A 72,089-nucleotide genomic window follows, 5' to 3' on the forward strand; every position below is an offset into this window, starting at 1 on the left:
CTAAAGCGCCTATACGCAGATGATGCATGTGGCCTCTAATTACCTCAAGGACCAACACGCATATGATATCCGTGGCGTCAGTTTACCTAAAGCGCCTATACGAAGATGATGCATGTGGCCTCTAATTACCTCAAGGATCAATACGCATATGATACCCGTGGCGTCTGATTACCTAAAGCGCCTATACGAAGATGATGCATGTGGCCTCTAATTACCTCAAGGTCCAATATGCATATGATACCCTTGGCGTCTGTTTACCTAAAGCGCCTATAAGAAGATGATGCATGTTGCCTCATATTACCTGAAGCGCCTATACGCAGATGATTCATGTGGCGTCTGATTACCTAAAGCGCCTATACGAAGATGATGCATGTGGCCTCTAATTACCTCAAGGACCAATACGCATATGATACCCGTGGCGTCAGATTACCTAAAGCGCCTATACGCAGATGATGCATGTGGCCTCTAATTACCTCAAGGGCCAATACGCATATGACACCCGTCACGTCTGATTACCTAAAGCGCCTATACAAAGATGATGCATGTGGCCTCTAATTACCTCAAGGACCAATACGCATATGATACCCGAGGCGTCAGTTTACCTAAAGCGCCTATACAAAGATGATGCATGTGGCCTCTGATTACCTCAAGGACCAATACGCATATGATACCCGTGGCGTCTGTTTACCTAAAGCGCCTATACGAAGATGATGCATGTGGCCTCTAATTACCTCAAGGACCAATACACATATGATACCCGTGGCGTCTGTTTACCTAAAGCGCCTATACGAATATGATGCATGTGGCCTCTAATTACCTCAAGGACCAATACGCATATGATACCCGTGGCGTCTGTTTACTTAAAGCGCCTATACGTAGATGATGCATGTGGCCTCTGATTACCTCAAGGACCAATACACATGATACCCGTGGCGTCTGTTTACCTAAAGCGCCTATACGAAGATGATGCATGTGGCCTCTAATTACCTCATGGACCAATACGCATATGATACCCGTGGCGTCTGTTTACCTAAAGCGCCTATACGAAGATGATGCATGTGGCCTCTAATTACCTCAAGGTCCAATACACATATGATACCTGTGGCGTCTGTTTACCTAAAGCGCCTATACGCAGATGATGCATGTGGCCTCTGATTACCTAAAGCGCCTATACGCAGATGATGTAAGTGGCCTCTAATTACCTCACGGACCAATACGCATATGATACCCTTGGCGTCAGTATACCTAAAGCGCCTATACGCAGATGATGCATGTGGCCTCTGATTACCTAAAGCGCCTATACGCAGATGATGTAAGTGGTCTCTAATTACCTCAAGGACCAATACGCTTATGATACCCGTGGCGTCAGTTTACCTAAAGCGCCCATACGCAGATGATGCATGTGGCCTCTGATTACCTAAAGCGCCTATACGCAGATGATACCCGTGGCGTCTGTCTACCTAAAGCGCCTATACGAAGATGATGCATGTGGCCTCTAATTACCTCAAGGACCAACACGCATATAATACCCGTCGTATCTGATTACCTAAAGCGCCTATACGCAGATGATGCATATGGCCTCTGATTGCCTAAAGGACCTTTTCGCTTATGATACTCGTGGTGTCTGATTACCAAAAGCGCCATTATGCAGATGGTTCATGTGGCCTCTGATTGCCTACAGGACCTATACGCATATGATACCCGTGGCATCTGATAACTTAAATCGCCCGTACGCAGGAGATGCATGTGGTCACTGGTTGCCTAAAGGAATTATACGCATATGATACCTTCGGCGTCTTATTACCTAAAGCTCATAAACGCAGAGAATCCATGTGGCCTCTGATAGCCTAAAGCACCTATACGCATATGAAACAATGAGACCGATAAACTCTTTTTTTCAGTTTTAGCTCCAAAAACAATAGACAAATTATAGCATGTATTTAAAACCCTGAATCCAACATGAAGTTGTGAACTTCCTCAAAGTATGGATTTTGAGAACTGCTTATTATTAAAGGAAAACATAACAAGATATCTCACAATAAGCCTTACAATCACCTTCATTGTTCAAGTTTTAGTGGCCGTTTTAATTTCCTCATATGTGCGTATGATAAATATATTTGTGCTGCGTTTGTGGCGGAATATATAAGGTAAGATGTTTCATATTTGTGTTGTTTTATGTTCATTAATCTTATATCTTTCTTTTTAAAAAGGGGCCCTTTCCAATAAAGGATTTAGGACGTTACTACCATTATCATAAATCTGTATAAACGTCAGGAATGTCAATTTATCGACAAACGTATTTGCTTTTTGTATTTGTTTCCACGTTCAATTATTCTGACTGAAGACCGATTCACACCAGGTTGCAAAATAATGAAACTATAAAAGAAACATAATTTCAATTTACGACTCAACTCGACTAGGATCTTTATTAAAATGGCCCTTTGTATTTAACTCGTCATTGGTAATTTTGGTTGTTAAATTGTGTAGCGTACGATAGGTCAAGGTGGTCGGATTGAAAAAAAAAGATATATCTGATTATCTTGGTATGCAACAATATCACGCCCCCAACATGAATGACGCAACGCCATTGTTCCAGGACTGGTCACGCGGTGACCCCATATTTTTCCATAGTGGGTCACCAAATTTATATCGTACCAAAATGGGGTCTATTTTCCGATTCCGATGAATAAATGAAACATTTAAACATGTAAACAGGTTGTCGACGTGATATATACGTTAGGGTCACGGGTCACCTACTAACCCCGTAACTTATAATATCTTTCCGGTTCCCTGTGAAGCATGTCCATGTGTTCATTTTTAATGTGAATATATCTAAACTCCGAAATGTGTTGCATGTATATCAAAATACAAACCAATTTATCACTAAGAATACACCATCATTTTGTGGTTTGCATGATGTCGGTTTTGAAAATAATCCGACGTCTCATTGTAGGTTTCCGACGTCATTGACAACTGATCAGTATGCATGTGCATGTTGATCACCTTTGACCCCCCCCCCCCCAACACACACGCACGCACGCACGCACACAACACACGCACGCACGCGCACGCGCACGCGCACGCGCACACGCACACGCACACGCACGCACGCACGCACACACGCACGCACACACACACACACACACACACGCACACACACACACACACCGCGATCATATCTCCATCACTGTGTGTAAATTACGGAATTACTTTTCGTTTGAAACTAATTATAAATATTTAAGTTAATGTTAACCCTGATTCTTCTGAGCGTTTCGATAGCATGCTATCGATCTTCGAAGTAAATTACATGTTTTACTTGCATAAGGTCGTTGTTTCATGATTTTGTGATAAATACATTAAAAGACATCGTCAGTTAATTAATTTAGGTATGTTTTAAAAGTAAATTATTTAGCAGTGCATACCAATATTTTCAAAGAATGGCGAAAGATTGATCGTTTTTTACCATTTATGGATTGAATGTTAAGTATTACGTTTCATAATGTTTTTTCGACAACCCAATGTGTTCATTGAAGGAATGAATTGCGAGATTATTTTCATTATCGGGATGATCAGATGAAGGCAATTGCTAAATTGTAAATGCTTGGTACTCAATATTTGCATATGTATATGTTATATATGTACCTATATTTAAGACAATAATAACGGCTGTTTGATCGGCTGCAACAACAATGAAATCTCTTTTGTCTCGTCCTCGATTCAATTCGACTAATGAATCACAAACGTGGATTTTGTAGTATCAGAGTTGTTGCCTTATTTTTGAATGAAATCCAGGAATGTAACAATTACTGACATTTATACGCAGGTATCTTATGTATCATTGTGTCTTTTCATGAGACTTCAGATTCGTGTAATTTGAACTTCAGTTGTTTAAGCATGATAATATTAAGAAATTAGAGACATCGTGTTCGTACTCCATAACAATCCATTCTTGGTTATATCCTTGTTTCAATAGGACAAAAAACATTACAGTTATTCAATTTAAACGGAGACAAACAATACCAATATTACAGATTTTGACAGAGATTTAGTTGCAACAACACTCACAGAAAATCCAACTTTTTTCTTCTCTGGTTTGGAGACAATATTTCAATAATGCTATTTTACCTAAACGGACACGACCTTGAAACATTTTTTGTTTTAGCATTGTCTAGTATACAGAAAATTTAACCCTGAAATATAAAGGTAATAAGCATGTGAACTAAATTGCCTATGAGGCTATTTTGAAACAGATTCGGTAAAATTCGTTAACCATGTTCTACACACATGGACAGTTATTATTTGATTCATATAACGTATTCATATGACCGTGTTTCCATTACACTTGAACTGCATCGAATTTTTCATCAATTGCCTCTTAATTTGTACTTTTCCCTGTAGTTTCATTTTTATTAAAAAAATGCAATTTTGTTTAGCACAATATTGAACATATTCCTTAACTTTCACATCAAAAACTGAATTTTAAACAGAATGAATGTGTCAGCGCGGTAGGTTTTCTCAGTATCAAGGTTGTGAATAATAAGGTGTACATGTACTCTGACGTGAAGCTATACGTAAATTCACTGATACTAGCATAAGTTAGTTTTCTCCTGCAATTGTGCATGCCAATCTAAACTTGTACTATGTACATACGCTCGGATGACGTAGTGCACACAACATAGCATACTCGTACATGTACTCGGATGACGTAGTTCATACAAAGTAGCCCACGCGCAAAAGTATTCGAATGACTTAATATACACAACGTAGCCCACACGTACACCCTTATGACGTGGTGCACACACATGCTCACATTTACACGTACCTGTATGCCGTAGTGCACACAAAGTAGCTGAAACATACACGTACCTGTACGACGTGATGCAAACAAGGTAGCTCACACATACACGTACCTGTACGACGTGATGCAAACAAAGTAGCTCACACATACACGTACCTGTACGACGTGATGCAAACAAAGTAGCTCACACATACACGTACCTGTACGACGTGATGCAAACAAAGTAGCTCACACATACACGTACCTGTACGACGTGATGCAAACAAAGTAGCTCACACATACACGTACCTGTACGACGTGATGCAAACAAAGTAGCTCACACATACACGTACCTGTACGACGTGATGCAAACAAATTAGCTCACACATACACGTACCTGTACGACGTGGTGCAAACAAAGTAGCTCACACATCACGTACCTGAATGGCGTAGTGCAAACAAAGTAGCTCACACATTACGTACCTGTACAACGTGATGTAAACAAAGTAGCTCACACATACACATACCTGTACGACGTGATGCAAACAAAGTAGCTCACACATCACGTACCTGAATGACGTAGTGCAAACAAAGTAGCTCACACATACACGTACCTGTACGACGTAGTGCAAACAAAGTAGCTCACACATACACGTACCTGAATGACGTAGTGCAAACAAAGTAGCTCACACATAACGTACCTGTACAACGTAGTGCAAACAAAGTAGCTCACACATACACGTACCTGTACGACGTGATGCAAACAAAGTAGCTCACACATCACGTACCTGAATGACGTGATGCAGACAAAGTAGCTCACACATACACGTACCTGTACGACGTGATGCAAACAAAGTAACTCACACGTCACGTACCTGAATGACGTAGTGCAAATAAAGTAGCTCACACATACACGTACCTGTATGACGTAGTGCAAACAAAGTAGCTCACACATACACCTACCTGAATGACGTAGTGCAAACAAAGAAGCTCACACAAACACGTACCTGTATGACGTAGTGCAAACAAAGAAGCTCACACATACACCTACCTGAATGACGTAGTGCAATCAAAGCAGCTCACACATACACATACCTGGATGGCGTAGTGCAAACAAAGCAGCCCACACGAACACGTACCTGTATGACGTAGTGCAGACACAGTAGCCCTCACATACACGTACTTGTATGACGTGGTGCAAACAGAGAAGCTCACACATACACCTACCTGAATGACGTAGTGCACACAGAGTAACCAACACATACACGTACATGTATGACGTAGTGCAAACAAAGTAGCTCACACATACACCTACCTGAATGACGTAGTGCAAACAAAGTAGCCCACACATACACGTACCTGTATGGCGTAGTGCAAACAAAGTACCCCATACATACACATACCTGGATGGCGTAGTTCAAAAAAGAAGCCCACACATACACGTACCTGCACGACGAAGTGCAAACAAAGTAGCCCACACATACACGTACCTGTATGACGTAGTGCAAACAGAGTAGCCCACACATACACGTACCTGTATGACGAAGTGCAAACAGAGTAGCCAAAACATACACGTACCTGGATGTCGTAGTGCAAACAAAGTAGTCCACACATATACGCACCTGAATGGCGTATCGCATACAGAGTAGCCCACATGTACACGTACCTGGAAGACATAGTGCACACAGAGTAGTCCACAGATACACGTACCTGGATGACGTAATGCACGCAAAGTAGTCCACACGTACACCTACCTACTCGTATAAGCAGAGTTTTCTTTCCTCTCCGATGTTAATTTAAGATATGAAAATCAACAAATTACCATGTACCGGATCAGAAACAAGGTTGATACATGTCGAATCTGGTGTTAACGAGTATTCCTTAAGTAATTGCAAGCTGGCTGACTCAACTCTGGAAATACTTGTACCATATTGTCTTTGAAAATCGTACTAAATGAATGTGTTTATGCCACTTTTTAGGCCCGGACACCACAATGCGACTATTGTTGATTTGTCTACTCTGTATATTGGCGTTACTTGTTGAAGGTAAGGCCGTTTTTGAATATAGTTTAAGTGTGCCTATAACGTTTCTTTTCATATCCATTGTAAAAACAACGGTATGACCTATTGAAATGTTAACATCACGCAACAGTAGTTTTCTCTGGTCCCGTATCCTGCCAACACCGTTTATATATAGTTTAATTTATACACATATATATATATATATAAGAGCATAAACAGACAGCAAATGAAATAAACGCATTTTAAAATAGAAAGAACACAACTACGTTATATGAAGAAAAGTATTAAACAATTTAATATTCTGTGTAAAAATCTAACATTAGGTCAGGAGCTGGACTGTACTGAACCATGTAGCTGCTGTGATTTAAACGGAGCGTCCGGTTGTGGATACAACCCAGCAATAGGGCCTGACTTTTGTTTTGATGGTTGTGTTGATACAATTCACGGACACAAATGTAAGAACACATGTTCTGGGAACTGTCTCAAATGCGAACAAGTACTCGGTACCCCATGCTACGCTTGTAAAGATACCTATTTTAATACAAGTAGCCACTGTAGACAAGAGTGTTCTGTCGGGTGTGTGGACCAACTTTGTGAAGATGATGGAGAATGCAACTGTACAAGCGTTTTTGAAGGGGCAACATGTTCAACGTGCATTCAAGGCAAATATGGTGAAAACTGCACCCTCAACTGCACTTACGCGAATTGCAGATGCGCGTTCGATGATGGTTGTGATTCTTGCAAATTTGGGTATTACAATACGAGTACCCAATGTACAACACCATGCTCAAATGGTTGTGTGGATGGAGAATGCTTTGAAAACGGTAACTGCTCATGTCTTCCAAACTTCAATGGAACTACTTGTACTCTTTGTGACGCTGGGTTATTCGGGGATTATTGCAATAACACGTGTCCTAGTAACTGCACCTCGTGTGATCGCTTCACCGGAGTATGCGACGAATGTCCTAGCACAACTGTATACGGCGACTTTTGCAACATTTCTTGCAGTCAATCTTGCATCGACTCCGAATGCTCACAAAAATCTGGAACCTGCACTATCGGGTGTTTGATGAACTTTTATGACCAGCAGTGCGACAAAAAATGTTCTGTTAATTGCAAAGAAGGTGACACGAATTTAACCCAATGTGATAGGTCTGGAAATTGTACAAATGGTTGCAACGAAGGGTTTAGGGGAGATAATTGTGAAGATCCGTGCAATGTGAGTTGTGTATCATGTGATCAGACGACAGGCATATGCGACAAATGTAACATCGGTACTGTTTTTGGCGAATATTGCCAAAAGGAATGTAATAAAACATGTCTGGATTTGGAATGTAACAAGGTCTCGGGAAAGTGTTCTAATGGATGCAATGATCAATACTTTGGGGAGTTTTGTGAGATTGAATGTCCAGTCAACTGTTTACAAATTGGTAATGAGAGCCGCTGCTTTCAAAACGGAACATGCAGAAACGGTTGCATTGATGCGTTTTGGGGTGACCAATGCGATTATCCTTGCAGGACCCAAAGCTGTTTATGCACAAGCAATGAAAGGTGCGTCGACTGTAGAAAAGGGTTCTATGATACAGATACTTATTGTGAAAAACCTTGCTCTAACGGTTGCGTAAATGGTAATTGCATTGAAAACGGAAGTTGCTTATGTCTACCAAACTTTGTTGGAAGCAAATGTACATATTGCCTTGAGGGATTATTTGGGGAGCATTGCAATGAAACTTGCCCGGGTAATTGCTCATATTGTAATCGTACCACTGGTGTTTGCCAAGAATGTTCGACTAATACAGTTTATGGTGAAAATTGCAATGTTCCATGCAGTCAAACATGCATTGATTCTCAGTGTATGCAGATAACTGGCAACTGTGCCAAAGGGTGTCTACCAAACTATCATGATCTGAAATGTGACAAAGAATGCTCCGAAAAATGCAAAGATGGCGATTTAAATTCATCGCGATGCGATAGAACAGGGCGATGTTTAAATGGTTGTAAGGAAGGTTACTGGGGCAACACATGTGAAACAGCATGCTATGTGAACTGTATTTCTTGCGAACAGGATACTGGTAGCTGCAAACAATGTAACAGTAACACGATGCATGGTGAATATTGCAACAAAACATGCAGCCCAAATTGTATTGATAACAAATGCTATAAAGACAGTGGATATTGTATCAATGATTGCATTGATGGCTATTTCGGAGATTTATGCATACGTAGATGTCCAAGTACATGTAAGCCACAAAATTATCAAAAGCTATGCGATAACAATGGAGTGTGTTTAAACGGATGCGTTGATGGATATTACAAAGACCTTTGTGACGAAACTTGTATCAGCAACTGTCTTTACTGCGACCAAAATTCTGGTAGCTGCAATGCTTGTAAAGCTGTCTTTTACGGTCAATTTTGCAATATAACTTGTAGTACATCATGCATTGACCAGGAATGTTCAGTTAATGATGGGAATTGCACGAAGGGTTGCATAACTAACTATTACGGACCTCAGTGCAAAGAAGAATGCTCCGTGAACTGTAAGGACAATTACGAAGAATCACGATGTGACAAGAGTGGCCAATGCTTACTTGGATGCATCGCTGGTTTCAAAGGCATGTTCTGCACAGGTAATCACTGTTATTCGTACAAAATTTATCAATTTCAAACCTCTAACTTTGTATGATATACACAAAAATATTTAACATGTAATTTAATTGCGGCATGATGAATTTTAATATTAATTAAAATTCGTAGTAAAATCCGCTTATCGTTGTTGTTGTTTTTATATATTATTTAGATGAGTTAATTGCAACAGGAGGGTTGTCAGCAACCAGTATAGCTGTGATCATTGCAGTTGTTCTCCTATGCGTTATTGGCATAGTAGTTATGTGCTGCATTTATCGAAGGTACGGATATTTGTTTTACATATACAAACGCATTTCCTATGTAGCCTATTAAATGAATTAGTGATTAAGCATCAGTTAATTTCTAGTATCTTCATCACAATATATCTGGACACAAATACAATAATATTCTTTGCACAGTTACATGCAAATTATACACGATTTTTTCAGACGTTTGTTTCGAACAAAGCCAACGTATGAGGTTCATAAAAATATGACGGATAACATTTCATTGGACAGTGTTGAAGTCGAAAAGCGTACAGGTAAGAATATGATTCATTACTGCAAGTATTAAACTAGTGATACACTAGGCTTTATACTTAACGCATATATGAAATTTCAACAAATTCAGATTTTATGGAGGGAAAGCATGTATCATTCTTACAATACATTTTAGTTAAGTATATAAAGTAGCAACTGCCACAACAGATTTGGTTAGAACACGCAAGCAATAAGTGTAAAGTTGTTAAGTAAAAAAAAACATTATGGAAAGTGCTAAAAATAAGATATTTGGATAAGAAAGATCAAACTAAATTAAATTGAACGATGGTTGTAAATAATTGTTTTTGCTGTGAATTGTTAGCTTCTACGAAAGGCGTTTCATCAAAAAAGTCTAAGACTAATCGAAAATCCACAGACGGTATCGCCAATCCTGTATATCGGGATATTTCTGATGAGGAAACATCAGACACTACAGATATTCATGTGTCAGAACGAAAACATCAACAGGAGGACGGCTCGTTAACCAATGTGTTTTCGACGGTATGTGAAGACTTCAAACCGGAACGAGCGTGTTTGACTTTCGGAAAACATTTAGAAGAAGGTCAAGAAATGGAAAATTCTTCAATAACAACATCAGCTGAATGCTTAGGTACAGAAATGACATCAAAGATATCTAATTCTACAATAGACAGAGGTTTCGAAAATAAACCTTCGTCTCCGACTTCTTCATCATTTGCTGAAGGTGTCAGTGTGGAGAATGTGTCAACGACTAGTGATGCAACAGTCCCTTGGTCATCGATCGATGTTGCATCATTTGGCGAGTATGTGGATAAAAAAATTTCAACAGCGACTAATGGTACATCACTACAGAGAGGATTGGATTTAAACGTTTTGTCTTCGACCGACATTTCGACATTTGCTGAAGATGGGGAACGTTTGACAACGATTTCTGGTGAGCAACTAAATTTATCAGAAAAGAACGGTCTGTCCCCAACAAGTGTTTCCACATTTGCTGAAGGTTTTGATAAGAAACGTTTGGTAACATCAAGTGATACTACATATACAAACTTAGAAACAGAAATTTCGTCACCGGACAGTGTTGGCACCTTTTCTGAAGGTTTTCATGAACCAAGTTTGCTAACGTCTAGTGGTTCAACATCAGAAAGAGTAGAAATGGAACATTCGCCACTTACCGATGTTACAACATTAGCGAAAGGTTCTACTATTGAAAGCTTGCAAATGGCTGATGTTTTAATGCAAGATGGAAACATGAAAACGGAAATGTCGCAAATGAGTAGTAATTCTATATTGAATGGGAATTTAGAAATGCAAATTTCGCCAACCACCGGACAACTATCATCCGACAAACAATTGCAGATAGACAGTCCGGCACCGATTAACGTTGAAACTGCAAGCGAAGGTTTGCTTTTCTTATTTTGGTCGTAATATTTATAAAATGAAATATTACCTTCTGTTAAACGCTTAGGTTCTGTGATGTTATTAATTATCATGTACAACTCGGGGGGTTATCAGACATTATATTAGACTCTATGATACGTGTATACTCACTTTTTTCTTTAAATATCTAATCATTAGTGTCACTGGGATTAAGCGCTAAATATTAAAATAGATACGGGAAATATCAGCGTTTTTCTTCTTTTAACACCACAAATATTGTCGCTACTGCTTCTACAGTTGTAATTAAAAACAAAGAAACGGAGGAAATCGACAGTCTTGCAATGGTAAACACAACAGAGATTGTTGCTACAGATGATCAGGTTGAAGTCAGGAAACTCGGGGGCTACATTGACAAAAAAACCGAAGCGGATTACAAGGAAGAGTTTCGAGTATAACTTACTAATTTTTCTATTATTTTTGTTTCAATGAGGCTTTTTGTTAAGGTAAACGAAAACTTCCGACTATAACTTTATGAACTGGCTTTCAAATTATGAGTGTTTAATCAATAGAAACTATGTTATACATCTTTTTAGACATTTTAGCTCGCCTCAACGATAAACAATTTGAATAGTTTAGACAATATCCTCAGCTCCACGTACACATTTAAACTAACATGATAACATAAGTCCAGTTGCCGATAAATGTCGAGTCATTTAAAAGTGAAGTAATACTAGCTCGGTTTGTTTGTTTTTCATTTAACTCTGTTAAAATATTTTGGGTATTTTTGTTTTCAGAAAACGGCAACCTTCCAAAATGATACTCTTTGTACCTCTGATACACAGGTGGATAACGGAAAACAACAAAAAAGTATGTCAGTTGATCTGTAGCGCTATATGTCTATATATGTATATCATCCCATAGCGCATGATATAACATGGATGCTGTTATATTTTCCAGCCGACAATGGTGCAGTTGTTTCGGTGGACGATGCCTTTAGTGCTCCTGTCACTATTTTAGAAAAATATATTGATGTAAGTAAAGAAATAAATATTCGTTAGCAAACTGGCTACTTGGCTTGTTCATGAAGATTTCATTGTAGTCTTCGGAGAATAATGAGCACCATGCTTCACCTGTCAAAATTTTCGCAATTGATTTATTTCAGTTGTTTTTCACACTTGCAAAATTTATTTAACAAGAGTGAAATAGTATTCATTCAAATGACCAATCGCCAAAGCAATAACTGCAATTTGTTGGAATCATTTCGCGTTTGTTCGTTAATCCAATGGCAATGCAACCATATGCGTTTATTCATTAATAAAGTCAACTATTGTTATTGGTAAACTGATTGTTTGAATTACAACTGGCCGGACTAGTCAAGTGCTTATACTTTTACATTTTAGGGTCATAATAGAAAGAAAGAATACATTGCGTCGGAGGGTAAGCAATTCTATGTACAAATGCCTGTTGAAAACAGTCTTTTAAATCTCGGTGACCAGTTCGTTTAGCATAGTTGTCTTGAAACAGCATCTCGATCCTATTTCAGACTAATTAAGCTTGTTCGTTGCAAACATTTCAAAACACTTTATACACGACATTAATACAATATGTGTGACTAAGTTTTTATTTACTCACTTTCAGGAAAAAATATTTTTATCAGATAATAGTTAAGGTGTTTAACATTTTCAAACATTACCTATGTTTCTTTACTTTATTTACAAGATCCAGTGGACACGAACAACGTGGAAGATATAAGTGCATTTTGGAAGATGGTTTGGGAAGAGAAAGTTGAAAAGGTTGTCAATCTGTCTGAGGCTGTAATTGGCAAACACGTAAGTATATCTATATGAACAGTTTATATTTAATTTGTTTATATTAAATTTGAATTATAACAATTCTACTTGTTATGTGTTTTTATACATGGAAAATGTAGACTTTTGCTGGATTTATTGCCGACAATGCCAATAAATTTAAAACTTGTCCTGTTTTACTTCTTGTTCACAAAAAAAATGTACTTCAATATAACATATGGTAACATTTCTACGGACCATAAGCAGGAAGGCGAATATGTACACTATTGGCCAGATCCAGATTCGTTCAAGAAATTTGGAAAATTCCAAGTTACTTCTACATCAGAAGAAGAATACGCTGATTACACAAAGCGAGTTTTCAAAATTACGAAGGTTAGTCAATATTTAAAAATATAAATGTTTTTGTTTTGGTGTGTGAATACATTTCATAGTTCAAACTGACAGAGAGTATGTATGTGTTTTTGTTTAAGATTGTGTCAAATTTAACTCTTTTTTTGAACGGATAACTCTTTCGCCGAATTTCGTTAATTTTCCTAAAGTTGTGTTAATTAACTAAAAGTAAAAATAGCCCTTTTTACATAGACTCGCGATTATCAAATATAGTTATTTTAGATACATTATGTAACAGTAATACATTTAACTAAGCATATGTTCTGTCCAGTACAGAAATAGCTAGAATGCCATAACAGGTCTTTATCGAAGACTATCTAATACATTGTCTACATGCTGGACTCGTAAACTTTACGAGTACGCCTAACAGAGGACGCTGAGGATATCTCTGAACATGCGCACATCACAAGTCATGCTTACAAATATATTTCGATTTACGTTTTACTGCAGGGCTCCAAGGAAAGGACTGTACACCAGTTTCACTATACATCATGGCCAGAAAAGGGTGTCCCAGATGACGTTACATCTGTAGTAGATTTTCGGGAGAAGGTGTTGAATGCTCCATCCAAACTGAATGGGCCAACAATTGTTCAATGCAGGTATTTTGGCCGTCTTAAAAATGTTCAACCTCAGTGTAAAGAATGGTGAAACGGTTTGAACCAGTTAATCCGGAGTGTAAAATTGACATCGGGCTTCACAAATACTGTATACATGAATTAATATGAATGGGTTTCATTGCAAATAACTGCTTTGTTTTAAATAAAACATGAAACTAGTGTCTCGAGAATTTCTGTTTGCGTGCTTATCCCTTTACCCTTATCAACCATTGTATTGCTGTATGTTCTGTGTTTGCAGGAAAGGTTTAGGGCCAATTGGAACTTATATTGCCCTTGATATCTTGACCAAAAAAGGCGAAAGCGAAGGCACTCTTGATATACCAGGATGTGTGAAAACCCTTCGGCAAAAGCGGCAAAATCTTATACAAACACCGGTACTCTCTTGAATATGTTTTATTGAAATTAGTATTTCTTTGAAAAAAAAAGAGTAGACATTTACTGTAAAGCAATCCCCTTGATTGGAATTTGGTTTATTGTGTAAATATCTTGATCAGTGTTCTTGCTTAGTATAAAGGGAAGTCAGATTTATACTGAAAAATATCATGCCTCTCAAAAAATGTTTTGGTATGAAATTGCTATAACAGGAACAGTATCGCTATCTGCACAAGACTTTGGCACACTCTCTAGCGGCTAAGAGTATTACAGTGTCTGGAGACAAGTTCCCGAAGTACGTCAAAGACGCACGGAAATCGGAATTAAAACAGCAGTTTGAGGTACGGAACAGATAAAACATATAAGTTTTAGAACCATGATACACGTATTAAAGAACCAGAAAGTTGTGTCTATACTAAGCTATCAGAAAAAACAGCTGCGAATGATATTGCATTGAGAAAAGCAATTCGTGTTTTTGTATAGAATATAATTCAGTTCACATACGTGTACTAATAAATACCATGGACCTTTTGGTCTATGAACGGGAAAGCAGTACTAAATCAGGTCGTTCTATAATTAATTTTGAAAGATTAATTATTGATTTCTTTTGTATGGTAGTGTATTACTCTGAGTTTTATAGAAAAAAAACATAACAAAATGCCAGTAGCGTTAGTTGTTACTTGAATCAGTTTGTGAACTCTCTTTATTTTAGCAACTACAACAAAGTTTTAAACCGGACAGTGAAGAGGTTCAAAAGAAGGAAGGTAAACACTTTAATCATTCAGATTCATTGTATGCGTTTGTATTTAATAAGGAAGAAAAAACAAACCCTGTTTACGACAGTAACCATACATACAGTTTAAGGACAAAATAGCTATTTATAACGTTTTGTCTCGAGTAGCATTCCCTTCCGTGCTTTATTTTGTACTTTTAACCTAGGTGAGGAAAACAAAAGAAGACTTCATTTTAGCGTGATACCAGATGCATCAGATTATGTAAACGCGAAGTTCATTGATGTGAGTATATTTTAACGCGATATAAACACATTAATATGAATTTGAAATAAGAATATTGTTTGAACATGTATATATTTTCCCATATACATTTAAGAACAAAAAAGAACGGTCCGTTTAAGCATGTACATGTTACAGGGTTTGCGAGTCAAGAGGCGATATCTTATGTCACAGACTCCGCTTCCGGAGACGGTCGGGGAGTTTCTCACTCTTGTTATTGAGGAAAACATTTCATGTATTGTTAGCTTTGAAGTAGAGAAAGAACTTAAGAAGGTAATACAACCATTTCCTCATTCTGAAAAGCACGTAGTGTTGATAAGTCTAACATATGTCAGTATTAGATAACATTTTCTGAACGCCTTGTTTATTTTACTCACTTTCGATTGGGCCTACAACATCAGCTACACAATACAAAATCAACAACAAAAGTAGCATCAGCAACAACAACAACAACAACGACAGTGTTCTTTATTTGGTATAACGGCGATTTTTATATCGCAACAACCATGAACAAAATATCCGATTACATTGTGAAGGATCCGAATGTTATTTAGGAATACTATGATTACAACACAATATTTATTAGCACAGGAACCGTCCAACCCCGTTGGCTCGAAATATCACGGACCGGTCAAGATACTTCGAGCCTTAAAAAAATCGAGCCAAGCGGGAAAGCTTAGATTCAGTTAATAAAATCGGGTCTTTACATCCAGTTCGAGCCAAAGTGGAAATCGAGCCAAAGGAGTTCGAGCCAACGGGGTTCGACTGAATAGTCACTCATAACAACCTACAAATAATAAAACAGTTTATACTAGCCGGTTTGTATGAACCATGATACTGTTGTGTATGGATTTATATTGAAGGACTTGTGAACCGTATAAATTAAATCGTTCTTTTTGTAAGTTTACATGTACTTTCATTTATATTTCTTTATGCTATCTGCAGACTGATGGTATATATTTCCCTGGCTGCGACATGGATGCTTTAAAGAAGGGCGATTTTGAAGTAACTTGTACAAACGAGCAAGACACAAATGGCTCCTTTATGACAAGATCTTTAACTGTAAAATCAGGCGTTTTACAGCAGGTATAAGTTGGATGTAATTAACAGTTAGACAGTTGTTTTATGTTTGAAAGTATTAAAGTCTTTTGGTAACAAAACGACGTGATTTGACACATGATTTTTAACTACACTATTATAATTATTAAATACATGTGTAATAGTTTCCGTTTATTCCAGAATACCGACGAGAAGCCGATTCCTCATTATCAGTTTCTGAAATGGGATATGCAAAAAAATGTTCCAACGTCGGCTGCAGAATTTCTGTCATTTATGAAGTTCGTCGAGGAAACGGCAAACAAACAAAACAGAGGGCCAATACTCATCCATTGTTTGTATGTACCACCCATCCATTGTTTGTATGTACCACTCATCCATTGTTTGTATGTACCACTCATCCATTGTGTGTATATATACCACATTGTTAGTTTGAACCACTCATCCATTGTGTGTTTGTGTGTGTGTACCACTCATCCATTGTTTGTATGTACCACTCATCCATTGTTTGTATGTACCACTCATCCATTGTTTGTATGTACCACTTATCCATTGTTTGTATGTACCACTCATCCATTGTTTGTATGTACCACTCATCCATTGTTTGTATGTACCACTCATCCATTGTTTGTATGTACCACTCATCCATTGTTTGTATGTACCACTCATCCACTCATCCATTGTTTGTATGTACCACTCATCCATTGTGTGTATGTACCACTCATCCATTGTTTGTATGTGCCACTCATCCATTGTGTGTGTGTACCACTCATCCAGTGTTGTATGTACCACTCATCCGTTGTTTATGTGTACCACTCATCCATTGTGTGTATGTACCACTCATCCATTGTTTGTATGTACCACTCATCCATTGTTTATGTGTACCACTCATCCATTGTTAGTTTGAACCACTCATCCATTGTGTATGTGTACCACTCATCCATTGTGTGTATGTACCACTCATCCATTGTTTGTATGTACCACTCATCCAGTGTTTGTGTGTACCACTTATCCATTGTTTGTATGTACCACCCATCCATTGTATGTATGTACCACTCATCCATTGTTTGTATGTACCACTTATCCAGTGTTTATATGAACCACTCATCCATTGTTTGTATGTACCTACCATCCATTGTTTGTATGTACCACTTATCCATTGTTTGTATGTACCACTCATCCATTGTTTGTATGTACCACTCATCCATTGTTTGTATGTACCACTCATCCATTGTTAGTTTGAACCACTCATCCATTGTTTGTATGTACCACTCATCCACTGTTGTTTGAACCACTCATCCATTGTTTGTTTGAACCACTCATCCAGTGTGTGTGTGTACCACTCATTCATTGTCCGTGTATACCACTCATCCATTGTTTGTATGAACCACTCATCCATTGTTTGTGTATGTACCACTCATCCATTGTGTGTGTATGTATCACTCATCCATTGTTTGTATGAACCACTCATCCATTGTTTGTATGAACCACTCATCCATTGTTTGTATGAACCACTCATCCATTGTGTGTGTATGAACCACTCATCCATTGTTTGTGTATGTACCACTAATCCATTGTGTGTGTATGAACCACTCATCCATTGTTTGTATGTACCACTCATCCATTGTTTGTATGAACCACTCATCCATTGTTTGTATGTACCACTCATCCATTGTGTGTGTATGAACCAGTCATCCATTGTTTGTGTATGTACCACTAATCCATTGTGAGTGTATGAACCACTCATCCATTGTTTGTATGTACCACTCATCCATTGTGTGTGTATGTACCACTCATCCATTGTTTGTGTATGTACCACTCATCCATTGTGTGTGTGTGCCACTCATCCATTGTTTGTGTGCACCACTCATACATGGCCTATGTGCTTCACTCATCCATCGTTTGTATGTACTACTCATACGTAGTATGAATGTTGATTGTACCACTAATGTGAAATTAAAAATAAGTTGAATGATATAATGAAAGCATTCCGTAAACGGGTTAAAATGTAATTTTATAGGAGTTCGAGCCATGTTTCGCTTAATAATATCATAACTATTTGTTTGCAATTAGATCTATCTTGAGATGTATTTTGAATGGAATGGGGAACATGAATGAATTTCCGTGAAAAAAAATGATATGGATATGGTAAAAATAATCAGAAAAAGTGTGGAATGAAATTTAAAATTTGACATCTAAAATTACTATGGTATTGACTTGTTTTCTATGCAGTGACGGCGCCAGCCAGAGTGGTCTCTTTGTAGCTGTATCCCTGGCAATACAACAGATGTCAGAGGAGCACGAGGTCAGCATTGTTAGTGCTGTCAAAAAAGTGAAGGCCGCGAGGACAATGTCTATACCAAACCAGGTAACAGGTTATTAGTTCTTTAAACTTTAAAGCACAACAATGACTATATGTATTCATGATAAAATTTATAGGATTCACAAACTACATTTTAAAAAGGAAGTATCGGATTGATTGAAATTCTTGAGTGATTAAGTGCAACACCGTCAGATCAATAATACAAGGAAATCAACAAGGACAGACCCAGTACGGCAGTAGTCGTAACATCAAAATATAAGCCCTGTTGAGAGGCACAAGGCAAGGGCCAAAACGACAGTAAACTAGAGACACAAATGTACAAACAACACACCACAAACAAACCACAACACAACAACATTGCCCAGACACAAAGAAAGTAAAAGATGGTATTTCGTATCAATGAAGTGGAATATAAATGAGTATTGTCTTAACGTATACATAATGTCAAACGGCATAATTACGATAAGAACATAACAAAGAGAGATAATACTGCTTGAGGCAATTGCTTCAAAATCGTTGTACAGTACCACTCGGTTCAATCGGCGAAAGTTTAATGTCTATCATTTTGGCATTTTGGATACTAATCATTATTATTAGAAAAAAAGCAGCTTGGAGCCCTTGCGTAAGTGGAAATATGTTGGACTTGTATAAGTGAGTATTAATTGACGGTATTAAAGACGATTAAGTTAAATTAAACGTGTTCATCTCGTATTACAGGCGCAGTTTGATTTCTGCCACGACTGTGTGCTGGAATATCTCAAGGCATCGAAAGCAGATCGGGACACAAGGAAGAAATGAACTATGTATCAGTGACGTTGCAATTTGAGCATCAACTATCAGCTGACTATGTGTACCAGATTGAAAATAACATTTTAATGTTCATTGTATTATTAATCTGTATTTTGATTTTATTGTAAACTAATGACGCTTTTTTGTATGCAATCATTTATATAGCGTTTTTTTTACCGTTTTCAATAACATACGGATATCTGTACAGAGACGCCTTTCTGACGTCCCATATCACGCCGAGTTCGGTGTATAAACACGTATACGTCCTGTCCACGTGATACAAGCCGTGAGAAAAGCGTCCTTTCGAAAGATGCCTTTATTTTGATTGTTCGTAGTTTTACCCTCCCGGAAAGGAATTCATAATTTAGTGGATATCTTAAAAACATGACATCAATCAATCGTAACAACTCGGCCGTTTCCGGTAGGCTTCGAGATAGTGTCCGAGTTGTTCCGATTGAACCTAAATAAACAACCGTATCTACGGAATCAGAAAAAGACAGTACCGTTTTCAGCTGTGTTCGCTGTTGGATAGGGAAGTGGGAAATGATATAAATGGTATAAAGGGCATACATTAAAAGATTGTCACATGTTATACTTGTCTATAAGTAGTAAAACCGTGTTAAATTTAAGTTGTATACATGTGAGGCCTTAAATGTATAACACATTTGAACTTGAAATATTGAACAATGGACACTAAAACATTTGATGAATGCTATATGTATGTATTTTATTTATTGACGGTAACACACAATGCTATTAGACTTATTTACAAGATGGCCGACATCAAACAGAACAATAGCAACGCAAAGAGAAAAACAAAACACGCGCGCGCGCACACATACACACACGCGCACACGCACACATACACATACGCCCGCACACACTCACAGAGACGCGCACACACACACACACAACACATACGCACACGCGCACAGGAACACACCCCCACACACACACACACACACACACAACACACACAAGCACACACACACACGCCCACACACACACACACACACACACAACACACACGCACACGCACACACAATAAATTTTTTTATCGTATATAATCTTATATAGTTTTTACATGTTTGTATTCCTAAAGGAATTTAATCATGGTATATAATCTTACATATAGTTTGACATGTATGTATTCCTATACAGTATAATGCTTCTGTTGTACCAAAAATCGTAAATAAATTAATATTGTTAATACCAACTTTAGTTCGATTTCGACCACTAATGCACTCCTTGATAAAAAGTGAGTCAATTTAGAGTTGCCTTAGCAGGGTGACCTAGTGATATAGCTACTTATTAAACTGCTGAACGCAGAAGTTTCTTGTGAAAGACATGTACATATAGTGAATGAGGTAAAGTTTAAGGCTGTAATGCGAAAGATTTTGAGTTTTATTCAAAACATATCTTCTATCTGCTTTTAATTGTTATCTATTTTTCCATGTCCATTAAAAAAATTCAAACATTTTTTAACGACATCCTCGCACTAGTGATTTGAAATACAAATAAATGGTTTTTGATAAAAACTTTGAATTTTCCATGACGCTCACAGGCATTTTGTGAGATGGCTACGGGTATGTACTGAATTTACGACATTTAAAGGTGGGGAAGAGAAATGAGGCTATGATTACGAACAGTCTGAAGTCCAAGTCTACACTCAGACTCAGAAAAGCCTTTTTATAAACGAAGAATCATTTTTAATCCATATATTATACAAAAATGTATGGCAATAATAGTAAAACATTTAAATAGTAATATATTCCGTCAAAATTAACCACCAATGCTTTGATAGAAGGAAAATTACAATGAAATGAAGTTTTGCCATAATGAATCTTAAGTCTGAACTCAGAGTTAAGACTGTTCGTTATCATCGCCCAGGTCGCTATCGCCACAGCTATGACACCATCTGCTTAAAAGATTTAAATTTTACAATTATGAGCTATGATTGAAATAAGCAATTTACCCATTCTGTGGAATGGCCCGAATATATATAAATGTAAAAGTACATTCACGGCTCAGTGCATGAAAATCGGACTAAAGTAGTTAATGTTTTGTTTAGAAAATGTATTTGTTTATTAATATATGCAACAGGGTCCTGAAGGCCCTCTATTGCTCACCTGATCCAATTCAAGTGTGAAATAAGTGTTTTCAGGGCGAGGCCAATTTTGACAGGGGGATGGAATTAGTGTTTTTCAGGGCGATTGAAAATGCAATGACAGGGGTCTTAATTAAAAGAAATTCAGGACTAGTTTTCAATGATACATGTTAAATATTAAATTTGAGGGTATTACATTTTGAGATCATTTGTAATGTCAGTCTGGTGGTCTGCTACCTTAGAAGGGACAGTGTGTGTATACCACGTGATAAATTACGTCATTTATGCTATGTCGGAAGGCAGCATTTAGCTTAAAATGAACACTTAAATCAAGATAACTTTTCTTTTACACCACCATTTTAAATGAAACAAAGGGCAGTCTATGCCGCTTTAAAAGCCCCACATTTGTTTTATTACCGAAGTTTGATAAGGTCATTAGTTTCATCAAACACTTCGATAAACCTGTTTCCAAAATCATGTTTTGACAGTGCTCCGTCAGCCGGCCGTTTTGTGCGAAGGTTTGTCGAAGTGTTTAAAGGAATTAAACTCGCAATCAAACTCTGTTAAAAGGCCGAAGGCGGGGCCCCGTAGACTGCGCTTTGTTTCATTTAAAATGGTGAAGAAATAGTGTAGTTATCTTTGTTTAAAGTCTTTTTTCAAATCAAAATATTGACTTCCGAAGTAGCATTTATGACGCAATTTATCACGTGGTATACACACACTGAGGGATGCGTACTTGTCTGTGTTTGTACATTTTTATTTTCTGTTCTTGTTATGGTTTGAGTATAAACATGAAAATTGTTTCATTTAATTCAGAAAGTATTTTAGCAGTGAGTGTGATTAAAACACTTGTTCTACATGAAAATGCACGAAACATTGAAAAGTTATAATACATGCTTCTGACTACATCATGGAAGGACTTTTTTATTAAATTAGAGAGTATATTTTCAATAAATTTGCATATAATCATGAGGTATGGAAACAAAACATTTATACCTGCTGGAATTAAAAAATACATTACTTAGATCCTTCCTAGTGACCAAGTTTTTTTTTAATATCACGGATGACCCTGTTGCAAACCTTACGTTGCTGTAATAAGTACATTCTGACCAGGTTTCATATAGATAAAGTAGAAAATATGGCCTCAACAGTGTTTTAACAATGTTTTCTATGATTTGACTTCGTGACCTAGTTTTTGAACTCGGGTTACCCAGTTTCAAACTTGACATAGACTTCATAAACACAAACATTCTGACATAGTTTCATGATGATCAAAGAGAGAATGTAACCTATACAGTGGATACAAAGTTTTTCTATGAATTGACCTAGTGGCCCGGTTTTTGACCTCTGATTACCCAGTTTCAAACTCTACCTAAAGATCACCAAGAATAACATTCTGATCAAGTTCCATGAACATATGGTCATAAATGTGGCCTCTAGAGTGTTAACATCCTTTTCCTATTATTTGACTTGGTGACCTAATTTTTGGCCGCACATGACCCAGATTCGAACTTGGCCTTGAGGTAATCAGTATAAACATTCTATCTAAGTTTCATAAAGATACAGTCATAAATGTGACCTCTAGAGTGTTAACAAGCTTTTCCTTCAATTTGACCAAGTGACCTAGTTTTTGACCGCACATGACCCAGATTCGAAATTGACCTAGAGATCATAAATATTAACATTCTAACTAAGTTTCCTGAAGATACAGTCATAAGTGTGACTCCATAGTTTTAACAAGTTTTTCCTTTAATTTGACCTGGTGGCCTAGTTTTTAACCCAAGATGACCCAATATCAAACTCGTCCAAGACTTTATTAAGGGTAACATTCTGACCAAGTTTCATTAAGATTGTGCCAAAATCGGGACCTCTAGAGTGTTAACAGTCAAATTGTTGACAACGGACGACTACGACGGACGACGGACACAGGGCGATCACAATAGCTCACATTGAGCACTTCGTACACACATGTCTGTTGCATGTAGTAGCAAAAATGTAAAACTAAATGCAATTATGTTTTTTATTAAGTTATCTTCAACAGTCACAGCAACATACGAATTTTTAAAAAGGTTTAATACGTACATGCAAACGGAACACAACTTGTTATCACAAAAACAATAAGATTATCAGCTTAAACGGAGACGGATTTTTTTTCATTATCATATACGTATTTATCAGTTATCCTAGGCGGCGAACTTTGTTGGTTTCATTTCATTATCGAACATTTATCAGGTGACAGAGGTTATCTATAATAATAGTAGTTCTTAATCATGTGATGACTATATATAATTATTTAGCACACTGTTTGAAACGTCTTTTTCACACGAGTGTTCGTCAGTGGTTTAGTTATTCACACATCTATATTGCTGGGTAAGTGTAACGTTTGTCACTTGTGGATATATACATGTTAAGGTAATTTCAGCCTCAGAGATTTTGCTGAGGAAGAGATGTTGAAACGTTGATGTTCATGAAAACAGTAATACAATAAGAGTTTGAAGGATTTACAACAACACATGTGAAATTGTTCGCGTTTTAGGCCTTAACATAAAAACTGATGTATCCATTTTACTTCAAGAATATATAAATATGGAGAAAATGTTTATTGTAAAAAGATCTAAGCTGCGTTTGATTTTCTTCATCGTTATTTAATTGCAGGGAAAATGGCAAAGGAAACACAAAACTCCCTGCCGTTCGAGATACCTGTGGTCAGAGCCACAAAAGAAAATCTGAGTGGATATGGACGATTTGTTACAAATTTTGATGAGGAAAAGGTGGAAATAAACCCTTGGCCAGTCACAGGTAAAGTGTAAGTTATCATAAGAGATTTGCAAATAAAATAAATGTTAAATATACAGTTTTTCTCATGAAAATAAACAAACTTTTAACTGGTTTTATATTACCGTTGGCTCGAACTCGCTTGGTTCGAATTCCCTGTTTGCTCAAACTGGATGCTAAGGACGGATTTCTATATACTGAATGTTATTATTCCCGCTTCGCTCGAAATTTCCGAGGCTCGATAGTATTTCACCGGTCCCTAGGACTTCGAGCCAACGGGGTTCGACTGTATACATCCTTTTTACGTTTAAGAAAAGTAGACGTTTTATATTAAATAGAAAACGCTTATTATAGCTGGTTGGCATATACAGTATCTTATAAATTAAGGTGGTAATAACGATAGTTATATTAATTTTTAGGTCCACGAAAAGCACGACCGGGAACGGATATAATACCTGGTGTAGATTGCAGCCAACTTACCTTCAAATATGAGGGCAACAAGTATGTCTCAGTTAAGGACATAGGCAGGCGAATGGAAGTAGGAACAATTTGTGAGGAAGAACAGAGCCCAGACAATAAATACGTGCTTGTGTCCGAAATTACATTCCATCCGGACTGCGGTGAAGTTTTCTATCCTAAAAATGGCGACCCATTTATAGCAGTTCTTGCTCTACCAGGTGACGACTTAACTTTGGAAAAACTGAAAGGGTTTTATTTTGATGGCACATCGGGCTTGCAAGCACTTCCAAATGTATGGCATCAGGGAATGTATACCTTTGGAAGTTCCGCGGAATTTCTTGGAAAACAAGGAGTGCTGCATTGTGTTATTGCTGCCAATTTTGAAAAGGAATTTGGGCGAAAAGTGTGTTTGAAATTAGAGAAGCCTGAGGACTGAGGAAAAATATAAATGAACCATGAAAGGAAGTGTTGTTATTGTTCAGAAAAGACACTCAAGTGTAACACATACATGTATATAAAACATAACTAACTATATACAGTGTGCAATTCAGTCTAACATAAATTCTTGCATGGCTTAATTCCAATGGTTTTGTTATTTACAAATGTGCTACTTCGGCAATTATTTGCCAAAAAATACGTGTAACATGTGTTATTAAATATGAATCAATAAATATACTTTGCAATATTTTTTTACGTCTATTGAACTTTAATTTAACGATGTTCTTGTCAATTTATTGAACTTATTAAAGTAAGAGATGTGTTTGGTAGGATTTTAAGATATTGGTTTGTTACGTAAATTTTCTCTATGTCCCTAAATGGCTTTGTCTTACATTAATAGAAATTTAGTATCAAATGGCTTTGTCTTACATTATGATTAAAAAATGATATAAAAAGGGGTTCGTCTTACATCGATTAGATATTGTATTGTAACGTATTTTTTCTCCATGTCCCTAAATGGCTTTGTCTTACATCAATAAAAAAGTAGTATCAAATGGCTTTGTGATGGCTTTTTATGATTAAAGAAAATGGTATAAAAATGGCTTCGTCTTTATTCGATAAGAATTTAATACAATCTAATTATTTTTATCTGACTATCGTGCTATGTTGATTGCAATTTGTGGAATTACCCCCGCTTAAAACCAATGCCCTGGTGATCAGTCAGTATTAGCGCGTGGCATATAAACGCCTTCTTTAATCTATATGGGAGGACGTAAATATTCTGCACTACATGCCCGCGGTCTTGTCCCGCGGGCGAGTGCTTCGACGGTCTGGGGGAGCCATGCTCAAAATATTAGCAAATCTAAAATAGTTCATATGTGTAGAAGCAGAAAAAAACAAATTAGATAAAAGTATTTTATAGGCTAAGAAATAGTTTCATACCTTTTGTGTCAAAAAAAATATCAGTATTTAGAAATTAGCGTCATTTACTTGCTTGTTTACATCGGTTGTGATCCGTGGTGACCCATATGAGAACCCCTTTGAAGTCACGTGATTCCTCACCCTGTATATGCTAACAAGACGGGAATAGAAATGAAAACAAATATATAAAGACATAAATGTACATTTGCTCAATGAATCGAACAGCAAAACAAATTAGAAACAATCCTTATTATTCAAACCGACCAATGTTGGGTCAACGTCGGGTCAATGTCTTACGGTTCATGTTGGATATCGCCGACGTTTTAACATTGTGTCAACGTGCAGTTAGCAGCATGATCTGCATTTTGAAAGTTGTGTCTTGTGCAGTAATGTTTATTCAATTATTTTCATTCCAAAACTGATAAAAAAAAACAAGGAGTCGAAATGACTTCATCTTGTGAGGGGGTGAAATGACTAAAATATATTAGGGGTTGAAATGGCTTTGGTTTATTAGGAGTTGAAATGACAGAGGGGTTGAAATGTCTCTGATAAGCCAACTGAGAGGTGTAGTTTCGAGGGGTTGAAATGGTTAGGGGTTGAATTTTCCTGCTACCACTTGGAAACTACTTCAAGAAAATTCAAGAATGCAACCTAGAGCAAAAATGTACAGACTCAGTATATAACCATGTAAAGTTGTGCATAGCGCAAACAATTAACTCTTGGATGAAGTACTTTCTTGCAAAATTCTCTCCTTTGGTACTTTGATTTGGAGAGCATGAATAAGTATAGACTGGTACCGTACGTTATTTTTGGGTAAAATTATTCGTGGAGAAAAGAAATTGAGGGTACTGTTTAAACATATTTATTTTACAACGATTGTGAAACAAGTTATTACAACATTATATTAATCACTCTCGTTGGTCCGATTTTGCGCGAGAGTGTGGTCTTCTGTTGTGGGAGAAACCGGAGAACCCGGAGAAAACCCACTTGTCCGGATTTGTGGCCACAAACCAAACTCGCATGCGCCCGAGCCGGGAATCGAACCCGGGTCGCCTAGGAGAGAAACCACTGCGCTAACCGGACAACCAATGAGGGTACTAGTCAGGTATTAGTAAGACCAGTTGGCGTTAGACGTTATGAACATTTGAAACCACGTAGAGTAGTTTCCCTTTACCGCAAGGTGTCGGCAACAAACATGGCGGCAAATAAGGCAAGTCTGCAATATTTTGATTTTCTATTGAAATAGCAAGCAATACAGCAATTTGATACTAAACTCTCGATCGATCCATTGCATTTACAAATGAGCTTTATCGTAGATGAGTTGTCACCTGTATATTGTGACAGAAACATGCTTAGTTTAAAAAAAAACATAATTCAGATTTTTTGTCCAATATTCATTTATTGAAATTATGTTAAGCAAAACCATTGTACCAGTCATAACAAGTTTACAAGTTGGATTTTTATGAAGCTATTTCTGAAATTATTGTGCATAGCTGTTCAAATAAGTTGAAGTAAGTAGTAGGAGAAGCTAACAACTAAACAAGCCATTTTCAACACAGTAATTTGACTCAGTGTTTGGTCTAAAATGATATATTTAAGTCATTGTATGACCAAATACTTACAAAAAACAACAATTTCGGACAAAAAACTGGTCACTTATACTATCATTATAGAAAGGACCGGCACTTCGGACGTGTCCAAAATCAGATATGTCAGTTTTGATATGTCAAGTTGACCTTGTTTTCGATTGGTCGGGCCCAGCGAAAATCCACTCGAAAAACAAGGTCAACTTTAAGGCCATCAGCCAGGCGCTCGCTAACAAAAATGGCCGATATTGACAAAAAGTAATTAGTGGAAAGTTGTTCTCACAGAGTTTGGATGATACACACAAGAAAGGTTGTTTTTTATTGATGCATTTACCAAACGTTGTTGGTACATGTTTGGAACAGTCGATGAATAGTCGCTATATGCCACCGTTGCATGATCTTGACTCTGATCACACTGTTCAGGTTGGGTTCTATAAACTTTTCCGACCTGTGAAAATCGCACTGACAGGAATGATTATTTGCTCGATTTCTTTTTTATTTCCGAAAGAAGTGTCAAGTGTTGTTTATCATTACAAAGGTTATGGATTAGGCTTTTTAAAAATGTACAGAATGTTTTGATTCCGACGTAGGTGAAAAAGAAAACGGAGATCAAAATTGACTTACCTGATTTTGGGCACGTCCGGAGTGCCGGTCCTTTCTTTAATGATAGTATAAGTGACCAGTTTTTTGTCCAAAATTGTTGTTTTTTTGTAAGTATTTGGTCATTTAATGACTTACAGGGTTCTCAATTAGTTTTGGTTGAACCGTCTCAAATAGTAAAGTAAACGACCAGCTTCTACTTATTCTACTGAAAATTCATTTAGTTTTCCAAATTTGAACCGGCCCTATTGCCATTTGAACCGTCCATTTTGGCTTAAATATATCATTTTAGACCAAACACTGAGTCAAATTCCTGTGATTTTTCAAGGCTTTCACATCAATAAATTTTGTTAAATGTAATTTTGTGGAAGAAAAAAATGATACAGAAGTCAAAATAAAACTACTATACATTTCTTTCATTTTTCTAAAAACAAGGGAGGATTGGTTCAAACGTTTCCAATTCAACTTATCCCTGTCAAGGAATTTGTATTAAAAGAGTCATCAAACAGTGAGTCTAGATGTTTTTATCTTCAAACTTTTACAATAGCAATTCAATTTGTTATTTCTGTATAATAGTTATTTAACTTATTTTTATTGGTCTTGTTTCAAGGAAGCTATAGCAGTTCTGCTAGATGTGGGACCGTCCATGAACCAGGCCCCACCAGGTGTAGCCACACCTCTGGAGACCGCCCTGGAGGCTATCACCATGATACTTCAGAGGAAGGTTAGTAAATTGACAGCTGTTTGGTTTTCTTGCTAATTTTCATAGCCAAAATTTGGTTATGTTTCAAATGTCAAAAGGTGTGTGTGTTTTCACGAATGTTGAATACACAGTCTGCAAAATAAAAAAAAATAAGCATAGGCCATTCGGGCCTATAACCTTAACAAATCCATAGGCCCGAATCATATTTCATAGGCCAAAAATAAAAATAAAAAATTGACCACTTCATAGAGTATTTAATGCTAATCTCTTGTAAAAAGGACAACAAAGAAAACTCATTGTCCTCAGCCATCTTCACATCATCATCAGCATCTGAATCCTCTGAGTCTAAGCTGTCAATTGTCTTCCTCTGAAACATACATATTTATTATATTAGATGATTTCAGTACCATATACTGTTCAATTATGTAGGTTATTTCATAAAAATACTATCTATTGCCATTTGCTTTGGTGCAAGTCCAGGCTAAGCATCTTAGCAAATGCCAAAGATAGGACGAGACAAAACTAGCATCTATCAAGTTATTACAGAAATACCGATGGCAAATCAGTGCACGACATAGTGAAATCGGAACATGATGATGAGTTGTAGTGATCGTGAAGGTCAATGCACCTGGAATATTGATTATTTAGTATAGTACAAACAAACCATGAAATCTAATTGATGCTACCGAAAGGTGACAATGGAATCACCTGGTCAAATATGTGAAAGTTCTTAAAATTATTTATTGTTCCACATTAATTATTTTAGCTGCAATAGATCAACTTTGTGTCCTTTTCACTTCAATGTCAGTCGTTTGCCAGGTCACAGTTCATCATGGCCAGTTATATGGCTTTCAGAAACACATTTAAATTCTCTTTTGCTGCAAACAGGTGAATACAAACATGAAAAAATAACAGCTTTTATATTTAGATATGTGTCATACTATAACATTAAAATAGGGTTTGCAAACATATATTCGCGAATGGGCTTGATCAATGTTTAATTCTAAACAATCACGAAAATATGTGACAAACTGATTTTTTAAGTCGAGGCGCGGCAATTTTGATTAATTGATACGAAATATGTTTTCTGCATAAATAATTTAATGTTTTTTTAAAGACATGAAGTCTGTTTTGTACCTTATATGGCATTCCATCACTGAATATTGATCAACTGGTTCTGTTATCGGCTATCCCATTGTGATGTCATCAAATGGCAGATAATTTGAAAAACGGTATAAATGTATGTGAAAGAGTGTAAACGGTGAAGCATTGTAATGCAATCACACACTTTATGATTCATTCGTCCATAAAAAATTATAGGCCCGCCTGGCGTACTCTCTGCCGATTTTGACAGGCCTGACGGTTTTATAAGCCACGGGCATCGGGCGTGTGGCTTATTTCGCAGACTGAATACAAATGGGTCTTGCTACACTTTATTGCCTTAGCTGATAACCTGCTACTTCTTCAAGGGCCTGACCCTGTTTTTCCCAAAATAGTTTCACATATTCACCAAAATCTTATAATCGTTTAAACAACTTAGTAACTTGTCGCCAGGACGTAGTAACTTGAGGCCAAAATTAAGTAAGTTTAGGCTAAAACTTAGTAACTTGTGCCCAGGTCATGACGTAATAACTTGAGGCCACAATTGAGTAAGTTGAGGCCACAACTTAGCAATTTGTGGCCACGATTTAGTTTACCCAATTCAGTTATTTTTTTGCCCAACTTACAGTGGTTGAAATTAGCACATGTCTGAAAGCCTTGCACTGGTAAAATGCTTCCAGGTCTCTAACTCTTAACTTTTATATAGCAGTGCTTTTTCAAAAATTTGATTCACCAATCAATAATTTAAGATTTGGGCTTGTTCATACCAAAGTCTAATTTCAATGACTGCTTTTTCAGAAGATTAAGATGGAAGTATTGTGTGTTTTATAAGGGACTTTTCTTTCTCACAGATGTTTGCCGAGTCCAAGGATGAGGTGGCCTTGGTTCTTGTTGGGTCTGAGGAAACAGACAATCCACTAGCGGACGATGAATCCTATCAGCACATCTCCATCGCTAACCCTCTTGGTGTGGTGGACTTTGACTTTCTGCAGCTCGTGCAGAATGATGTTAAACCCACCACAACAAGTGGAGACTGTATCCTTTAAACATTTTCTGGGTTGGGAGGACTGAAATTAGGCATTTTTCTTCACGTTTTGGAAAAAGAATACATTTTAGCATTGAGAATTTGGCTCCATATTGTATGGCAAACGTCTCATTTATGTTATATATAAACATGCTACTTTATTGAAGAAAAAATCATCATAAAGCGCTATGGCAGATGTTACAGGCTGTAAAATAAATTGTAAAGCATAATAATTGAAATTTCTTCAAGTGTTTCCTTAACTGTGTCTCAGTCGTGGATGGTATAGTTGTGGCAATGGATCATCTGATAAATGCCTTGCAGTGAGTTCTTGTACAGTTATTACTGAAAACCATGAAAAACAACAGATACTTGAGGAAGAAATTTCAGGCTCTTTAATCGTTTTGTTTTTTTCTCAATTTTACCAACAAAATTTGATTTACCATTAAAGTATTTCCATGAAATTGAAAGAATGGGAACAACCTTTGACAGGCCATTTTCAAGGTGTTCAGCTGGTCAGAAATTATTACCTTTTCCCAATATGGACAAATTCTTAAAAAGCTTTCCCAATGATAGCTACAAGTAAGTTCAATCCCATTTGAATGTCATTAGCGTTAAGTTTTACCTAATCAAGGTGCAGGTTTTTATATATAGAAAATAATATTTTAAATATATAGAAAACCTAGTCCTTTTGGAATCTCTTTTGAATGCTGCATTATTCAGCACTCACTTATGTTTGGGCATTTGACCTAGTGTAGGTGCTTCTGTTACTTCTATTAAAAATAAGTTATATTTCTAAGCATGAAAGTATGTCTGTAATCTTGTAGGGGAAAAAAGGGTTTTGGCTTCAAGCGACTGATCGTAATGTCCGACCTTGGCGGTGAGTTTGGGGATGACCAGGTGGACACCATCATAGCCAGTATAAAAAACTCTGGCACAGAACTCAACATCATGTAAGTGGACCTCAGAATACAGGGATTAATGCAAATGGTTAATTTATTCCAATACAAAATTAGGTATATTTGTTATTTCATAATTATTTTCAAATTATTGTTTTATAGCCTTTCAATTTTAAAAATGTTTTGTTTTTTTTAAATTCAGTACTGTATTAATCAGGTAAATAATAATTTTGCTAATCAATATAACAGAGCTATTTGCATCTTTATCTCCAAAAGGCCCAAATATTGACGGTGCTGGGCCGACCACTGGAGATTGGATGTAGTGGAAGAAGCCCCAACAATGGGCGAGACACGCCCTTCTCTGACAGCTTTTTATCTGACCTATTTGCATCTTTATCCCCAGAGGCCCAGATTTTGATGATGATGATGACGCTGGTCCCACCCCCGGCACATCTGGTGAAGAGCGGAAGGAGAAGACACCCCAACAACGTGCTGGACACGCCCTTGTACGACACATCCTGGAGGAGGTGGATGGGGAGTGCTACTCATTTAGGTAAGAGCAATAGTAGTATGATGGGATCTTTACAAAGAACATATTCAAATATTCTTTTAAAAAAGTTTCCTACTATTTCCGTCAGGGAAAATGCTAACCAAAGTGGATAATTATATTGTTGTCATTATCTTGTATTATTGCTTTAAAGCCATTTTGGAGAGTCAATTACAATCAGTTATTGTACAAAAATATTTACTCATTTCCCATTGTATTTCTATAACAGTGAAGCCCTTCCAGCCCTGTCATATTTCCAGTCTCGCCAGGTGAGGCCCACCGCATGGAAATGTCCACTCGAAATTGGACCAGAACTGAAGATACCTATTAATGGATATGTTAAGGTAGGTAAATGTTGACACCCAAACATGCAAGTGATTACAGTAGTTTTCCTTTCAGATATTTTAACTCAAAAACGCTAGTCCAAGTTTTTAAAAAAAAAAACAGTTGTGTGTAACCCAAAAGTAGAACACAAGGGAACAGGTTTATATTTAACAAATGGCTGACTGACATATTGTTTAACAGCAAAATAAGCCCAATCTTATATCAGAATAAGCATTATATAGGACTGTGAATCTGTGAAAAAGCCCTGTATAAGCGTTTTGTCATAAAATCTTGTGTTGTATAGTAGGCAGAGAGATGAAACTTCATAGGAATGTTAAGCAGCATGCAAAGGTGTACCAGGATTTAGTGTATGACTGCCGCCAGTTTTGTCAGATGTATGTCAAAAAGGTTTATGAGCCAGAATCACCTAACTTTACAGGAATGTTAACCAGCGTGTAAGTTGTGGACCTGCTATATAGAGTATTGTTTTATTGAGTATTAGTAGAATTATGGCCCATGACTAATGGCCATCTCAGTAAGACTTTGAGCCAGAGGCAAAAAACTTCAGAGGAATTTTAACTACCAAAGTTGTACATCTGTGGTTTTGTTCGTGCAGAGTTCTGGCCCTTGACATAATCAAAATAAGCTGTTTACTACAAATGTACTCTTTTCTAAAAAAAGTATTTGAGTTTGAGTCATCAATCTTCACAAAGTTGTACACTTGGGGTCATCATGGTCACTATTTCTAAGAGAGAAAGTTTTTACCTCATTTCTTTAGTTCCAGTTTAAATAAAGAGGTTTAAATTTATACAGTACCGACAAAATGTAGGTATATATTGAAATGGAGAGTTTGGTATCGCCTATGCACCCACTCTTTGTTTGTTCAAGTGGAAATTTTGATGCACATTTATCGACAGTGTCTGGAATAATGGCCCTTGCTTTTGCGACAAAGGTTAGAAGGGGGCATCTGAGTCCTATCGACACATTTTAAGTTACTGCTGATTAAATGCATGTTAAAATGACATGTCAAATCCCTTTAACTTGTTTTGAGTCTGATGTCCTTACAATTGTTAATATGGAGATCACCCCTGTTGAATTAAAATACACTGAAAAATGATAAGTCTTTGTACAGTTATTACAATGAATTATTGAGTTCATTTACCCCAAAGGTGAAAGACTTCAAACTGAAACAGTCCTGGAAGGCAGTGTATGCCAAGGATCCGGAGATGGAGGTAGGTAAGCTGAGAACGTACCACAAAAATGACGAGGAAGAAACAGAAGTGGACAAAGATGACATGGTCGAAAGTGAGTTCCTGTAATACCACAGTATAGCTAAATAGTATTGTCCTATACAATTGGGTTATGCTTTGAACTTTATCTATAAACAATGATCATCAAAGTAAGCATTGTTTAACTATTTCTAATTTAAAAAATCATGATGATGGTTTTGGGTGGTGTAAATGGATATTAATGACGGAATAAGGTGAGTGGGAATATGGTTCAAAGATTATTTTTAGCTCAACTTTTCGAACAATAAGAAAACAATTCTATTTGCCTTGCTGTCTGCATTTCTATTCCGTTAAAGTTTTTCCAATTAATATTGGCCATCCCAAGCTTCGAAAAGACAAAGCTTTTAATGCAAAAAACATGGCTTTTATTTAAGGAAATTATGGCTTTATCTGAAAGATAAAGCTTTTTCGTAAAGACAAAGGTCAAGTGAAGCTTTTTTTACTTAAAGTGAACCTTCCATTAAAAAAACAAAGCTTTTGCCAAACAAGCGAACAAAATACGCAGCTTTTTATACGGTACAAAAAGAAACAACACAGTTTTTTGCATAGCTTTCTATAAAAGAAAGCAGCTTTAGGGAAGAAAAAGATTTTCAAAAGCAGCACTGTTTTTTGAAGCTTCCATTTTATTTGTCACGAGAAAAATGCAGCGTTTCTTGTTTTCTTTTTATGCCCCCGAAGGTGGGCATATTAAAATCGCACCGTCCGTCTGTCCGGCTCTATAACTTTCCCTTGTATGGACAGATTTTAAAATAACTTGCCACATGTGTTCCACATACTAAGACGACGTGTGGCGTGCAAGACATGTGTCCCTACCTCAAAGGTCAAGGTCACACTTAGTGTTTTTTTACAATGGAGTGCTGCATATAAGGACATAGAGTATAGGTTGTCGTGTCCGGGCTGTAACTTTCTCTTGTATGGACAGATTTTAAAATAACTTGCCACATGTGTTCCACATACCAAGACGACGTGTCACGTGCAAGACCCGTGTCCCTACCTCAAAGGTCAAGGTCACACTTAGTGTTTATTTACAATGGAGTGCTGCATATAAGGACATAGAGTATAGGTTGTCGTGTCTGGGCTGTAACTTTCCCTTGTATTGACAGATTTTAAAATAACTTGCCACATGTGTTCCACATACCAAGACGACGTGTCGCGTGCAAGACCCATGTCCCCACCTCTAAGGTGAAAGATACACTAAGTGTTTATTCACAAGGGAATTCTGAATATAAGGACATAACAGTGTAGGTTGTCAAGTATGGGTGGTATGTTTTTTATGTTCAGAGGCAATTTAAAATAACTTGCCACCTTGTTCGTAGGTCAATGTCACATTCGGGGGCATTCGTCACATACTGTGAGAGCTCTTGTTAATTCGACTTTTTTCTTTTGCTTTTGACAGGCATATACTACATCATTATTGTATTTATTTTTAAGACAAATAGCATAATTATAGTTGAGCTATTTTAGGGTGGCTGGTGTTTTACCAGTGCATTTCTTTCTTAGATTGTAAGATCATCTTATGTTCTTTTACTGTTATTTACAGAGCATCGTTATGGGACGGAATCGGTGACAATACCGGAAGAAGACAAAGGCAACATGAAGTACAAGGCTGAGAAATGTTTCAAGGTCCTTGGCTTCACAAAGATGGAGAATGTAAGATCATAGTAAAACAAAACAAATGTGTCATTTAATTTTTAGTACATTTTTAATTGTTAATAATGGAATTTTTAACATGATGTTATATATGCAGTTATTATCGCTTTTAGGACAAAAGTCTTATGTTTTAACATTATAGGGAATCGGGCCAAACTTCAGCCCTTAATTGGTCCAAAAATACCGACCTAAATTGGTCGGAAAATACTACAATGAAATTACATATCTTTTCATAAAATGTTAACTGGCTTTATTTATATCTGACATTAAACATTGGTACTTTATTATGTTAATGATAAACCAAAATAGCATATTCAAACATGCTCCATATAATGATAATATGATTATGCTTAAGGATGATAACTTAATAACCACAGTATGTATAAATAATAGGGGTATGTTGTTATATCCAGTGTTGGTTTGAATAAGTCTGAAATTGTTGGTTTTTAGGTGAAGCGATCAGAGATGATGGGAGATGGCTGTATGGCCGTTGTGGCGGAAAAGGGAGATGAGGTAAGGCCTTAAAAAATACTTCTCATATATTTTGTGATTTTGTTTTTTAGTGTGTGCTTTTTTATATGTAGTTGGAAAACCTGTAAAGCTTTATTCTTTAATAAGATTTCTTTAAAGGCATTCCCCCAATTATGACAATAACGTTCTTACATAAAATCTATTCCCCAATAAAGACAATAATGTCCTTATATAAAAATTGATAAAAAAGAGGCCAACCTACCCCAGCTGAAAAAAAAGTGTCCATTTTTCCCAAAAATTCATATATATTTTTTTCCTGATTTTGTAAATGCAGATTATGTGAATAAAAAAGCAATGTATTTCTTGAAATATTACCGTAACTAAATCTTGACAAGACTAATTCATGTATAGCATAATATATGCATAAAAAAGTGAAACAAGAATATTTTATATTATATTAGCTATTTGGGCATGATTTTGTATTTTTTTCCAATGTCAACTTTTTTCTCCAATTTGGAAGACACAGTTCAGGAAAATAATTCCAAACAAATCACTGTGAAAATACCTGGGTAACCTTTTCATTGAACTCAATACAAATAATTACATAAATTTCATTAAGAAAACTGTAAAAAGTACTCTTAAGCTGGAAAACCCATGTCATCAAAATTGAATCTTCCATCTTAGGGCCCAAAATATATTATAATTTGGACAAGTGTGCATGGGGCATGGGAGACAACCTTTTATCCAATTAATTTACATATTACAATTGAATATTTTTCAATATCACTCTAGTGTCAGTAGCCTCCATGGTTAAGTGGTGTTGACTGCTGACAATAATTATTGTACTGAAAAGGCACACCCAGCTCAATTCTGGCAATAGCCAGAATATTTTTCTACGGGAAAGCATCGAGTACCTTGCAGAACCATGCAATGAAACTGCCTCATTAATAATTCATGATAACAAAATTTTTGTAGCCAAATGGCCCACAAAACGCAATGATACGCATTGTAGTAGTGTATCAGGGGTATCCAACGATGTCAAATATGGTACAACATGGAAATCATTTAGAACCATAAGAACTCATTATTTCATTTTTACAAATTTCACTTTAGAGTTAATAAATAAAAGTAAACGCTTTATTCCAGGCTGCAGGTATAGCATTATCAGCCCTTATAAATGCCTTGTATGAGACGAACATGTGTGCAATTGTTCGCCGGGTGTACAACGCTAGTTCCAGTCCACGAGTTGGGTGTCTGGTGGCGCACATAAAGGCTGATTATGAGGTGGGTGTAGATTTTTTGCCAGATCCGTAGTGTAGAGAGTTTGGGGTAAGATTTTTGCCTTTCCTGCCTTGTAGAGCATGGCTAGGTATGTTTTGTAACTCAGCTCACAAAGTCATTAACTGATTCCCCATTTCACCTTTTCATGTAACAAATGATGAAAAAACCCTGTCAGTCCCTGCCTGACAGTTGGTGCTCAAGTCGGTAAAAAGCTATACATAGCTTATGTTTTAGTTGTTGCATGATATCAGACAATAAACAAATATTTGACTTGACTTGGTGTGGCAGTTCCAGCCACTTAAAACACTAAAAATACTACCTGCTTCCACATTAAAAACGTATAAGAATATTTTTGTAAGATATAATAAAACAACTTAAAATAAATTAACAAAATATATCTTAGTATTTTGTTTTTCAAAACCATCGTATCCGTTAATTTGCATAAGGGGTTGAGTTAATATTATGTCATTGAGTTTGAGTGCTGCTAATTGACACGGTTACCGGTCAGATTCCAGATCGATAATCACTTGTCACTTCGGATGTTAATTGCTCTTGCGGAGTTAACAAATAATCAGATTATGCATTGAGGCTCCTTTTAGATGATACCAACTCTCACACTGAAATTCTTCCGGGTCAAAACTGACGCATGCTACAAATTTATGATGCATCAATTTTGGGTCATTTACGATTTTGAGCGTCAAACCCCAGGAGCTCGGGTCAATTGAAAACCCTGGAAAAAGTCTGGTACCATTATAAGAGGCGTACTAGGCTATTATAAGGAATTTTCAAAACGCCCGGGGTCAAATTCTGGGAGGTTTTTGGCGATTTTACGAACGTATAATACGTCTACGTTCGCTTATTGAAACCCCTGGAAATATAAAACTGGCATCCTCTGTGTCTGTGCTTTATGTTACTCCATTAACTAGGGAAGCTCTTGAGAGTTATGGTATCTTAACTGCAGTGATTGTTAGTTCAACCATTTTACTTTAAAAAAAAATCCCTTTGCCTAGTTAAGTTTTTGTACCGTAAATGTTTATTTACACTCTGAAGGCTGAAACCCTACTCCCCTGAAGATGCTTAACATAAAATGAATTTGGTACAGCCTAACCCCCATTTACAGTAATGATGATGTAATTATCATTTGTGATTGTTGTCTGTTTTCTAGTGTCTGTACTGGTTTGAGCTGCCTTTTATGGAGGATGTTCGACAGTTCACATTTGGTTCCCTGCCATTGAAAGAGGAAAACCCCACAAACAAGAAATATAAACCAACAGGTATGGCTGGGATGCACCCCTTAAATCTTTTCTTTGGAGCACTATGAAACCAAATTATTTGTATTAATACGTTAACTAAGAGACATCGTATGTCCACTTGGTCTAGCCTTTTGCTGCCGTGTTGAAACTGCTTTTTTGATTCAGGTTGTTGGATAGAAAACCTGTTTGTTGACTTACTGTGGTGGGCTTAAACTTTCCCACTCTTTTTCTATTGGCTGACTTTCTTTTTTATACCAGATAGCATATTTAGATTCAGGTCATTGCTTAATAAAATATTGGGGTGGGGCGGAACATTGTATCAATGGTTGTATTTAATCTATACCATTAGCCTTTTTTATGGTTGTATGAAAGCCATTCTATTGACATTGTATCGATGGTTGTATTAAATCCATACCATTGACATTGAACTGATGTAGTTTATTGCCAAGAAATGATTTTAATTAACTTTACAGCCGTGCTTCAATCATTAATGAAAAGCCTACGAGAGAATCCAAAGCTTTAACTTGAGTAAGAAATAAGTTAAATATGCTTTAATTACTGCATTAAGCAGACAGTATAACTCAGAGAGAGTTCTTTTGTTTAAAAGTAATAACAAAAAAGTTTGGTTTTTTTTAAGAATTTTTCAAAAATTCTGAAAAATTGTTGGCCTATTTCAGAGGACCAGTTGTCAGCGGTAGACAGTCTCATCACCAGTATGGATCTCAGCACAGCAGCTCAGTATGAATACTATAAAAAACATTACTATTAATGGGGTTTGAATTTTTAATCTTAATCAAACATCCTTGATCCATGGCAAGGGCCCAGTGTTTAGCGTATCAAACTATGGTTTAGAGGGCCCAGCTCTATACCCTGTCTGAGCTTTGTCAATGACAGTACTGGTTAATGCCCAGAAAAGGTAAATAGTTTTTAATCACATGTCCTTGGCCCATATTAAAAAAAACATTTATTCATGGCTACAAAGCTCTTGTTATATGTTCATCATTGCACTGTAAAATAAATCTTGCCTTAACCTTAAATTTTATCAGAACCTGTTTTTATAAGGCTGAAAACTCGTTTTCCTAAGCTTTTGGTTTTTGAAAGTGGCAAATATTTTACCAGATTTAGCTGGTGGGTCAGGCAACTTTGGTGACCTCTGCATATAAATATACTCAAACAACATGTGCTCTCAAAGAAAAATTGACTGTGGTGTAGAATTTATATACCATAAAAATAAAGTCTGTACTGTTACCTTACATTTGACACAGTGCAAGTACATTTCTTCTTTTACAGCTGGAGTTATTTTGAAATGGATCTGAGATTACGCTCACATTGTTATTTGGTTCTACAACAGACTATGCACACATAATAGCTGTCTCAGCAATGAAATCATTAAAGACCAGTGATTTTCGAACTTCATTAGGAATTGTGAAAAAAGCAACACTCATTTGTAAAAAAAAACAGAAATGTGATTATTGAAACATCGCTAGAAATGGGCCAAGTTTCAACACCATTTAAGATATTTTAAAAAAAACATTGAAGTCACCTTTGGTTTTGCATGTTTCAGGGATGACGAAGAGGAGTCAACTGAATTGTTGAAGCCTAAATTGACCTTCAACCCCCACTTTCAGAGGTTGTACCAGGTATGTTGACCTTCAACCCTCAAAGAGTATTATTTAAATGTTTTCTGAGAATGATTTGAATTTACACTGGGAAAAAAGGCGAGTCCAAGCGCAGTTATTCATAAAACCTTATAAGTCATTTTTATACTTATGTATCTCACATTTTTATTGAGTTTTATGAATACCGGCGCAGGCATACATACAAAACATTTCAATTATAGTCTTTGTTATGCTCGTATCTCATCTGTAAATAGTTTATTTCTTGCTCATAATTAAGTCTATTTCGAATTCCAGTGTCTTTTTCAAGGCATTTTGCAACTAATTATGGGATTATTTGGAATCATTGAACTAGGAGCTTAAATTCAAGGTGAAGCAAGATAGAAATTCTGTGAATATGTTGCCTGTTTGGAGGGCTTATCAGTTTTGAAACTTTTTATTTAACAGCCCTTCATGTAGGACTCACAGATTAAATGGTGTCAATGATCACAGTGTGTTTTTTCTTCCACTTTGGGACCCAAATATGACTGCATCCCTAAGATGCTTAAACATGTTCTTTTCACTAAATTAATGTGAAAATAAAATTCACAAATGTTTGTTCAAAAAAATTAAGTGAACCGCATTTTAAAAAAACAAACATGATCACATTCTTTTCTGTCTTGTGTTTTAAAGCAATCCTGTTGATTTTTAAACTGATTTGGAATTCCCAATTTAAGTCCAAATGCCTCACCTTTCCCAGGCCCGGCCACATTCCGAAAATAGGGAGAAAAACAACATTGGATAAATAATTAAGTTTTCCTTGCCATTTTTGTTTGCAGTGTCTTCAACACAGGGCCCTAAATCCAGACGATGAGCTACCAGAGTTATCTCCCATGATCGCAAACTACCTTAAACCCCCGGAGGAGGTCGTCGTGCGTTCCCAGAGTAACCTAGAATCTCTACGGGCCAAATTCAAACTGGAGGCAGTGAAGAGAAAAGAGGAGAAAACTGGCGAAAATCTGTTCAAAGAGAAGTGAGTATGTCTTGCAGAGGCAATATTTAGTAAATCAGCTCTCTATTTTTAAATTTGGCATTTATGCCTTGAAAGATCATAAGTCCCTTATAACATGATCCCATTCTTATCTTTATGATAATTATTTTCATACTGGCTATTGTTATATTTGCACAAATATGTAGCAAATTAATGAAGATATGTCATTAAGATAATTCCAATTTACAACAAAAGGGACTAAGATCCTTATTGAAATTCAGCTCCAGGGGCTATATTCACAAAGCAACTTATAACTTAAAGGTTAAAGTTGATAATACGCTTTTCCCAAGATGAATTGAAAGAAAACTAAGATTAAAAGTAAAATGTATATAATAGTAAAAAATACCAAACTTTTCTCTAAGAAGCTTGATGAATAAGGCACCAGAAAACAAGAACTACATCATCATTGAAATTTGCTCGGCTGATGATTACTATACATCATTTCAGACAAATTAGACATGTTTTCAAAGCTATAAAAAGGTCACTGACAGATTAACAGAAAAGTCATGTTTTTAGCTTATAAACTACATGTCCAGTCATTGAAATAGCCTATCTGCATACATTAACTTATTAACTTTACTAACCACCATGAAAGACATCATGATGCGATGTTTGTCGTGGGTTTTTCCAATAAACACCAATTAAATTGACATTTTTCTTGAATTGAAGCATTAAAAAAACTGTCCGTGAAAAATCAAAATTGTTTTGTAAAAATTCCAAAAATATCCTTAATATGTTTAGGAATACACCGTTTACTGTTTCAGTGGTGATGGAGAGCCAGCAGGAAAGAAAGTCAAAGTTGATGGTGACCTTGAAGGAGGCATGGAAACCATCGCCAAGGCAACTGTAACTGAGGTACTGGTTAATTAATATTATTCCAGATAGGTTAGTACCCCATAAATATGATTAATTCTTTACGAAAATTGAGATAGAGTTGCGTAGAATTAAATTAATTTGATGGTCTTGTTTTTTAGCTCACCTGTCACATAGTGACAAGGTGAGCTTTTGTGATCACAATTTGTCCGGCGTCCGTCCGTCCGTCCGTCCGTAAACTTTTACTTTAAACGACATCTCCTCATAAACCACGTAGCCAATTTCATCCAAACTTCACAGGAATGTTCCTTGGGTGGTCCCCTTTGAAAATTGTTCAAAGAATTGAATTCCATGCAGAACTCTGGTTGCCATGGCAACGGAAAGGAAAAACTTCTTCTCAAAAACCACAAGGCCTAGAGCCTTAATATTTGGTATATAGCATCATCTAGTAGTCCTCTACCAAAATTGTTAAAACTATCCCCCTGGGGTCAAAAATGGCCCCGCCCCGGGGGTCACTTGTTTTACATAGACTTATATAGGGAAAACTTTAAAAATCTTCTTCTCAAAAACCACAAGGCCTAGAACCTTGAAAATTGGTATGTGTCATCATGTAGTGGTCCTCTACAAAATTTGTTCAAATTATTCTCCTGGGGTCAAAAATGGCCCCGCCCCAGGGGTCACTAGTTTTATTACATAGTGTTATATAGTAAATCTTTAAAAATCTTCTTCTCCGAAACTGTAAGGCCCAGGGCTTAGATATTTGGTATACAGCATCATCTAGTGGACCTCTACCAGATTTGTTCAAATTATTGCCACAGGGTCAAAATTGACCCCGCCTAGGGGGTCCATGTTTTTACGTAGTACTAGTTTTATTACATAGTGTTATATAGTAAATCTTTAAAAATCTTCTTCTCCGAAACTGTAAGGCCCAGGGCTTAGATATTTGGTATACAGCATCATCTAGTGGACCTCTACCAGATTTGTTCAAATTATTGCCACAGGGTCAAAATTGACCCCGCCTAGGGGGTCCTTGTTTTAACGTAGTGTTATATAGTAAATCTTTAAAAATATTCTTCTCCAGAACCGTAAGGCCAGGAGCTTAGATATTTGGTATACAACATCATCTTGTGGACCTCTATCAAAGTTGTTCAAATTATTGCCACAGGGTCAAAATTGGCCCCGCCCTGAAAGTTATTTGTTTTTATATAGTCTTATATAATAAAACTTTAAAAATCCTCTTCTCCAAAATGTAAGACCTAGAGCTTTCATATTTGGTATATAGTGTTACCTAGTTGACCTACACCAAAGGTATTCAAATTATTGTCCTGGGTCAAATTGGCCTTGCTCAGGGTCATTTGTTTTTACATTGTTTTGTCACTTAAACATCTTTTCCTCTGAAAGTAAAGGTCAGAATGACTCCATACTTGATATGTAGCATCCTTACATGGTCCTCTCTCATCTTTGTTCAAATGGTTTTGTTTGGCCCCTTTTTAGGGGTCACCAGAGCAAAAAATAGAAAAACCTTTAAACAACTTGATCTTATTAACTGCTTGATGGATCTTCTGAAGCATCCTAGCATGGGCCTCTGTCAGGTCTTTTCAAATAATTTTGTTTGGCCCCTTTTAAGGGCCACCAGAGCTAAAATTAGTAAAAAATACTTAACATTTTCTTCGCATGAACCCCTTGTTTGTTTGTTTTCTGAGCTGATTTGAACAAGGTTTTTGCACACCCAAAAAACACTGAACTATTGACTTCCTAAATAATTTTTATGTGGATTTAATATTAAATGCATCAAAGTATATTTTGAATGATAATTTAATATGAGTTTGTTCGTTAAAATTATACAAGAAAAAGTATCAATCAATTGTTTCAGCTTTCTGTTACGGATAAAAAAAATCCGACCCGAGAGTACATGCCAATATGAAAGAATTAACAATTATTTGTTATTTTACTAATGAATATACTGGAATATATACCTGTATTGTGATATTTGTGTAGATAGATGATAAATATTTCACCTATCTCTAGGTTGGTTCTACAACTCCGGTAGAGGACTTTATGGCCTTGATCTCAATGAAGGATGAGGACAAGTTTGACGAAGGTAAGAACGGTCATATGCAGTGGTTAAAATAAACACAAGCCCACTAGTGCTGGGCCCATAATAAAAAGGTTTTGTAAAGGGCCAATTAGAGCATCTCCACCATCATAAGGAATCTGACCCACATACTACCTAGCTCTCTGATAGACCCATTAACCTTAATGTTAAATTTTGATGCATGGTAACCCAATATAACATTGGAATCGTTTGAACAGTGTTGGCTTGCTGATTACTTACATGTAAAAGTAATGACCAAAGTATATTATACTTAAAGTTATTCGGTAAATTCCGTCTTCATTCATCTGAAATTGGACGTAAATTGACCTTTTTTGCAATCATTGAAGGTTCTAAACCCTGTTTCATCAATTATTTTGATAAAATCTTAACAATACTTGTATACCTTTCTGCGCATAAAATTACTTCAAATAATACCAAAATCATGTGGGTTTACCAGGGATCCACAATTGACATAATTAGTCTGTCTTTGTATCAAGAGTCTTTATGAATGACAGAAGATGCAGAGGTCAACTGAGGAGAAAATGATAATATTTTAAATATTTTAGCCTGTGGCCAGATCCAGAAGAGAATACAGCAGATTGTGCTAGACTCATTTGGGGACCAGTTTTATGGGAAAGCCATGGAGTGTGTGAAATGTCTCCGTGAACAGTGTATTAAGGTGAGTGATTTATGTGAAATATCTCTGTGAACAATGTATTAAGGTAAGTTATTATGTGAAATATCTTCATGAACAGTGTATGTTAAAGTGAGTGATTTAATATGTGAAATATCTACATGAACAGTGTATAAAGGTTAGTGATTTATGGATAATGTCTCCATGAACAGTGTATCAATATGAGTGATTTATGTGAAATATCTCCATGAACTGTGTGTTAAGGTGAGTGATTTATGTGAAATGTTGCCATGAAAAGAGTGAAAAGGTGAGTGATTTATGTGAAATGTTGCCATGAAAAGAGTGAGAAGGTGAGTGATTTATGTGAAATGTCTCTTTAAACAGAGTGTTAAAGGTGAGTGATTTATGTGAAAGGTTGCTGTGAAGGGTTTGTTAAGGTGAACGGTTTATTATTGTTTTGCATGTACATAAATTTCCAGATTTTACATTGACCTCAGAGTAATCTTATTATGCCTGTATATATTGCCTATTATATATGAATATCTTAACAGGACATTAACTTTCATTGGAATAAATCTTGCAGAAAAAATAACCTGAAACTAGACTTGTGCAAAATACATATAATTTTGTAGCAGTTCTAAATAGGATTTGTTACCTTTGGACCAAGTTGATTTTCTCTCTTACAGAAACAAGAGCCCAGCCAATACAACACATTTATCAAGTCCTTTAAAGAAACACTCGTGTCAAAAGCCAGAAAAGATTTCTTGGATAAGATGGTGGATGGTAAGAGCTTAACATAAGCACATTTCCAGAAAGCACAATTGTATATGACAATTTGACAGTATTGTTTGCACAAACTGTGGGTTTCAAAAAGAAGAAATGGAGATATTGTCATGTGTCTCTTGTGCCATCATCTGCAGCATCGCATGGACCCATTTGTTAGCTCGACTATTCGAAGAATAAGGAGAGCTATACTACTCACCCTGGCGTCGGCGGTGGCGTCGGCGTTGGCGTCGCCGTTGGCGTCACACCTTGGTTAAAGTTTTGCATGTAAGCACCTTTAAGTCATTATCTCAGTAAATACATCAGTTATTGCATTGAAACTTTGGATTTGTATTCCCAACTATCTTACATACTAAATTAATGAAGTAAGATAACAATTATTTGAATATAATGCAAATAATAGGCCTTTATTATTCGACTTATAAATTCTGGTTAAGGTTTTGCGTGTAAGCACACATAGGTTAATATCTCAGCAACTACTTGCGGTATTGCATTGATACTTGATACAATGGTACTCAACCATCCAACCTACTAAATTAACCAAGTTAGATAACTCTAGTTTGCATTTAATGCAAATAATTGCCCTTTATTATTCAACTTAGAAATTCTGGTTAAGGTTTTGCGTGTAAGCACACATAGGTTAATATCTCAGCAACTACTTGAGGTATTGCATTGATACTTGATACAATGGTACTCAACCATCCAACCTACTAAATTAACCAAGTTAGATAACTCTAGTTTGCATTTAATGCAAAATAATTGCCCTTTATTATTCGACTTAGAAATTCTGGTTAAGGTTTTGCATGTTACCACATTTAAGTCAATATCTCAGCAAATATATCATGTATTGCATTGAAACATTAGATATGTATTTCCAGATAACACTTTTTTGAATATAATGCAAATTATGGGCCTTTATTATTTGACTTAGAAATTCTGGTTAAGGTTTTGCATGTAACCATACATAGGTTAATATCTCAGCAATTACTTGATGGATTGCATTGATACTTTATACAATGATACTCAACCATCTACTTAAATAACCAAGTAAGATAACTCCAGTTTGCATTAAATTAAAATAACGGCCCCTTTTTATTCGACATAGATGTATTCTGGTTAAGGTTTTGCATGTAACCACTTTTAAGTCAATACCTCATGTATTGCATTGAAAATTTACACACAGGCTCCCATCTATTTAACCTTCTTATTTAATCAAGTAAGATAACTCTATCTTTTATAATATATAATTTTTGCCCCTTTATTATTCGACTTAGAAATTCTGGTTAAGGTCTTGCATGTTAGCACACATAGGATAATATCTCAGCAACTATTTGATGTATTGCATTGAGACTTTATACAATGGTATTCAACCACCCAACTAAATTGAATAACCAAGTTAGATAACTGTATTTTGCAAATAATGGCCCTTTATTATTATTAGACTTAGAAATTCTCGTTAATATTTTGCATGGATCCTCATTTATGTTTATATCTCAGCACACCATGTATTGCATTGAAATCTAATCTAACAGTGATCCATGCATGTTTCGCCAAAACTTTTCAATCCTTACATTGAAAAGCGGCGGAATAGTCGAGCGCGCTGTCTCTGTGACAGCTCTTGTTTTGTCTTGTTTTACCATAACTTGGAAAACTTTTGAGTAATATGAAGATACACATATTGTATGCGTATTGGCAGTACTGCACATATGCACAGCAAGTCCCATTACTCTGCTTAAATATTTCTTCTTGAACTCATACTTGAAAAATGTACCAAGCCCTGTCATTCACTTGCAATACCTTCATTTAACAGTTATATTTGTGTTTCAGGGAAGCAAAGTTTGATAACATCAGGAGAGTGTGAGGGTGGGGCTGCCCCAGCAGATGTTGAAGAGTTCCAGGCAGGAGAGGCTACTCAGAAAGATGAGGCAAAAGAGGAGGACACTGCAGAGGACCTGGTAGGTTAAACTCTACCTTGTAGGTTACACAACACTTGTAAGGTTACACACCACCTTACATTTCACCTTGTGGGTTACACCATTTCTTGTATGTAAGGGTAAGGACATGTCAATTCAAGATATAATAAAAATTTCCGCAGTGAATATTCATTACATTAACTTCTTAGGTCTGATTTTGATAGTCATGGTTCGAAATGTGGGTTCTTATTACTTTCAAAATATATTTTGGACAAAATGTGTTTGCCTGATTGTTAAACAGGTTATTTGTAAACAGATACAGCAATTTTTAGCAGTACAGCTGTGTGAGTTTTACAAAAAATAGAGTATGCAGAGGTTATAAATTTCAACCTAAGTAGTTTATTGAATATGGGACCTGGGTACAAAGTACAGTACAAACAAACAAGCAAAATTTCTTTGGAAGTTATGGCTTTTGTGCAGGCTTGATATGTTTCCCAGTTTAAACAGTATTTATTCATAACATTTAAAAAAAAAATGAAAAGTTTATAATCAACCAATTTATTGTTGGATTGATGAAGTAGCTGAAGCTGCAAAGGGAACCCTTTGCCTTGTAGCTTCAATGCTCAAGAAGCTGTATAAACACAGATGACATATATATATTTACTTTGTGTTCATAAGTTTGCTCACATTTGTCATTTCAGCTTGACGAACTGTAACCAAGCCCTCTTGGAAACAAGGCAGCTATATCGCCATGGAAACCAGACACAAAAAGAACTATAGTGTGTTCATTAAATATGATAATGTCAACACAAATCACAATAGATATTCAGCATTTGCCTTATGGCAATTTGGCAATGTTTATTGTAGTGCCCTGATAGACTTTGTTTATGAAAGTGCATTAAAGTGCTTATGGGAAATACACTTGAATCAATGTGCTTAAAATTTAGCAGGATCTGAAGATTGAAATTGTAATATGTTGTGTTATTCAAATGGAAACACTTAACAGTTGATAAAACCAACATTATTTTGTTGGAAAGTGTCTCAGTCTCAGCATAAAACCATGTCTCTAATGTTTATATTGCACAAATGTCTATTTATCACAAAGCCATGGTATATGATTTAAGACTGTCGTTTACAACAGAACAGAGTTCCAAATGCATTATTTGTGGATGGCTGTACATTGAAGTTTTTCTTACTCTACTGCCAAACATTTTTGTTGTTTTGACTTTTGTAGAATACTTTTTGTTTTAAAGAATAAAATAAAGATCTAAAAATTAGTGTTGTGCGTTGTTTCAAGATGGAACCAGGTGTAAAGTTGCTGATTGATAGCTAATACTTCAGACTATTGCACATTTGTAAAGATGGTTTTTAATGAGTCGTTTGCATCAACAACAGGAGGAAGTTCCTTGAAGTGAATATAAATGTTTTTGGAAACAATTTCAAAAGGTGTCTCAACTCCTTTACCCTGCTTTTGGCATGAATCCATCGTACAGACCCTTGGCTATGATAATTATCAACTGTTAAAACCCCTCTATAATACAAAAACATAGTTTCCTGTATTATAAACAACAGCGTTTTCATTGTTCCTGGTTTTGGCATACAAATAATGGATGCATACACAATTTCGAAAGGGGTCTAAGCTCGACCCTGTTTGGGAATGATTCCCTTATGCACCAGTCAATTGTAACCACGCCCCCAGGTCAGGGAATAGTCGTGTTTTTACCTTCCAGGTGGGCCCGCAGTTCCGGGTGAATGCAGTGGTTTTTTCCTCGCGCCAAATATAGCGGGGTCGCCATGGACCTTACCTAGGGTGCGGGGGATTTTACAAGCAGTTCTTCCCCGCAGGTCGGGGATTTTACCCGGGCTTGGCTGGACCGAAAGTCAAAGTCTCCGGACCTGGGGGGCCGTGGTTACAATTGATTGGTGCATCATATTTAAACAGATCCCTAGATATATTACTGGATTTACAGTTATCAGCCGTTAGAACCCCTGTATAATAAAAAAAATATTCTCGTTTAAAATAAACGGCGTTTTTCTTGTTCCTGGTTCTTTGCATACAAATAAGGCATGCATACATACCTATTGTTTGGATTGTTTTTAAAAAAAATCATGAGATTAAGTGTCAAATCATGCAAGCAATTAAATGACAGCTGGTTGTTCATCACGAGCCAGTGAAGTTAAATACCATGCAAATAACTGTCATTACATGTAAGTGTTTCGTGAGGCTTTTACCCAATTAAAAACCTTTAGGAAGTCACGAGCGTTCTTATAAAAAAGATAAAATTTATGGGCATTTAAGAAAAATCTCAAGATTTATCACATTTCTACACTTACGGTCAAGCATCATTAACACCATTTTTAAGGAGTAGAACTGAGCCGGTCATTGAAGTCTTTTCTTTAATAAGTAAACAAGATCAACCACTTTCTTATTCAAATGGAAAAGTTTGTTGACATGGGTTTGTATAAGCTTGTCTGTTGTTTTTTGAACTAGGACTCAGGGCCAACGATCATTATTAAGTAGGCATATCAGATCCTTACTTTAAAATCGTACACGGTAAAGCGGTCAAAATAGTACGCTCTGTAAATGCTTAAATACTCGTGAAATCTTTAATTTCAACAAAATCTGAAATAATGTATTTTAATATATAATTGAACTGGTACAGATTTGCATATTCTTGATTATGCAGGTATATAATTCAGAAAATGACAATGTATACATACACAGACGCACAGAAACGGCAGAAAACTATGGAACTTGTTAAAACGGTAAATCGGTTAACAAGTACTACATCTATAATGGATACATCGATGCTAAACAATTCTTAAATTTCCCGAATGGAAATGTAAACAATATTAAATTAAGTAAAGGGAAGAGGTATTGTGATTACTTTGTTGTTGTCGGCGCCGAATCGACACTTCGCCATAAATCAAATATAGTTTGCTAAAGAAACGTTTGAAATGTGTCCATTCAAACTTTAATCCACATGTTGGCCAACAAGAGAGTGTGAACATTTCACATTTCAAGCTTTAATACGGGTCGAGTTAAGTCCCTCTACGACTGAAAAGCAGTAATCAGTTCTGACTTAGATTGCATTGGTATACGTTACATTCTGACCAAGCGCCGTCAAGATTCATTGGATCAGACACGTGGCCTCCAACAGCCATGATATTTAACGGTCTGAAATCAGAGACTAGACTATGACTCGGAAAAGCACTTTTTGTAAATCACAAGAATCCTCTTTATTCCATTCGTTTTACAATTTTATTTTGTAAAAAACAGTAAAAAGTCGAATCGTATTAAAAAACTATATTTTATTATCAATTCATAAAGAGAAGGTATAGTGACAATGAATAGAATATTAGCAGTTTTGCAACTTGAGTTTGAGCACAGACTGTAGACTGTTCGTAATCATGGTCCTAGAATGTAACTACGTTCAAATTTTGCAGCAAACAATAGCCTGCAAATACAAGAAGATCGTCAAATGAGTTTCCATTCAAGATATTTAAACATGGACACATATTCATGTACTTGTAATATCGTTTTAATGCAAATACACCTGACAATATCAATTAGTGAATGTGTCCTCAATTGTTGTATATGAAAAATTTATAACTTTGCTCACTTTGGGCTAACAAACGCATTCTGATTTTATGCAATAAGATGTAATTGTTCCGACATGTTATAAGAATGAAACATAAAAATGAATGGTACTTAAAACGACGTTAATTAATCCCTCGTTAGGAAGCTCAGTTACAGTTTAAGTATTTTCTAAAAAGGTAAGAGGAAGAATGCTGTACCATTGGCTAGCCATTCAAGTGGCGTTTAAAGGAATTTGTATTTAAGGGGATGCGTTGCCGTTTACCTGTTATTTACCAATGACGAACGTTGAGATAAACGGTAAGAAAAAATATTATTTCATAATTGCTAATTATGCAATATATTGTTATTCATTATGAAGCAGTCGATGCTAAACAGCGCAAATTAATGATAATTGTACTCTTGAACTTGCTTTTTGTTCACTTAGATAATATATAAAATAAATGTATTATTTTCGTCAAATTTAGTTTAACTTTCGACTACTGGACTTGTTTCTGTAGTTTTTCAAATAGTTATTGATACAGTTATACTATTAATCGAATGCCGGTTGCCTTCATAAATATTGTCACGTTGAAATTCATTGCAGCCATGATGATGAAGTTTGCACTGATTCTGTTTGCTGTCATTGGTGCGACCATTGCAACGGTATGGGCGAGCTTTTACATTTATTTTTCGACTACATTATCATTTATTGGATTAATAAGCAAATATAAATACTAGATGAAAAGCCTGTCTCGTCTTATTTTAATGCAATGTTTATTCTATCGGTTGCAACATTTCTTCTGGCTGTGATTTAATACAACATGCAGCTAATGAGATAAAAATGGTTTAATAGCATTTTCTTAAAAATATTTTATCAGTAAGAATGCACGAAAAACTAGATATTAGAATTTATTTTTGAATTCGTCAAGTTTTGTCATCATACGAACGGGTGAAAAAAGTGAAAGACCGTAAATTAAGGTACCTTGAATTTAAAAATGAATATCATTTTCTTTTTAGTTTGTCCAAAATATTATAATCGACGAGAACAATTCTTAAAAACATAGTTTTGCCATTGGCCAACAAAACAAAAAATATTTATACATTTTTGTCCCCAAACAACGGAAAAGCTATTCAAAGTGTTTGTAAATATTTATATCATGCAACTTTGTTACGATCGAGAACCTAATTATGTTAAGAACTTGATACTATTTTAATAGTATACTTCTCTATTGACTATGTCTTTTGCTCTTCACGATGATTTGTTTCATATGTTTTGCATTCTGGCTATGCATGCTATAACATTTAATGCTGAATAAATGTTATGTTATTTATTTAAAACCTTGCACACATTGTGTGTTACTAATGTATATGTAGTTTATAATAGTGTCACACTTTGAGTGCCACAAAATTCTTTGTTACAGCATGAAACTGTCATTTTTACTGTCAGTGATAATTTTTCGGCGTGAGGCGGTTCATATGCCTTATTGGACTCACACTCACAAATGCTATATTGACAACGATTTATTTTTAAACTTTGTTAAAGTTGGGATATTTCACTTATCTTTATCAACTAACAGCGAACACCAAGTAGTAGATACTCATATCAACAGAATGTTTTTAATCCAAACCTACAAATATTTTAATTTTCAATAGGGTTACTCAGTTTTTTGGCAAGAAAAGCATTTTAAAGTCCCATTTTTCAAAAAGTATTACCCCTAGCCCGAATGTGACGATTCGATGATGTTTTAAATTGAAAGAAGATGACCCTGTTTTCGAAATCTGACCCAATAAAACGGGAACGATCAAGTCTCTTTTAATGTGAAATATTTATGAATTTATGCATAAGCTGAAGATCTTTACTTCAAGGCGATAACTCAGAAAAATATTTGCTGTTTTCAGCCATTTCTCCAACTGGGTGATGACGACGTCTTGGGTGATATTGACGTGGATATCTCGGTGAGAGGAGAGAACAAGACGTTGACGTACAAAACTCCAAACGGCAACGTCCTTGACGTCACCCACGTTTTGAAAGGCGAGGTAGACTTTTTGGTCATAATCAGCGTGATTCAACAACGTAATCAAGAGTGTTTGTCCACTCTGAGGGCGATCACGTTCTGGCTGTGCCTATAATAAGTTCGTTTTCAGCTCAGACGTTTTCGTTTGCTCAGAAAATAATACAGTTTTACAGTTTATTTCCAAATACATCTAGACAAAAATGCCCATGCGTATACATAATATAATTACGAAACATGTTTCTAAACATAGTCAAGGTCCAATACATTCATATAAGCAACTGATTAACATCATAGATACATCAAATAATATAATTTAAAAAGTGAAGTAAATTATTATAATCAATATATATTTATATATACATGTGTATATATAAAACACAAGCACAACTTATTATTCTAAAACATATCTATCAATTTTCGACTCTTCAACCTAAACATTCGTGTTTTTTGCACTTCGTACGTTAGCATGTTTAACTCCATATCAAAGCATATCTTTTAGGTTATGAATCCGCTGGGGTGCCGAGGATGTTTTAACTCATTCCATTCTCTTTCCAGGGCGTCATCGTCAATATTCCCGGAGAGAATGAAGTTTGCAACGTCAGACAACTTCAACAGGTAATCTTTTACTGCGTTATTTTGTCATAGTTGTACAGTGTATACCACGTGATAAATTATGTCATGTATGCTACGTCGGAAGGCAACAATTTGCTTTAAATAATGACTTAAATCAAAGATAAGTTTTCTTTAACTACACCATTTTAAATAAAACAAAGTGCAGTCTATGCCGCTTAAAGAGCCCCGCTTTCGTTTTATTACCGAAGTTTGATAAGGTAAGTTTCATCAAACGCTTCGACAAGCCTGTTTTCAAGATCATGTTTTGACAGTGCTCCGTCAGCCGGCCGTATCGTGAAATGGTTTGTCAAAGTGTTTTAAGAAACAACACTCTCAATCAAACTCTGGTAAAAGACCGAAAGGGGGGGGGGGGGGGGACTGGGCTCCGTAAGCGGCTTTTACTGCGCTATGAATAATTTAAAATGGTGAAGAAAATGTAAAGTTATCTTTGTTTAAAGTCTTCATTCGAAGCAAAATATTGCATTCCGACGTATCATTTATGACGCAGTTTATCACGTAGTATACACACACTGTTGTAGAAAAAACAAAAGCGTCGTGGCGCGAACGCCAACGATTGGCTGTCTGTTGTATTGCAGTAGGCAACAGTCAAATGAAAGAAGGAAATATTTACCAGTTATTCATAGAAATGAAGTCAATATAATTATAACCTAGTATTTAAAGATGAATAGCTCTGCTATAATTATTTATTGTAAAATGTATCTTATGTCTTTTCATATTCGATTATATTATGCTTCAACATCTGACCCCAAAAACCTGGTTCATTAGTTGTTGTTGTTTATAGCATAATTATATTATAATATAATATCTACCTCTATTCACATGTATAAAGTGCTGAGCGGTAATAAAAGAAGAAAAAGAAAGCTATTAAATGGGCACAAAATAGGTTGATACAAAAATGTTTTTTGTTGATGATGACGACGCGGATGACGATGATTGGTTAATGACTGTACCTGGCAAATCGTTGTTTCTGTCAGTATTGGATCATGACCTGAACATTTCATTTCACATGAAACACTGAGTAAAATTCCTGTGGTTTAATTTGTCTATTAGGCTGGCAGTCATTTACAAGGAGACAGTCGTGTTTTCCGAAAGTTGTAGTAACATTTAGATTATTTCAAGCTTCACTCTCACAGATTTACCTTTTTTACAACTTTTTTTTATTTTTTTGTCTTGGAAAGAGCAAATTTTTGCGTAAATATCTGCAAACCAGTGATATTAGACTGCTGACAAAAAATCAGATAGTAGATTTTCATATTTCCGTTCGAAAAGTAATGTTTTATGGCCTAAACCGTTACTAACGGTTTAAGAAAAATGCATAAAAAAATATTTAACTTAAATATAAAAATCTGCTGTCTGATTTTTTGTCAGCAGTCTTATATAACTGGTTTTCATGGATATTCGCAAAAATGGCTCGTTCCAAGGCAAACAATAAAAAAGTTGTCAAAACGTCCAATATGTGAGAGTGCAGCTTTAATATACAGGCTCGCAGTAGAACTGAACTGATGTGTTTTGAGCGGGTAGTCTTGACAGATGAAGAGCTTTTTATGAGACTAATGCGGAGAATTGCCAAGGAATGGCGATGCATTTAAATTGGCGCATTTGTGAAATGCTATTGTGTTTGCATGTATACTCTTTCGTTACTAGACCATCAATGACGTGGAAGGGAGTTTGACCTGCACAGAACGAGTAGCGATGACCGATGAAGAGCTGTCACCGTGGCTTGCCGGGATTTGCCGAGGAAAGGCGGTGTTTGCCGAGAAATACGCGCCATGTAAGCTTGTTCATACTAATCTTGATAAGAACTGACCATAACAGTTGAACATGGCATGTACTTAGATGTAAAAGATGTCTGCAACAGCATATTGATATTATCTATTTCCTGGGTGAGTTTATGCAATTGGTCTCAGCTATTTCTAATATATTGTGCTTTGTTAAAACTGCAAAGAACGTTTATTCATGCATTGTACATATACTCACTCATACGTGTCTATTAAATAAAATATGTTACTTTCAAGTATCATTTAACAAGCACACTGTTCGGAGATTAGCTGAAAAGTGAATGGTTATAATGAACGTTGAGGCGTTCGAAAATCAAACGAGTTAAATTTGGACATTCATTATGACGCAATATCAAATTGAAATAGCTTTTATACATGTATAATGATATTAGTAAACACACTTGTTGAAAACTATTTTCAGGTCAGCCCCGAATTCGTCGAGAATATGCCTGCCGGCCAACTTGCTGGAGCTGCGGTGAAGGTACATGCTGTGGAGTCGAATGTTCATGGACTTTTTAAGGGATCCTGTGCTGAAGTTTGGATGAGTCGGACTTACTGTCTGTCCGGTACAGCCTTGATACAGTATAAAGTGCCAAACTTGACCATCAGGATATTTATCGCCGTCTTTTGCAGCTTTGGAATATGTTCTGTGCTAATATTGCTTAACCCGTTTAATACAATTTGTTTAGGTACTTGCAATTTTATATCATTATTGTAATTTACTAACAACATGACTTTAACTCCATTAATTAAACATTAGAAATGAAATCCAAATATTAAAATATTAATATGATTATCCATATGCACGTTGTGTTCGCTTCTAGTCCATATGTCTTATTCATCTATCTTATTATGCATTGCTTGAATAAAACTTAAAAAGAGTTTATCATTTTGAGAAGGGGTTGAACAGTCTTGGGGTTGAAAAGTCCTTCTCCTGTCCTACCAACACGCCATGGGCGTACCATATTTAGAGAAGTCGTCCCATACTCATGTATATATAATATAGTTTATATCATACATATAATACATGTAAGTTGCAATGTGGTGATGTAGTTCTCACAGCTGATAATTGTAAACCCTGAAAAATAGCCGGGTCAGCTTGAGTATGAGGGATTCATGCCCTAAGTAGGTTGAAATTGTTTCCAGTCATCTTTTTTTTTCATTTCAACGTACTTCCTACTGTTTGAGATGCAAATGTTCGATGAAAAAAATAAAACAATCATTACAACTGTACAATAATATGAAGTTCATTCCTGTATTCAAGACTAAACTTAAACTTAACGAGTCCGTAATAGTTTGATCAATGACAATTTGTCATAGTTTCAGCAACGAAGTGAAGTTTCTATGTATACTCCTTGTTCCAAAAAATCTGAATACTTTATATTTTTTACTTTCCTGATAGAAACCAGTACTGTGTCACTTTCAAAAGGCTTATTAAATAGAGAACATTCTCTCGGTGGGGTTTAACCCCACGGCCCCTTTAGTGAGAGGCGGATACATTTGCCACTTTGCCAATCTTACCCTGATTCTTTCTTTCACTGCATTGACAGTTATCAGCCGTTATAACCCTTGTATAATACAAAATATTCAGAGTCTCCTGTTAAACAAACAGCAACGTATTCCTTGTTCCTGGTTCCGTGCATACAAATAATGCAGGCATATATTTTATTTGGATCGTTTTAAAAATGATTCTTCAGATTAAGTGTCAAATCATGTAAGCACTTAGATGACAGCTGATTGTTCACTACGAACCCGTGAAGTTGAATCTCGTGCAAATAACTCATGTAATTGTTTCGTGAGACTTTTTCCCAAGCAAAAGCGTTAAGGAAGTCATTCATGAGCTTCTTATACTTAATATGAGCATATGTGCATTTAAAGAAAATCTCAAGATCTATCACATTTCTATACTTACGGTGAAGCCTCATGAACAGCATTTTTATTTAGAGAAGCAAAATAGACGCAGTCTCTGAAGTGTTTTCCATACTTAAAGATGCACTTCTACTCCCAAATAAGATTAGAAACATTTAATAGAAGTGTTTTCATATACCAAAATGGATGAATAATTATGGAAAACAATGGTTCTTATGGTGGACACCGAGTTTAATTTAAAACAAATCTACCTTATGAGACCATAGAAGATCACAGTAAATCTTTGAGAATTCACAAATCATTTATTTTTTCCGTTTTCAGCTATTAAAGATGCACTCTTACTCTCAAATAAGATTAACCACAAATTAAACATTTTTTTAATTTACCAAAAAGGGTGAATACATGACGAAAACAAAGGTTCACATGAACGTTACCTAGTTTAATTTGAAAAAAAAAGTTAGCATTCACCAATCATTTAATATTGTTTGCGTTTTCAGCTATTAAAGAAACGGTTATAATCTTGTAAGCAGTAATTTATATTTTTCATAAGTACATTATATAATATAGTAAGTAGTTGAGGGTGTATCAATCAAAATTGATGTTTGTAACACATGTGTATGCATTGACTTTGAATAAGATTGTCACTTAAAGTATACAAACTCAACTACTTCCTTTTCAAATGGAAACGTGTGTTAACATGGATTTTTATAAGCTTTTCTGTTGTTTTTAAGTAAAGGGAAGAGGTATTGTGATTACTTTGTTGTTGTCGGCGCCGTTTGGCAAAAACCGTAACTTCGTCATTAATACGTGAGACTGTGCCTATATTTCAAAACGATTTTGATATACATCAGCAAGCAATATAAAGCTGTGTTTATAGACTCCTATAAACGAGTTTCATTTTGACAAATGAAAATATATCATCTCATACTAAGGAATAAAATGGTTGCCAAGATAACGCATGTAGCGTTTCACGGAGCAGTTTGAAATTGACGTTTTCTGAAAAGTGTTCACAATTTATACATACTTCTCCGTCTAAATATTAGACGTTTTTTAAAAACATATGACAAATATGACGTCAGCTGTATCACACACGGACCAGCGCGCTGTGATCAAACACTGTTTTCGCAGCTGGGTGACACCTACAAATACTTATACTCGTAAAAAACGTTTACCTAAGAAACGTTTAAAATGTATACATATGAACTTGTTGCCCAGGAGAGTGCGAACATTTCACATTTCAAGCTTTATTACTTGTCCAGTTAGGTCACTCTTCAACTGATCAGAGTTGATTTAGATTGCATTGATATACGTTACGCTCTGACCAAGTGCCCTAAAGATTAATCGGATCTGACATTTGACCCCCAAGAGCCATGATTTCGAATGGTCTCAACTCACAGACTAGACTTTGACTCAGAAAAGCAATTTTAGTAAGTCACAAAGAATTATCTTTATTTCATTCGTTTTACACACACAAAAAATGTAAAAAAAACTTTAAAAAAAAATCGAATCTTAATAAAATACAGCATAGTTCTCTATCAATTCATAAGGAGAAGGTATAGTTACAGTGAATAGAATATTTGTAGTTTTGCAACTTGCGTTAGATCTCAGATGGTAAGCTACTTGTTATCGTGGCCACAGCCTGCAAAATACTAGAAGATCGTTAAATGAGTTTTAATTTAAGATATTTAAACATGGACACATATTCATGTACTTGTAATATCGTTTTAATGCAAATACACCTAACAAAATCAATTAGTAAATGAGGCCTCATCTGGTGTATATAAAACATTTATATCTTTGCGCACTTTGGGCTAACAGACGCATTCTGACTATATGCAATAACGCGTATTTGTTCCGACATGTTATATGAATGAAAAATAAAAATGAATGGTACTTCATCACTCTTTATGAATTTCAGCTACATTTTAAGTATTTTCCAAGAAGATAAGAGGAAGCATGTGTACCATTGGCTAGCCTTTAAGTGGTGTTTTGGAAGAAACGCGCTGTTAAAGAATTATCCAGCGATTTACCATTGACGAACGTCGGACGAACGGTAAGAAAAACAATTATTATTTTGCAATTATGCAATATATTGTTATTCATTCTGGAGCAGTCGATGCTACACAGCGCGAATACATGATACTCGTACTCTTTTTAACTTGCTTTTGGTTATCACAAAATATGAAACAAATATATTAATTTCTTCAAATTCAGTTTTATGTAAAATACTATTAACCAAATGTCTGTTACCCTCATAAATATTGCCACTTTGTTATCTCTTGCAGCCATGATGATAAAAGTAGCACTGATTCTGTTTGCTGTCGTTGTTGTGGCCACTGCAACGGTATACGCGAGCTTTATCATTATTTTTCGACCGCATTGTCATTTAGTGGATTAATGGGCAGAAATAATACTGGATGACTGTCTGTCTTGTCTTAATTCAAGGCAATGCTTATTCCAACGGCTACATCATTTCTTCTGGCTGTGATTTAGTAAATCATGCAGCAAATGAGAAATATGGTTTAATAGCATTTTCTTAAAAATATTTTTTCAGAAAGAATGTACGGTATTTTTTGTAGCCATATATGTATCCCCGGAAAATGCATAAATCGCTACAGGCAAAATTATATATTTATAATTTTATTTCGTTTTTTTAAATCGTCAAGTTTTGGCTTCACACAAACGTGTGGAAAAGGTAAACGACCGTAAAGGTACCTTAAATTTGATCGCCAGAACCTATCACACCTTGGATGCCACTAATGTATATGTAGTTTATTTATATTGTGACACCTTAGGTTCTGCTATTTTTATGACTTTATTATTATTTTATTTACAGCATGACACTTTGTCATTTTTACTATCAGTGATACATTTTTCGGCTTGAGGCGGTTCAAATGCCTTCAAGGGATTTTCACTTACAGAGGTTATGTTGACAGCGATTTGTTTAAAGTGGAATATTTCACTTACTTCTACCAACTAACAGCAAACAACAAGAAACGTACTCATTTAAACAGAATGTTTTAAATCCAAACCCACAAATATTTCAATTTTCAATAGCCTTATTCACCTTTTTCGGCAAAAGAGCGTTTTTAATCCAATTTTTAAAAGTTATTACCACAGAGCCCGAATGCATCTATTTCATGATGTTTTATTTTTTTTTAAAAGATTTTCATCACGAAATTACCTTTTTTGATAACCCAACAAAACGTGAACATGTCTCAGTAAATGTGAAATATTTATGAATGTGTGCATAACCTGAAGATCTTTACTTCATGGCGATAACTCGGGAAAATAATTGCTGTTTTCAGCCATTCCTTCAACTGGGTGATGACGACGTCTTGGGTGACGTTGACGTGGAAATCTCGGTGAGAGGAGGGCATAAGACGTTGACGTATAAAACTCCAAACGGCAACGTCATTGACGTCACCCACGTTCTCAAAAGCGAGGTAGATTTTTTGGCCATAATCAGCGTGATTCAACAACATAATCATGAGTGTTTGTCCACTCTGAGGGCGATCACGTTCTGGCTGTGCCTATACTAAGTTCGTTTTCAGCTCAGACGTTTTCGTTTGCTCAGAAAATAATATAAAAGTGAAATAAATTATTGTAATTAAAATATTAAAAAAAAACAGACTTATTATTCTAAAACATATCTATCAATTTTCGACTCTTCGACCGAAACATTCGTGTTACTTTGTACGTTTTATAGCAGTTTTAACTCTTCCTCGGCACCCCGGCGTATTCATAACCTATCCGCTTGGGTGCCGAGGATGTTTTAACTCATTCCATTCATTTTCCCAGGATGTCATCGTCAACATTCCCGGACAGAATGAAGTGTGCAACGTCAGACAACTTCAACAGGTAATATTGTTCGCGTTATTATTTCATAGTTGAAGAACAAACAAAGGCGTTGTGGCGTGAACGCCAACCGTGGATCGGCTGTCTATTGTAATGCAGTGGTCAAATATTTTGTCATAGTTGAAGAACAAACGAAGACATCGTGGCGAGAACGCCAACGATTAGCTGTCTGCTGTATTACAGTAGTCAATAGTGATTGAATGGGCACAAAATAGGTTGATACAAAACATGTTGCTATTTTGTTGATGATGACGACGCGGACGACGACAATTGGTCATGACTGTACCTGGCAAATTGTTGTTTTTGTCAGTATCAAAGGTATCTGGCTCATTGTTTGTGTCTAAAATATGATAAATGTTATTTTGGGTACATTAAGACAGTCGAGTTTTCGGAAAGTTGTGTTAACATTTAAATTATTTTATTTACAGGCTCGCAGTAGAACTGAAGCATTTTGAACGGTTAGTCTTGACCACGTGGCCACCATTTTAAATGAAATATAGCGCAGTCTATGCCGTTTAAAAAGCCCCTCCTTCGTTTTATTACCGAAGTTGATAAGGTGATTAGTTTCATCAAACACTTCAACAAACCTGTTTCCAAAATAATGTTCTGACAATGCTCCGACAGACGGCTGTATTGTGAAAAGGATTGTCGTAGTTTTTTAAGAAACTTAATTCTCAATCAAACTCTGGTAAAAGACCGAAGGCGGGGCGCTGTATGCGGCGTAGACTGTGCTATGTTTCATTTAAAATAGTGAATAAATAGTAGTTATCTTTGTTTAAAGTCTGCATTCAAAAGCAAAATGTTGCCTTCCGATGTAGCATTTATGATGCAATTTATAACGTGGTATACACACACTGTTGACGGATGATGAGCAGTTACAGAGGCTAGCGGAGAAATGCCAAAGAATGGCGATGCATCTAGATTGGTGTATTTATGAAATACTGTTGTATTTGCATATATTCGTTTTCGTTACTAGACAATCAATGACGTGGAAGGGAGTTTGACCTGCACAGAACGAATAGCGATGACCGATGAAGAGCTGTCACCGAAGCTTGCCGAGATTTGCCGAGGAAAGGCGGTGTTTGCCGAGAAATACGCGCCTTGTAAGCTTGTCCAAACTAATCTTGATAAGAACTGACCATAATGGTTGTAGATGGCATGTATTTTAATGTAAAAAAATGTCTGCAATAGCATATTGATATTATCTATTTCCTGATGTTATGTTATTGGTTTCAGCTATTTCTAATAAATTGTGCTTTGGTAAAACTGCAAAGAACGTTTTTTCATGCTTTGTACATGTAACACTCATACTTTTCTATTAAATAATATGTGTTACTTTCAAATATATTTTAACAAGCACACTGTTGGGAGATCAGTTAAAAAGTAAATGGTTATAATGAGGCCTTCGAAAATAAATCGAGTTAAATTTGGACATTTATATGACGCAATATCAAAAATGTTTTTACATTTACAATGATGTTAGTAAACACATTTGTTGATAACATTTTTCAGGTCAGCCCCGAACAGGTCAGCCCCAAACAGGTCAGCCCCGAATTCGTCGAGATTATGTCTGCGAACCAGTTTGCCGGCTGTGTTCTTCAGGTTTATGCTGTGAAATCCGCTGTACAGGGGAGGGCCGCCTGTGTAGAAGTTTGGGAGAGTCTGACTTGCAGTAAAACCTAAATAAAGGTCCCTTTGCCTAGCATAACCATTCGGATATTTTTCGCCGTCTGTAGGTTCGGTGCTTACATTGCTAAAAGCATCTGTTACATTTTGTTTGGTAATAACTGCCTTTGTTAAATCATCATAGTGATATCAAGGCTTTAACTTTCAATTCCATTAATTAAACATAAGAAATGAAATATATTCAACCGATAACTGTATATTGACTGGAATGTGTGGCATTTATTTTAAATATGCTTATCCGTATGACGTTGTTTTCGCTTCTAGCCCATATTTCGTATTCATCGTTCTTATTATGCATTCCTTGAATAAAACTTAGAAAAAGAATTACTTCATTTTGAGAAGGGGTTGAACAGTCTTGGGGTTGAAAAGTCCTGTTCTCGTCCTACCAACACATCATGGGCGTACCATATTTAGAGAAGTAGTCCCATACTCATATATATTATATTGTTTAGATCATACATATAATACATGTAAGCTGCAATATGGTGATGTTGTTCTCACAGCTGATAATTGTTAACCCTGAAAAATCAGGCGCATTCACAAAAACATCGTCGTCTGTGTCGGTCGGGGTAATATCAGTCACAGAAGCTCTCATTTGTCTGTCTTTACACTAAACATTCTCTGATTCACTCGCACTAGTCTCATTTTCACTTAAAACGTCAACTCTTTTAGTCAGACTAATGCTCGACTCAACGAGAACGAACGACTTTCATGAAACTCGTTTCCGCTTTCGCATGCGCCTCGTTGTCTTTCTTGGTGAGCTGTCCTCCTTGACGTCTGACATGTCCAGTGAACTCAAGAAGTTTTGCTGAGATGTATAGACGTGCTCGCATTTGGCTGCCGGACACGTTTCGGTTCCGGTAAACATGGGTCCTTCCGTGAAACACATGAGACCGCGGAGAAATGGTTTACCGTGTGGTATTGTCCAGGAACTGCAAAACTGGAATCCGTATCCGTGCCATAGTATATGACGCGCTGGATGATCTATTCCGGTTTCAGTTAAACTACCGTATTTAGGGATATATTGATATAGTCATCGCGCCCGTTTATATATGCGTAGATTACCCGTATTGGTCGTTTAATGGCATCTGCAATCGTGAGAATTGCCCATGTACTGGATGCCGAACCAAGTTTCGCCGGTGAAAAACATAATGATTCGTACGAGCCGGAAAGGTCCCCTTTTCCAGCCATGGAATGTTTTTTAAAGAAATCCATTTCCACAACAAGATCAATACATGTGTGGTAGCGCAGATACACACTTACGGACTCGTCTTTCAGCAGGATGGACACGGCGTTGAACAAACAGTCCCCGTCCCCGGATGTCTTGTGTGGCAAGTTTGATACCAATGAATGTAGAACACTTTATGACTTGCTTAGGAGAAATGCATAAAAGCTGGACCGGAAAGACTTTGGGTCGTTTGGTACTTAAACATTTATAACTAGGTCGAATAAGGTCAAGCTTGCATTATTTAACTCTTTACAGTAAATACGTGGATGAATGAGGTGATATATAATATATATTGTCAAACAATTTTTTTGTCATATAACAAAAAAACCTCTTAATATGTATGCAATACACTTGTACTCCTCTATGCAGTTCACTCGTTCGCATCTATGTGATATTTGTATTATGATATTTGAAAAGTAAATTGCCAAAAGACACTATCGCTCGCTGGACAGAAGCAATTCTTATATAAGACTGGAGTGGCAATAAATTGCAAAGCCAATAGTACGTGTACAGGCAACATATCAACAAGCAGTGCGAAACAAAGAGGTGTAACACTAAAGTCACTCATGGACATAGCAGGCTGGAGTTCTGCTACATTATTTGCACGGTTTTATAATAAACGGGTACAATATTTTGATCAATCAAATGCTGCAAGCTTAATGAAATAGCTTTTAAAGAATTATAATTTACAAGGAGAAAACAATGCATTATTTTGCATTGTTGTTGTCATCTCCATTGCATTGTGTCTTAAAGATTGTGTAATCTTAATAAAATCCAAATAGTGTTATTTTGTTAACCATATAACTAAACTATATTATTTCACAAATTAAATACTCTAAAATATCTGTATATCCCATCCAGGAGTTATACGGGAGACAAAATTAAAAGGTTAAACGACACATACCGACGAAGGAGGGAAGTTGATGTTTAACAAGGATTTTGTTGACCGTAAACTCCTGGAGGAATTACACAACCTCCCACCCTCCCACCCTTCCATGTAGGTTAGGGTCAACACAATTTAGGGAAAAGACAACTCATTTTTAAATGATTTACATTTTTTAAATTTAGATAAAATGTCTACTTAAAACCATATAACTTATGGTCATAACACAGGTACGTTAATCTTACTGCAGAAGGGAAGAAAAACAGGGAAATAAATTGAGTTTCGAAATTGATTTAAACAAATGTCGTTTTTTGTGGACTTTCGTACAGGAAATTAATACACGTTTTGCGTTTTGTTTTCCTAAATTTGAGTTTTAAGACAAAGATAAGCTTTCTACTGTAACACAATTTAGATGTCATTAAGAAATGAATTATTTTAAAGTTTAGACTTGAATCATACATTGCACTCAAATAATAATAATAATGAACTAATTGAATGTTATACTTCCTTTAATTGTTACGTATTACCATCACGGATGCGAAACAGTGGCTCCAGGTTTTTTAGGAGCTGTTTATAAAAAGAGCCAATTATTATACAGCGTATAAGCTCACTTTCCACGCTTTGGCTCAAGCTCCCTGGATTTTGGCTCCAGCTCAACCCAGAAAGAGTATAAACATGCGTATCCATTCGGCAACGTCCTTGACGTCATCCACGTTTTAAAAAGCGAGGTAGACGTTATTGGGGATAATCCGTGTGATTCAGCCACATAATAAAGTGAGTGATATCGGATGTTGATGTTAACGTATCATTTCAGATATAACACTGCCTAAATTTATTGTGAAAGGCAGGCATCCATTTGCAAGGAGACAGTTGTGCTTTCCACATGTTGTATTAATACATGTATTTAAACTGTTTAATTTAAAGGACTAAGAGGTTGCCCGAAGAAGAACTAAAGCAGTCTGAGCGGGTACCGTTGAGGGATAAAGAGCTGTTACCGAGGCTTGCCAATGAATAGCTGTGCATTTAGCTTGGTCTATTTGTAAAATACTGTAAACATATACTAGTATTAATTACTAGACCAGGTATGGCGAAGACTAAGGCGAAGAGAGATTGACCTGTACAGAACTAGTAGCGATGACCGATGGAGATCTGCCACCGAGGTTTGCCGAAAATTGCCAAGGAAAGCCGGTGTTTGCCAAAAAATACGTGCCTTTTAAGAGCAAGTTTCAACAAACTAGACCTGATAAGAACTGAACGTAACATGTGTACATGCATTTGTACATGCATGCACTTCGGTGTAAAAGTTGTCTGCAAAATTAGATTGAAAATTATTTCCAATAAGTTAAGTGTTTTGTTGAAATTGCGAATATTTGCTTTGTGCATTGGACACATACGTGCCTATTAAATATACTGTAGGGCTGATCACTTGAAAGTTAATGGTTATAATGAGTGTTAGGGTAAAACAAATTAGGACATTCATTATGACGCAATATCAAAGTAGCTTAAACAATGATATAACAAATTACAACTTGTTGATAATTATATTCAGCTCAGTCCAGAATTCGTCGTAGATGCAGGTCAACTTGCTGGTCCTGTCTTGGAGGGACCTGCTGTGGAATCCGATGTACATCGAAGTATTAAGGGATCCTGTGCTGAAGTTTGGGAGAGTCGGACTTACTGTCTGTCCGGTAAAGCCTTGATACAGTATCAAGTGTCAAGCTTAACCATCGGGATATTTTTCGCCGTCTTTTGCAGCCTTGGAATATGTTCTGTGCTGATATTGCTGAACCCATTTAATATATTTTTGTTTTAGGTTCTTACTCACAGTTTTATATCATCATAACATTATTGTAAATTACTGACAAGATGACTTTAACTCCATAATTTAAACATTAGAAATGAAATCCAAATTGAAAAAAATATTCAACCGATAACTGTGTAGTGACTTGAATGTGTGACATTTATCAAATTTGAATAATTATGTTTATCCGTGTGCACGTTTATTTCACTTCTAATCCATCTTTCTTATTCACCTATTTCATTATGCATTCCTTGAATAAATCATATGATTGACTTCATTTTGAGAAGGGATTGTACTGTCTTGAGGTTGAAAGGTCCTGCCTCCGTCCTACCAACACACCATGGTCGTACCATATATGGAGAAGTCGTCCCATACTGTATATTATAGTGTTTATATTATACATGTAATACATATTAGCTGCAGTACACGCGATGGTTCTTACAGCTGATAACTGTCAACCCTGAAAATAGCTGGTGTCAGTTGACTATGAAGGGTCGAAAGGGTAAAGGGGCTAAGACCTCGTTTTGGAATTGTTTCCAGTCTTTATTTTCATTTGAATGTAATTTCTGCTGATTTGGATGCCAATGTCGGCTACGCACAATGATCTTTATAACTGTACACAGGGTGAGGAATCACGTGACATAAACGGGGTTCTCACATGGGTCACCACGGTTAAAAACTGAGGAAAACAAGTAGGTTCGCGACATTAATTCCGAAATAACTTTTTTTGAAAAAGAAATGAAAATATTTCTAAGCCTATAGAAGATTTTTTGCTTCTACAAGTGTGAAATATTCCAGACGTGATTGAATTTTAACGATGCAATCCTTGGGCAAAATTTGAACTTGACGGAATGTTCTAGAACTATGCAACGCTATGTGCGCCGTGATGCTTTGTTTTGTAAGCATTTTCTCAGTGATAAGTAATATTATATTATAAAGAAGTCAGACGTGCGTTAAAACTAGTTTTGTCCATAGCTTTTATCAAACAAATTGTTCGTGAAAAATAATTTAGTTGTAAAAATATTTAATTTCGAAGAAATGTTGTTCTAAACGTGAATTTTATATATATTGTTTTAACGTGATTTTCTTCTCAGTTAAATAAAGCTAACTATGTCTAATTGTTATGCATTAAACACTGATCATAACATGCTTAGTTTATTCTATTTCATAGTTAATGCATTAACATTTCATTGTGACGACAATGTTTACAACACCAAATTATTATTCCAAATGATCTTTCTTTCATCTTTGATCGATTTGATGTTAAATTTAGGTTCCATGTATGCCGCAATGGGGAGACTTCTAAATACTCATTGTTCCCCTGTAGTTTCAATAAATGTTCACAAAATATGGATACATTTAGTGGATGAAGTATTACATACAATAAAACACACTCCAGCCAAACCCGATCCATGTACAGTTCCAAGTAAAAGACAGTTAACAGCAAAGAAACGATTACATTCAATAAGCAAATAGCCATTAAACAAAGTTACTCATTATCTTCCCTTACTCCAGTTAAATCCCCTGCTCTTTTTTGCAAGGTGAAATCATTCGCGTATAGATGATTTGTGGATGTCATAGATATGCAGTATACCCTGATGCTGAGCTTTTTTTGACAGTTTTGACAGCCTACACTGCTTGTTACACTTACGTTGAGAAAAGCTTATTTGATATAACTAAGGCCAGACCAGAAAGAAAAGGGCGGAGATGCATTATTATACCACAGATGTTTGAGAGATAAAAGTGTTCACTTAAATATTACTGAGGACAATATAATTGATATGCAAGTAACTCCGGGTCATTACTAGTCTAGAAAGAGACGTGTTATACGGTATTCTTCCAATCCCTTACGTCTAAACGGGTTTGTGCAAAAACCGGGGGGGGGGGGTGAAAAAAATATTGAAAGTGTGTTTAATGTTTGAAATGGATAATAAAGGTTTATATTAATATTAACCTTTGCAATAAAACAAAACTTGACTGACACAGACAACAATTATGTCAAGCATAAACACTCGAGTTTCGAGATAGACCTCCTCATAAAGACAATCGTAAAGACCCGGCCATGGCCGAAGTGTTCCGATTGTTGTAAAACTGTGAACTGCAGCTTTGTTGGTGCCCTTCATGTATATATCGTTATGTTTTGACAAAATGAAATGAAGAAAAAACCATCAAACTCATGATTATTCGTTGGATGTCTATTTTTTTTGTGTACGGTACTAATATAAATAACATTATCTGATAATACTTCTTGCTTTTATGATTTTTTATAAAGGCAATATGCTTTAACCCGGAATCCCAAACGGAATAACTACCCCGACTTTTGATACAAAACAATTTGTACGTGAAGGATTTGCCATATCAAAAATCTTAAAAAAATCCGTAAACGTACAACTATTTGGACTAGGTAATGACATGTTCTTTTTTTTCAGGTTTATCTCCCTTGCACGAATCACTCCATAACTGTGTATAAAGAAATCAAAGATAAACTTTATGGATTATGGAACTCGTACTCGCCTGATATTTTATTGGGATATTTCAATGCTAGATACTGTAACAGCAATGTTAACATTCATTCTCGAGATATACAACTCACAAACTTTGTTAAGGATTGCAACATTCTGCCGACTAATTTTTCTACTTTATGTGAAGGCTCAAATGGTATATTTGTTTCATATGATGGTCGATTTCATTCAGTTATAGACTTTATCTGTTTGCCATTTGAAATATTTGACTGTGTTGCAAATTTTGATAATCTTGATGAGGATTGCTTAAATGTTTCACGTCACAGGCCCATACATGTAAAGTTATTGTTGCCTGACCTTGTTGATGATATTGTCTGAACTTATTTTACAACTATAAAGTGGGACAAGGTAAAGGCTGCGGATGTAGCCCGGTATGGGAATTTGCTAATGAATGATACAGACCTGGTTTCATTAAAGTCGGTTAGCTGAATCGTAAAGATATCGAGAATGCATATGACTTGATCAAAACCCGTATTTCTGAATTTTCCACAAAATGTTTTTCAGAACGTATGCAAAAAAATGAAACCATTCTGCAATGTAATTCTGAAAACCCCGAATAAAAATATGAAAATCTTAAAATCTGTATGGTGTGCGGACGAACGGCCGCGACAGGCGTCGTAATAGAAATAGCGTTAACCAGTACTTAATAAAAAAATTATCAGGGCTGAATCCGGAAGGCCGAGGTAAATTCGAAATATTTTTGGAGCCTTGCGAAGAGGCGGAGAAGCTCTAAGAAGAATACTGTGGGGGCAAGGCTGAACTTCGACGGCACCGTTATCAGGGGCCCACGTGTTATTACTGGCAAGTGAGCTGAATACTTCAGGACTTATACACACCGATGACAGACGTACGATTCAATGATCCATGGAAAGGGACTGTTGAATCTAATTAACATGATATACTTATGAATGTCCAAGGTGATCCCTCAGCAACAGTTTCCACGGAGTGTGTTTCTCGATCATAGTTGACGCCCCTATGGGTAAGGTTGCTGGTAACGATCGAATTCTATACGAATATTTGAAATGCGCAAACGTATTATTGTCACCGATTCTTGCAAACAAAATTATTTACGCAGATGTTAAGACAAGGCTACATACCTGCATCAATGAAACGCGGTTTTATAATACCATTGCATAAAGGAGCTAACAAAAGAAAAGACAATTCAGACTTTTACTGGGCCGTCACACTTATATCAACTGTCTTTTAGCTGTTTCAACACGTATTATTGAAACGCAGCCGTGACAACATTTTGTGCAATATTAATAAACAACAGGGTGGTTTTCAGGATGGTCTGGGGTGTAATGTGACATCATTTATCCTCAAATAGTTTTTACTTCGCACGTAAACATGGCTCCAAAGTGTATGTGGCATTTCTCGACTGCCGGAAAGCATTTGATAAGGTGTGGCACTCATACTATTTACAGAATGCTCGCTGGACCCTACTTCGCTCCTAGCACACGCTGAAATGTATTCGTGTGTGTCAAGCTGCGTTAGATATGGCCCCTACACCTCGGACTGGTTCCCAGTATGACAGGGAAATCGACAGGGCGGGAAAAGTTCCTCGATTCTTTCTCTTCTCTCTATTAACCAGCTCATTAATCTACCAGAGAATAGTGGCTACGGCATCTGTGTTTTCAATAAGTTTTCAATAACACGCTTCGCTCCCAAACGGGGGTATGCTTCTCATCTCATACCAGCATATGGACTTCAAGCTATATTGGACATTTGCGACGGATATTCAATGTGCTGGCGATACGAATATAACGCTTGTATCCTGGTTTTCAATGATAATGTAAACCATGGTGATAAACAAAGATTCAATCTTAGAAATGAAATTGTACACATCGCTTTAAAGAAATATGTCCTTGGATTATAGAAATAGATAGCTTGGATTATAGTGTTACTCTTTCCTTTCGTGTTCTGAATGGTGACCACGCTTGTGTAAAAATGCGGGGCACTTTTTTCAAAAATATGCAGTAGCGGGTAACACCCTGGTAAACTCAACCCGTTGACATCGCTGACTATATACATCTCCATTGTTATTCCAAAACGTCTGTATGACTGTGAATCTTGGACAATGTCATCAACTGACTTATTAAAACGTGAAAGGTCCCATACTTTCTGTATCAAAATAATTCAAGGCCTAAACAAATCTACAAATACAGACCTCGCATTAGATGCACTCGGTTCTGTATCTACTAAAACATTAATAAAAGTGATGAAGCTCCAGCTCTTTGG

General features: G+C 36.1%; 4 protein-coding genes across 5 annotated transcripts; all 4 read left to right on the forward strand.

Annotated features, from left to right (window-relative positions):
- Positions 1-2,050: 2,050 nt before the first annotated feature.
- Positions 2,051-20,899, forward strand: LOC128206802 (uncharacterized). 2 transcript variants are annotated; one of them, XM_052909485.1, is made up of 22 exons: positions 2,051-2,147; positions 6,757-6,822; positions 7,122-9,425; positions 9,596-9,704; positions 9,873-9,964; positions 10,285-11,343; positions 11,619-11,770; positions 12,116-12,188; positions 12,279-12,352; positions 12,722-12,758; positions 13,041-13,150; positions 13,373-13,501; positions 13,970-14,118; positions 14,375-14,510; positions 14,721-14,849; positions 15,221-15,272; positions 15,448-15,524; positions 15,660-15,794; positions 16,467-16,607; positions 16,761-16,915; positions 18,810-18,945; positions 19,618-20,899. In XM_052909485.1, exons 2-22 carry the CDS (start codon positions 6,771-6,773, stop codon positions 19,696-19,698), a joined length of 5,382 nt encoding a protein of 1,793 aa, XP_052765445.1. In that variant the 5' UTR covers positions 2,051-2,147; positions 6,757-6,770; the 3' UTR covers positions 19,699-20,899. The 2 variants fall into 2 exon arrangements, with proteins under 2 accessions (XP_052765445.1, XP_052765446.1); XM_052909486.1 differs by having other exon boundaries at positions 13,376-13,501.
- Positions 20,900-24,456: 3,557 nt separating this feature from the next.
- Positions 24,457-49,276, forward strand: LOC128204713 (X-ray repair cross-complementing protein 5-like). The gene is made up of 22 exons (XM_052906115.1): positions 24,457-24,595; positions 24,991-25,322; positions 29,186-29,299; positions 31,231-31,414; positions 31,675-31,723; positions 32,228-32,353; positions 32,703-32,852; positions 33,076-33,190; positions 34,340-34,475; positions 36,000-36,109; positions 36,560-36,622; positions 37,727-37,864; positions 39,027-39,135; positions 39,792-39,852; positions 40,679-40,754; positions 41,549-41,742; positions 42,525-42,615; positions 44,602-44,674; positions 45,235-45,347; positions 45,989-46,085; positions 47,913-48,040; positions 48,700-49,276. The coding sequence occupies exons 1-22, from the start codon at positions 24,457-24,459 to the stop codon at positions 48,712-48,714; spliced, it is 2,613 nt and encodes an 870-aa protein (XP_052762075.1). The 3' UTR covers positions 48,715-49,276.
- A 2,536-nt stretch (positions 49,277-51,812) lies between these two features.
- On the forward strand, positions 51,813-56,886 carry LOC128206664 (uncharacterized). Its single transcript, XM_052909269.1, has 6 exons — positions 51,813-51,896; positions 52,183-52,241; positions 53,478-53,615; positions 54,149-54,208; positions 55,871-55,997; positions 56,426-56,886. Exons 1-6 carry the CDS (start codon positions 51,875-51,877, stop codon positions 56,521-56,523), a joined length of 504 nt encoding a protein of 167 aa, XP_052765229.1. The 5' UTR covers positions 51,813-51,874; the 3' UTR covers positions 56,524-56,886.
- Positions 56,887-59,816: 2,930 nt separating this feature from the next.
- LOC128206725 (uncharacterized) lies at positions 59,817-63,733 on the forward strand. The gene is made up of 6 exons (XM_052909372.1): positions 59,817-59,926; positions 60,159-60,217; positions 61,182-61,319; positions 61,675-61,734; positions 62,708-62,834; positions 63,244-63,733. Exons 2-6 carry the CDS (start codon positions 60,161-60,163, stop codon positions 63,405-63,407), a joined length of 546 nt encoding a protein of 181 aa, XP_052765332.1. The 5' UTR covers positions 59,817-59,926; positions 60,159-60,160; the 3' UTR covers positions 63,408-63,733.
- The last annotated feature ends 8,356 nt before the right edge of the window (positions 63,734-72,089 follow it).

Source organism: Mya arenaria, chromosome 10 (genome assembly GCF_026914265.1).
Source record: "Mya arenaria isolate MELC-2E11 chromosome 10, ASM2691426v1".
Classification (NCBI taxonomy): Eukaryota; Metazoa; Mollusca; class Bivalvia; order Myida; family Myidae; genus Mya; species Mya arenaria.

Coding starts and splice junctions, on each gene's coding strand:
- LOC128206802 (XM_052909485.1), top strand. CDS start 6,771: ATGCGACTATTGTTGATTTGTCTACTCTGTATATTGGCGTTACTTGTT. Junction 9,426..9,595: donor CAAAGGCATGTTCTGCACAG/GTAATCACTGTT, acceptor TATATTATTTAG/ATGAGTTAATTGCAACAGGA. Junction 16,916..18,809: donor CCAATACTCATCCATTGTTT/GTATGTACCACC, acceptor TTTTCTATGCAG/TGACGGCGCCAGCCAGAGTG.
- LOC128204713 (XM_052906115.1), top strand. CDS start 24,457: ATGGCAAAGGAAACACAAAACTCCCTGCCGTTCGAGATACCTGTGGTC. Junction 32,354..32,702: donor GGCACAGAACTCAACATCAT/GTAAGTGGACCT, acceptor CTTTATCCCCAG/AGGCCCAGATTTTGATGATG. Junction 33,191..34,339: donor CTATTAATGGATATGTTAAG/GTAGGTAAATGT, acceptor TTTACCCCAAAG/GTGAAAGACTTCAAACTGAA.
- LOC128206664 (XM_052909269.1), top strand. CDS start 51,875: ATGACGAACGTTGAGATAAACG. Junction 52,242..53,477: donor TTGGTGCGACCATTGCAACG/GTATGGGCGAGC, acceptor TGCTGTTTTCAG/CCATTTCTCCAACTGGGTGA. Junction 54,209..55,870: donor ACGTCAGACAACTTCAACAG/GTAATCTTTTAC, acceptor TTTCGTTACTAG/ACCATCAATGACGTGGAAGG.
- LOC128206725 (XM_052909372.1), top strand. CDS start 60,161: ATGATGATAAAAGTAGCACTGATTCTGTTTGCTGTCGTTGTTGTGGCC. Junction 61,735..62,707: donor ACGTCAGACAACTTCAACAG/GTAATATTGTTC, acceptor TTTCGTTACTAG/ACAATCAATGACGTGGAAGG. Junction 62,835..63,243: donor TGCCGAGAAATACGCGCCTT/GTAAGCTTGTCC, acceptor AACATTTTTCAG/GTCAGCCCCGAACAGGTCAG.